The sequence below is a fragment of the Mangifera indica genome, chromosome 2 (genome assembly GCF_011075055.1).
Source record: "Mangifera indica cultivar Alphonso chromosome 2, CATAS_Mindica_2.1, whole genome shotgun sequence".
Lineage (NCBI taxonomy): Eukaryota > Viridiplantae > Streptophyta > Magnoliopsida > Sapindales > Anacardiaceae > Mangifera > Mangifera indica.
In genome coordinates, this window is record NC_058138.1 from 8,068,857 (window position 1) to 8,140,945 (window position 72,089).

Consider the following 72,089-nt stretch of genomic DNA (forward strand, 5'->3'; position numbering starts at 1 on the left):
GGTGTTAAATGAAATATTGGCAATTATAGAGGTTAAATAAAATTTTTGATAAATATGGGGTCATTATGATATTAAACATTGTAAAAAGGTTTTAAAAGAAATGTTAAGAATATATAGATGTATTTCGATACAAGAACATATGAGGGTGTTAAATAAAATGTTAGATAATTATAGAGGGTTAAATGAAATGTTCAAAAAATATGAGGGGCATTATGATATTAGACATTATAAGAAGGTTTTAAATGAAATAATAAGAATAGATAAATACATTTTAATACAAAATAACATATGAAAGTGTTAAATAAAATATTAGATAATTATAAGGGGTTAAAAATGTTTGAAAAATATAGTGGCATTATGATATTAGCGATTGTAAGAAGGTTTAAAATGAAATTTTAAGAATGGATAGAGACATTTCGATACAAAACAACATATAAAAATGTTAAATAAAATGTTAGATAATTATAGGGGGTTGATGAAATATTAAAAAAAATATGGAGACATTTTGATATTAAACAGTGTAAGAAGATTTTAATTGAAATGTTAGCAATATATAGAGGCATTTCGATAGCAGATAATATTTTTGGGTGTTAAATAAAATGATAGAAAATTATAAGGGGATAAATGAAATTTTAGACAAATATGGGGGGCATTAGATATTAAACAGTGTAAGAAGGTTTTAACTAAAATATTAGGAATAGATAGAGACATTTCAATACAAGACAATATATAAGGGTGTTAAATGTAATTTAAGATAATTATAGAGAGTTAAATAAAATATTAAAAAATATAGGCGGTATTTTGATATTAAACACTGTAAGAAGGTTTTAAATGAAATGTTAGGAATACATATAAGTATTTTGGGAAATTAGATGTGACATATATATTAATAAATGGTTATTGTGAATTTTTTTTTATAAATGTTTAATTTTTCCCCAAAATTTTTCATTGTAAGATTGATAATTAAAATAACTGGTTATGCATCTGTTCGTTTTCAAGGAGAATGGACCCAACGTGATGAAAACATAATGAAATATGTTGGAGGTTGTAAACCATTGGTTAAAATTTCCTCTATAATAACTTTTGAGAGATTTATTCAACTTTTGAGTGAATATTACAATAGTGATCCAACTAAAAACTATGTTTAACTGTGTATAAAACAAAAAAGAATTGAACATGATTGTATTGTAAAGATTAAAAATGATGAAGATGCCCAAAGCCTTATTGACATGTCTTAATACTTCAAGGAATGTATTCTTATTTTGTTACAAATTACTCAAAAATTTGAAAATTACAAATCAAAATACCATAAAATGACAAAAATAATAAAACAAACTTGAAATTAAAAAACTAAATGTTGAAAAAACTTGAAATGATAAAACCCAAAAAATTGATCTAAAATTTGAAAAGTACATGTTGAAATACTTTAAAATGATAACAATAAAAAAACATGACTAAAATTTGAAAATTATACGTCTAAAAACCTTAAAATGATAAATATCAGAAAATGAAATTGAAATTTGAAAACTAAATATTAAAATACCCTAAAATATCAAAATTGAAAAATTACTCAAAAATTACAAGTCAAAATACCCTAGAATAATAAAAATTTAAAAAAACAGACTTGAATTTCAAAAATTAAACGTTGAAATACTTTGGAATGACAAAAATCAAAAAATCAATTTAAAATTTGAAAAATACATGTCAGAATACCCTAAAATGACAATAATAAAAAAATGGGCTAAAATTTGAAAATTATACATCCAGAAATCTTAAAATGACAAATATAGAAAAATGAAACTAAAATTTAAAAACCACACATTAAAATATCTTAGAATGTTAAAAATCGAAAAATCTCTTGAAAATTCGAAAATTACAAATCGAAATATCTTAGAATGATAAAAATAAAAAAAAGATTTGAATTTTGAAAACTAAATATTGAAATACTCTGAAATGATAAAAACTGAAAAATCAAACTGAAATTTTAAAAGTATATGTCAAAATACCCTAGAATAACAATAATAAAAAAACTGAACTAAAATTTAAAAACTGCACGTCCAAAAACCTTAAAATGACAAATATCGAAAAACAGAACTAAAATTTGAAAACTACACGTTAAAAAACCCTAGAATGTCAAAACCGAAAAATCACTCGAAAATTTGAAATATTCTATAATGACAAAAATAAAAAAAATAGCTCTGAATTTTGAAAACTAAACATTGAAATATCTTGGAATGATAAAAATTGAAAAATTGATTTGAAATTCGAAAAGTATATGTGAAAACACTCTATAATGATAACAATAAAAAAATTGGAAAAAATTTGAAAACTTTACGTTTAAAAATCTTAAAATGACAAATATAAAAAAATAGAACTGAAATTTGAAAACTATATATTGAAATATCTTAAAATGACAAAAAATAAAAAAAAACAGATCTAAATTTCAAAAACTAAATGTAAAAATAGTTTAGAAATAAAAACCCTAAAAATCAATATAAAACTCATAAATTATATAAGAAAACGAGCCTAGAAGTCACAAAAATAAATAAACAGATCTCAAATTCAAAAACTACATACCGAAGAACCCTAAAATAGGAAAAACATATATGAAATTCAAAAACTACATGTCAACAAACCCTAGGAGTGAAAAATATCAATTTGCGCTCTTATATATTTTCTATTTTTACACAAGTTTTATAGTTTTTCTGTGTCCGTTTATCAATTTTCTAATTTCTCATAAGTTCTATAGTTTTAAAAAATTAAAATTTTCCCCCACCCTTGTATTCCACGGATCACCCCCGAGTTATTGTATAATAACTCTTTCCTCTTGGGGGTTTCCCCCACTCTCCCCTAGGTCCTAACTTTTTCAAAAATTAAATTTCTCCCATCTTATGTGGCGTCATTCTAGGAGAGATTTTATTCACCCAAGAAATCTTGGGATCCCTAGGGCACATTTTTTGATAAAAATAGTCATTTCAGTCTTCAGTTTTAACATAAATCAAATCTATACATCCTGTAACACAATAGCTGTAAAAAAAATTCAATTAAAACAACAAAAAACAAGACATTTTATGCATTGTTCAAAATTGAAACTCTAAACATTCAATGTTCAAAATTTTTATTAAATCATAATAATCCTAACAATAAATTGATTCAAACAAGAGTAAAGATGATATATTAACCTTCTTTATTATTTTTGCTCATGGAAAAATACAAAAAAGTCAACGAAAATCCAAAAAAGATGAACAGACGTTGAGCCTTGGGAGACTTGTGATTTTATTTGAATTTCAACAGTGATTCGGGAGAGATTTGGATAGGAATATGAATTATTTTTTGTTTATATATAAGGATATTTTGGTCATTGCAGCTAAATAGAGTATTTTTGCTTAATTTTTAATTTTTGGGGCAATTTTTGTAAGGCACCTATTGTTTTGGCCAATAAATTTGATTTCCCCTAAAATTATTACTTTTAAATTTTTACAGAGAATTTTGTTATTTTATTACTCATTAAAAATTAATGTCCTAGCCAAGTCGCCAAGCCAGTCCACTCTTCTTCCTTGATGCGAACAAACGAGCTCGTCACATTCATGTCTGCGTGAGCTTTAGACTGTCCGATCCAGGTTGTATTCTCGATCTGCGGTCTTTAGATGCAGCTACACGACTTTCTCGTTACTGGTACCTTTCTATGTTCTATGTTAATGATTTTGTTCCACTCAAAGCTTTTTATTTCTCTCTTTGTGCTTCCTGTCATCCATATTCTATCCTCTTATCTGTCTCACGTGTTCTGTTTATCTCGGAAGAAATTTATTCATGAACTATGGAACAAGTTTGCTGGAAATATAAGTTACTTTTATTTAATTTTTAAAGATAGATTCAATGCATAGTGATGCCGGAACTTACTAATGTGTATGCAGAGTTGAAGCCTAAAGATTTTAATTTTCGTTTAATTGAAAACAAATATTTTTTGATGGTTAATTTTGTGAAATATAGAACAAGGAATACTCATTTTTTTGGAATTAATTCATTTCACGGTTTCCGTAGGGTTTATAGAATGTGGATATGATTGTGAATTTAAACATACATGGTTGTTGTGGTGAAATGCAGTGGAATGAAATTGGTTAAGTGACAAGATGAGGGATGGAGTTTGGTTCATCTGTGTGTATATATGCTTATTAGAGTGATGAAAATCTTGGTAGTAATGAAGAATGAAATAAAACTAGAAACCCACTATTAAGAAAAGAAATTTTAGCTAGAGCAGAGACAATGATTTTAGATTAAGAAAAAGAGAGAGCATGTTTGTAAAAGACATAGATATAAATAAAAAGAAAAGCAAGTAATCTGGATTCTTACTAGATAAGTGTTTCTAGAAAGAAACGAAGAGGAAATTTGAAAGAGAGAAAAGAAAGTAAAAGAAAACAAAGCCAAATGTTTAAACTATTGGAAAATTGTTGATGATGAGAAAGAGAGAGTGAATTTCCATGGGTTAATAATAGAAATTATAGGACTGTTAATTGGGCCTAATGAACTGAAAAGCCCAGGCCTGAATTTTTTTTGGGCTCGGGCTTCAGGCAGGTCTGTTCGAATTGCATTTGTGGTGTTCAAGCTCGGTTCACTTAAAAATTTTGGGCTTCAGGGAGGTCGAGACTCGAAATAAAAACTTTAGTTTTGCATCTCCTCTCTCACTACAACTCCTTAAGTTCCAGTTTTCACTTATCCATCCCCTCTTCGTCTGCTGCATCTCCTCTCCTCACCTTGGTAATTTTACCCATTCTAGCAGTTTTATTACGTTCTTGCTTTGTTTTTTGATCTCTGTGTATATTACTGTTTCATGTTCGCTTAATGCAAGCGTTTTTTATATATTTTTTTATTTGTTGTATTGTTATTTGATCTTGGTTGTTGTGCATTCTTGATTTAGAGTCAGATAAGTTGTTTTGGGTTGTGAGTTTGTTTGTTTCCATGGGGATTTTCTTTTAAAGACTTAGATTCATTTGATGTGATAGATTATGGTTTTGATTGAGGTTCATTTTGCAGTTTTGTCTATGCTTTTTTTGTCTTGGGAATTTATGGAATGAGGTGGTGGTTTGATTATGTGGGTGTGGTGAAGTTTTAGATTATTATGATAATTATTTCGAGCTCATTTGGGCTTCAAGCTTGAACAACCTATTTATAAGCTAGAGCTCGAATAAGATTTTAAACAATTGAAGAGTTCAAGAATGCTTGAAGCCCTAATATAGTTCAACCCAATCCATTTCTTTTTTTGAGTTGAACTCTCAGGCTTAGAGCCTGTCCAGTTCAATTGATAGGCCTAAGAAATTATAAGTTTTGTTTTTGTTTTATATAATATGGAAGCATAACAAAACAAGTAATTGACAAGATATATATGTTCTGGGACCTTTGTAATTTTTAAAATATGAAAGTAATATTAGTTATAGTGATAATGTTAGGAATCCCAACAATTATCCAATCTTCAACCAGTGTAAACAAAGTTAATGACAATGAAATGAAGAAATTGGCTAAAATTTGTATTGATTGTTGGCTGTGTTTAAGAGAAACAAGCTGCAGAGAAAAGATAACAAAAACACTCCTAAGTTTGGCAATTTGAGCGGTCAAAATCTCTCCCTAGAATTGTTTAGCTTTTGAGAGGCAAAATTCTCTCCTTCAATCAGTTGAAGTTGCCTACAAAACTCAATATCAATATTCTTCTCCCTTTCCCTTCTCATGCCTTCTCTTTTATCTTTTTTCTCTCTAGTCCCACCATGTGGTCGTCTCCCTTAAGTGGTCCTCCCATTTTTGTGCCATCATCACCTTTGCTTTTTTGTGCCCTGATTATCCCCCAATTGCTTGTCTCCTAAGGCATCATATATGTGGTCTTAAAATTACCCACCCCTTTTAGATCCACCTTGTCCTCACGGTGGGGAAATTGGAATGGTGCTCTTCTTTTTTTGAAGAATTAAATAAAACTAATTGAAGAATTATAACCTCATCACATGCCACATGTTTCTAATTCCTTTTTTTCTTCCCTGTCTTTTTCGCACATTAACATTACTTGTCTAAATTTGCAATGATGGTTTGTTCCATTCTTTTCATCACACAAAAAACATAGTCCTTTCTCTAATTTCGATTGAATTTCAACATACACCAATCTTTGAAAATTCTTGTCCTTCTGTCTGCTTAAAAGCAGTCCACTAGAGCTAGCTGGTTTTCTATTCGGGGTTGTTAAAATGTCCAGTTGGTTGAAATCATGTGCTCTGGAAATGTCTAATAGTGAAGTAGTGATTGGATTTGGTTTCAGGTTGGACTTGAATTGTTGAATGTGTAAAGGTTTGAGTGGTGTACAGTAGGGTTTAAAAGTGTGAGGTTGTTTGGGCTTGAATGGGTAGAAGAATTTGGGCTGGAGTCATATTAGTATAGGCTAGAATGGTAGTGGGTCATTGGGCCTAGGTGGTGGGTTGGGTTGGGTTAGGTTGGGTATTAAGAATTAGTAAAAGTGAAACGGTTTGGTCTAGTTACAGAGGTTGGTTTTGGGTTGTTGGACTTAAATTTCGTACTAGTTGGCCTTGTGTCGGGTTGGCACTCTATAACCCTTTTTTTTTTGGCATCCTATATCCATCATTTCTTTTAAGTTTTTTGGTTTGAATAGCCTTATCTTCGCCTATATTTCCATCCAGAGTCCATTCATGAAGGCTTCCCTCAGTAACTCATTGGAGACATCTAGAAGTGGCATCAATAGTTGCTTGAACATGCACTTTTACTTAGCCACTGTATCCAATTATCAAAGCAACAACAATTCTTTGTGTGGCTATCCATCTTGAGAAGGCCAAAATTGCTGTTATAGGCCTCCCTTTCAATTGGCCAATAGTTAAACGAAAACTTGGCCTTCCGTTATTGTAACCAGTTCAAGGCCACTCCCTCCATGCATACTGCTGTTGATTTCAACTTCTCAGTGTCAGTCATATGGTTCATCATGAAATATCTCTTTGCCCAAAAAATCCACCTCGAGGAATCTTATCTGAAGAATGCTAGTAACTCGAATTGTTGATAGGGTGCATCTTGTCAATTCGTTTCGCCGGTCATCGCTTCAGTCCCCTGGTGCCTTCTTCAATTACAAACTCCATACCTTATTTGTTCATTTTGTCTTGCTGGTTAGGGTGGTGTCGTCTTTCTCATTGGCGACAATTGTGCTGACAATGGAGGTTGTTCCATTGGTGCTTTTCCTCAGTCACCACCAGGTAACTCCCTGAAATAATCTTTCACTGTCTCCACATTGCCCTCCAAATTCTCCATTCTTGAGTTCACGTTTTCTAGTTTAGCATCTACTCCATCCAATTTACTATTCACAAATTCAAGATCCTTCTCTAGCCCTTCTACTTTAGCCTCCATTCTCATCATGTTTTTTTGGGAAATCCTAACAATTGTCCAATCCTCAATCAATGTAAACAAAGCAAATGAAAATGACATGCAAAACCTATCCAAAATTTGTATTGATTGTTGGCTATGTTTTAGAGAAACAACAAGTTACAGAGAAAAGATAACAAAAACACTCTTAGGTCCAGCTATTTGTAAGGGTCGAAATCTCTCTCTAGAATTGTTTAGTTTTTGAGAGGCTAAACTCTCTCTTTCAATCAGTTGAAGCTACGCTGAAAACTCAGTATCAATATTCACCTCCCGCTTCCCCTTTCATGCTTTCCCTTTTATTTTTTTAATCTCTTCTCCCTTAAGTGGTCTGCCTCTTTTTCTGCCAACATCTCCTTTGCTTTTTTGTGCGCCTCAATTATACCCCAAATGCTTATCTCCTAAGGCAACAAATACGCGGTCCTAAAAGATAATTATTAGTTGGTTTTTGAAATGTTGTTAATTTTATTATGGTTTGTTCTAAAGAATTAAAAGAGAAAGAACGAGTCGTTGGTTATAATATTGTATAATGCGGTAGAGAAATATGGATAAGTGGTTTCATCATTGTTATTATGGTAACTGTCTGTTGTCCTGTTATAGGTGGCTGTTATTGCTTGTGACGTAGATTTGCTTTCTGCTTATGCTTGATTTTGGCTGCGACTTAAGTATAGCTAGGGGCTTCAGTTGTGTTAGAAGACGATGTATCTGACATGGCTGAGCACCATTATAGTCGGGGCAGGCTGCCTTGCTTTGGGATACTGCATTGGTAAACGTCCTGCTGGTATCTTTTTTTCAGCCAGAAAAGCCAAAGCTGTTGCCATTGCTTTAGAAAACAAGAAGAATAAGGCCAAGGAGCCCTTCGAAATTGAAAAGTTGGCTGATATTCTAGATGATTTTAAAATGGTATTATCTCTCTCTCTCTCTCTCTGTCTGAATTGATGTATGTGTGTTGTGTATTTTCGTGTTTACATGTGAAGTGAAAATCAATGAACTGTTCATTTGATTTTATTTTTTGCAGGTTTTGATAGTGAGAAATGATCTTAAGATGGGTAAAGGAAAAATTGCTGCCCAGTGCAGGTATCTGTTATTATAGTCTTGAAATCCATTTTGTGTTTTCTTCATGACTTTCCTTTCAGATTTACTGATAGGATTCATATATTGGCATGGCTGTTTGATGGCCAAAACCGGATTGTTAGGTGTTATGTCCATAGAGTGAGTGAGTGAGTGTATTGAATGATGATGGCAGGACATCTGGCCGGGAGATGACATATCACCTTCTGAATGCAAAAGTGAAGAGAGCCAAATAAAACTCTGATCAGGAACAGTTTATTTTGTTAAAGGCACCGTGTGCAGAATATTTTTGCAGCATAGATGCTGAAACAAGTGAATAAAGTATCTGTATTCCACTGACTATCATTCATGTGAAGAATGACTTGAACTTTTGTGTTGATTGGTATATCGAGACATAGGGGGTGTATTGCTTAGAAACTTTTGGCTGATTTAATTGCTTCACAATCAGATGAGAAGTTGTTGGACTTTAGGGGTATGTGAGCTTTGTATTTCTATGATGTTTACACCTTTAGAATAACTCTTATCTAGGTAGACTCCTCTCCTTCCTGTGAGTGAAGGTTACAGGGTTTGGTAGGTTCATGTCTGTCCCCTGATTACAATCTTTTCTCTCTTCTAGTTAGCCTTTTTTTTGAAGCCTGCTTCTTTTCTCAGAAGCTTGTTCATTAGCCATTACTACTTCCCTTTTTATCAGAGCTTTCTTTACAGGAGCATTTATCATGATTTTATTGGCATTGAAATGTTCTTACAATTCTCTAGGAGTGATTCCTAATTGTTATACCGATTAAATTGATTTTAAGGAACTAGCTTCTAAATCTATTGCGCTTTGTTTGTTGAATATAGGAACTGCAAAAAGAAATTGCTAATTTATTTGGTTTCCTTGTAAAAATGGATTTTGTTCAAGATAATACAGTTTGTGGGAGCAGCCTCAATATGGACAGCCTTAATATGCTGGCTATTTGGAAGGCTAGAAATGAATACTATATGGAGCTTGTACATGGGAGTCGGAAATGCAGCTACAGCAGCTGCAACGTATCTTGAGTGTGTCTCTGCATATCCTGTACTTGGAAAATAGCTGTTCTTCTTAGTCTGTTGAATGCCAACTCATCTTGGAAAGGAGTTTGAATTCCTGTAACATCTGGATTAATTGCAATGTTTTACACTTAAAACTAGCACTGTTGAAGCTGGGATTGCATTAGTATGTAAGAATTATAGGCGTATGCTACTTAATAGTGTTGCCATATTTTGGTTCTATAGGCAAGCATTGTATGGGTACTCTAGATCTTAGAGAAGCAATTTGATGGGCTATTCATCAAATCGTACCAAATACCAATCAACCTGACTAATCATCTCGAAATTTGTAGCTGAAGTGCCATGGAAGGTTGATGTAGGATATCATCAGGAGTTACACACTTATATTACTTGTGGATGCAGGATTTACTTCCTTGTTTGAGTTAGACTCGGCTTTCTTTTCTCAGTTAGATTCATTTTCTGGTTGAAGTTATTTTCTTTTTGTTATTAGAACTTAGGCCACTACTAGTGGGCTTGAGTTGTGATACGAACCTTAGGAGAACCACACCTCAAAAGCTAGTTATTGAGATGAGAGAACCCAAGACCATATAAACCCCACATTAGTTACCCATACTTTCCAATGTGGGATTCAAGTCTCATACCTTGCACTTGGGATCTTAACATACTACCACGCTCCGCAGCCCTAGGGCCCACGCGGGCTGGCTGTGCGCTAGCTCCCTGCTAGCCCCGGGCGAACACTGCAATGCCGGCGTCACCACCTGCGTTGCACGATTGCAACTGGGAGACATGATGATGGCTCTGATACCAAATGATACGAACCTTAGGAGAACTACACCTTAAAAGCTAGCTATTGAGATGGGAGAGCCCAAGACCATATAAACCCCACATTAGTTGCCCATACTTTCCAATGTGGGATCCAAGTCTCATACCTTGCACTTGGGATCTTAACAGGTTGTCATTAATTTCAAGTTTGCTTATGAGTAATAGTAACCATTACAGTGAATTTTCTTTCTCCAATTTCTGTCAGTTTTTCTCCCATTTCTTCTATCACTTCTCCATTTTCCCTCTTTGTGATCTTCATTAGTTATGTTAATAGAAAACTTGCCAATTAGTCTGTGAAATTGGATGTTAGAGCAGTTAAGGAGAAACATTACCCTTCTTACAGGCTAGGAGTCTCCTCTTTAGATTTGGAGGAAACTGATACCTGTTTAAGGTCCTAGTACTTCCATTCTTTGCTTATGTAGTAAAAGATATTAAGGCTTTTACTGATTACATTTGTGTGGACATATATTAAGCCAAGCGGATTCTATCTAGTGGCTGACAGTAATAGTGGTTTTTTAATTCATTAATTAATTAGACAATATTTTGGGGTGATTATTTTAGGCTCACTTTTTGTTTGTTTGTTTGATATGGACAAAGGGAAGCTGGGTGGGTACTATGGGTTATATTCAATAGTTTGGATGATACCTGGACATTGGTGACCTATTGTTAACTTTATTATTGTTTATATTGTTTTTACTATTTAACCTGCCCTTTTTTTTTTTTTCTAACTGATGATCCAAATATTGCCTTTTCTATAGCCATGCAACTTTGGGTCTTTATAAAAAGCTACTGCATAGGGCACCTAAAGCTCTAAACAGGTATAACTTCACATTGATCTGGATTTATGTTGGTGCAACCCCTGTAAACATTCTGATTTTGTTATATCACTCCTTTTTCTTATTAATTTCTGATCCAAATGCAGGTGGGAGATGTGTGCTCAACCAAAGGTGGTGTTGAAAATTGAGAACGAGGAGGATATGCTAGTTTTGCAAGTTAGTATAGCTAAAAAATCTTTCGGTGTCTCAGAGTTTAATTAATACGGGGTTTACTTGGCTCTCTTTGGAACTTTGTTGTCATACTTTTTAGTTCTTATTTTTGGTATAATATATGTCTAAACTTCTTTAATTATTGCAATAATTCCTTTCAATTTTAACAGGAGAGGGCAAAGTCACTTAATTTACCAACTCATATCACAGTTGATGCAGGGAGAACGCAGATTGCACCAAGTGAGTTGCAAGGGTTTCTTTCCTATCTTTTTTGTTTTTCTTGATGGTTGTTTTTCATGGGTGCCCTGTAATTTAAAATTTTATATGTACTGAGATTGCAATTATAGTTTCAAAGTTGTCCAAAATGAAGGGTATAGAGCTTGTCTAAGTGCCATGAAAAAATGTTACACATGCTAGAACTCCTAAGCGAACGTGTATTAATGTATTTTATTCTTAAGACTCCTACCAAAACTAGAATCTTTCATTATTTGTGATCATTCAATAGTATATTGAAAGCATTATAAGCCATTATTGTTGAACTTTAGTTTGCCAGACAGTGGTTAGTTAGGTTTTAAACGGACAGTATTCACATTAAAGAAGCCCTATGAGAATTTGACTAATTGAAATGTTGCCATTTCTAATTTTTAATTTGTAGGGAGCAGGAAGCATATCGAACATAAACTTAAAAAGTGACAATAAGTTTTGCCTATCTGATAATTTATGATGTGATTGCTGTTTCTTCAAATTATTGTTTTAAGAATTATTGAAGTATATACAGTGTCTCTACATAATGTGTTTGAGCTTTCCAGTGTTGATGTAAATTATATAGTAATGATTCCATGTTCATGCGATAAAATTACTTGGAAAGTTTCATATTCAAGTAGTTATCTTGAAGTGAAATAATTTTATTTACTTATTTTTTCAGATTCGAGGACAGTGATGGCAATTCTTGGTAAGTCCATTCTCAACAAATCCTGTTAGCTTTATTTTATTTGATGGAAACCATGAAGTCCTATCTTACAAGTCATTTCATTTGTTAAATTATAATTGTACAAAATTCCCTTTGCCTGCACCAATCAGAATAAATTACTACCTCTGGCGGTTCAATATAACATTTGATCTTTTCACCCTTCTGAATAAATTACAAGTCGTTTCATTGATTTATATCGACTCTTTTCTGCAGGACCCGTTGAAGTGGTAGATGAAGTAACGGGTGGACTGAAGCTTTTATAGTAGAATCTTAATTCAGAGTGGATGCTTGTCCATAACTTCAAATAGTGGAGGGTCAAAAGCAATCTCAGTTACAAAAATCACAGCCTGCTACCATCTGGAAAATTTTGGTCCAACCATTTATCTGATGTTAAATTTATTCTATGCAGTCTGGTAAGAAATTTATGCTAGTTTTCAATTTTCTTCTACTATTTACGACGATGATGATGAAAATTTCCTGCTTGACCCAGTCAATACTGAATTCTGTTGTGATTTTGATCACAATACTGTAATGAATTTAAACCCCTTACTGGATTCTAATTTTCAGATATGACTTGCCATTCTAAATTTCAAATAGATACAATCTTGTTCTTTTGTGTTGTTATAAATGCAACCCAGGCGCTTCTATTTTTGGGAACATCACCTGACTCTTCCTATGGGATTGGTTACCAAAAAAAAAAAAAAGTTTGGATGATGAAATTAAAAAAAAGTTTGAATTTTAAACAAATAATCTTATTGAACAAATAGTATGCCTTAAGGCCTTAAAACTTCTTTATTTATAGTTACTGTTACCAGTGGAGGAATTTAATGAGAAAAACATTTATAATATAAAACCTTGAGGGCTAGTCTGTGGTGTTGTCTTTTATGGTCAAAGTTGGTTAATTCTCATGATATTTGTAGAAAATCTAAATAAAAAAATTTGGAAGAAAAATTTGACCAAAACTTGGATAAATAAATTTGATTGCACACACATCATGAATATCCATTTAAAAATTTTCATTCAACTTGAGATTTCAATAATGTGTAAAGTAGACTTACCTAACTATATGTGGCATATATGATAAAATTTTAATTTCCAATACTATGTTTACCCTACATGCCCAATTCGTGCATGACAAAATTTTATTACCTACACACATACCCGTTACTAATGCAAGCTAAAATTTCAATTACCCTCTCTTGCAAAGCTTTTAATTCACGAATGGTAAAATTTTACATACCCCATGAGGTGTGATTTGAATACCTATAACTAATAACATGTAAAATTTTAGATAAACCAACCATTCATGTTATATATAATATGTTAGAAATTTCTTAATGTGAACTAATATTAATTATGGTTTTGGTTTAATAAAATCGGATAATTAAATAATCCAATGTTAGTTTACGGATGTACTTGAGTAATCAATAAGGATAAGTTTAATACACTTAAAAGTTATGGTTTAGTTGGACAACATAAGTATGAGCCTTGAGATTTATTGGACTTTGATAAGAGGTCGATTAACTTATTATAAATTGACTAGATTTTTACTCTAAAACCTAATGCAATGTTACTGCAGTATAACTTACCTATATAAAGCTGTTATTCATAGATATTTCTATAACTAACAATATGTAAAATTTTAGATAGACCCACCATTTGTGTTCTACATAATAAATATCAATTAACCACTATTTTTATCTATTCTTTGTATACTTGATTTGTTATTACATGTGAATCACCCATGTATACCAAAAAATTCATAAAAATAAATAAATATCATTTCCCTATTGCTCAATCATGGCCTTCTTTAATCACAATAACATTCACACAACTCAATGATATCACAATTAATTATATCCATTTCACAACCATTCATAGCATCTCCAACATCAATGCAAACATTAGTAAATCTTTACATTTTAAGCAATAAAAAGGTGAAGATGAATGCTGCACTTACCTTTTTGCCTAGTGTGCATGAAAATAATCCTTTCGAATTGTCAAGATCAATGGAGAAATGAGTGGTATGTGTGACAACTTCCTATTATGCAGGGGTGCATGTGAGTTTTGAAATCAGTCAAATGGAGCCAACAGTTTATATATAGGGTAATTTTCTCTAACCGTACTCTATTAGCTACAAAAGTATACCTTTGGGGTTGGAGAATATTTTTGTATAACATCATAGAAAAACAGTTAATAAATTAGTTATCTTATTTAATATAGGTTTAATTAGACTTTTTATTCATTTTGTAATAATTAAATTTAGTCATTAAGTATCCTTCATTTGTGCCGTAATAAATTATCGTTCAAAACTTAAAACAAACTCAAATTATTTGAATCGAATCCTCTTATCATACTGGACATCCTAAGTTTTAGTGTTTGTTTTTGCATTAGTAAAATAACCCTTAGAATTAAAATATGTTAGTATACAAAGAGAATTACACTTCCCGTCCAAGGTTTAGCTTTAAAACTCATTTTACCACGACTAGTTAACATAAACAACATGGCCACCCAAAATCTAGCAGAAATAACATTTTCCTACCCAATATTAAACTATGTTAATGAAACAATAATAATAAAAAGTGAAATACCATTTTACCTCTACTATTTCATTTTTCAAAATTATCATATAATCTTAAATTAACAAATATTAAAAATAACTTTTTAAGTATTCAAAGTATATAAGAAGTCTTATTTCCTTTTCCTTTTATCGTCACATTTCTTCCTCTTTTTCTATAGATATGAGTGCCTTTGTCATATAATCATATATCAAAAGGTAAACTGTAATTTTTGAAAATATTGAAAATTTTAAAATCTTAGTTTGCCCCTCAATAGTTTAAAAAATAACAGTTACATTCCAAAGAATTGAATAAAAAACAATAAAGCTTTTTAAACATTAAATTATCATGTTTAAAATGTTTGCGTTTAATAGAAAGCTGTTGTTTTTTTTATTTTTAACATTAATAAATAGTAAAAATTTTATTTTGTTGTTATGCCGATAGCTTTTTTTAAGAGAGTTTGAGTTTGTATAGTTTGTTATTTATGCCAACAAGGAGTGGAAAAGGGTTTTAGGCCAAACCTTGGGTGGGAAAATGTTAGTTACTCTAGTATATATTATTGGCTATCAAAGCATCTTTTATGAAGCAAGGTCGCAACCTAACCTCCACCACTCACCTCTAGACACAGCACTGGATCATGTTGGGCCAACCTCGACCAGATCTATTGCATTAAGGCCCACCAATTGGTGGACCTAGTGGGTTGGGTTTGTCGACTAGCATGACAAGATTTGTGATACGATCTTAGACGGTCTCAGTTGTGCTTTCACTGACGGGACACATGCTTTTAGGGATTAACCCACAAAATTATATATATTTTATACTTTTTAATTTTCAATTTTTTATTATTTTTTAATGGATCATACCGGGCTGGCCACTAGACCTTGCCGTCAGCACGATCCGCAATTTTATGGTTGAGCCAACAATGGGTCTTAACCCCTGCCATGTCTATTCACCCCCATTTTCTTCTCTCAAGCAAGGTCATGACTTATTTAAGGCTATTGTGGCCTTGCACCACCCCAATCCACCACCAACCAAGCAATTAAATAATCTTAACAATAAAATTATATATATCTAATTTTTTGTATCCAATTAGGTATATACATAATATGTTATTATATGCGTGGATGATTTTGTATTAAAGATAAAGTTATACCCAATCACATAATGACACGTTATCTGAATACTCAATTAGATTGTTAAAACTTGATGCACATAATATTGCTCTAATTATAACTCATTTGCAGCACATCAAATTAGTTATCTCCTTATCAACACAACTCATAAAAGAAAATTAATTCAAAATCTAGGAAAGAAAATTCATAAATGAAAGGATATCCCCGGTGGTTATTGAAAGAGATTTATTTTGTTTGTGATCTGAAATTTTTGAGTTAGTTGAGCCAAAAGGAGAGGGAGAACAGGGAATCAAGGGAACAGTGGGGTTGGAGAAGGTAGGTGAGAAGGGTAGGACATTGGGGAATAGGGATGGTTGGGTTATTAGGCAGTTGGAAGTTTAGATAAGTTCGGAGTGGCCTTGAATTTAATGTGATGTATTGATCCGGTTGTTGTGTATAGAGCTCACAATTTTTCGCATGACTTGTTAATTTAATATGACAAGTAAAAAATTGAGCTTGGGTTAAATATTTTTTACACAAATTCTAATTCGGGGTTGCGTTCAAATCAACCCATTTGTGAATAGGATCTCAATCGGGTTGACTCTCTATAATCCAAAAATGTTATAAAAAGTTAGTGAATGAATATGCATGCATATAGGTACTTAATTATGTAATATATAATATAATGTTTAATTTGTGTTTCATCTTGTTATACTTTTTGTTTGAATAATTTTATTATGCACATAGGTACTTAATTAAAATATTAAATTGGTGTGCTTCTTTTTTATGTTATATTTATATGTTTTCATAATTTTATTTTGCATGTGCTAATTAATTAAGCTATAATTTCTTTATGTAAGATCTTTATGAACAACAGATAGAAAAAGAAGGCAGTGAAATTATAATAAAAACAAATTCTTTTTGACAAAATGTATCGGTTTCGTGCCAAAATAAGGCAAACGGGGTGCAACAAAGCAATCTTAAGGTATATCTTTTCAACCTATTTCAGGTTGCAATGTCTTGTCTTGCCCTATGTATTCAACTTCCACAATCAACTTTCTGGTTGAGGCAAGGGGCTGAAGGTTGACTTGATTTCATTTAGGTTAAAAAAACAAAAAGAACTCCTTTTTAACCCCATGGATTTCAAGAACTGTAGATAATCCACAAATTACCAACAAAATTTTCAAAGACATAAGATATATACTAGAAAAAAGTTAGATAATCAAAAGTAAACATGTCAATTGGATCGAATCGAATGAAGACTCAGCTTGAAGCCTAGAATTCAAGCCTACCTAATAATGTAGCACTATGGGCCTAGCCCATGGGCCTTTTGGATCGGGTTTGTGGGCTTTAATATTAAGTACATGAGTTGACATGATACTATTTACAAATTTAAAAAAAAAAGGCAGAAGTCTTCATTGCTTATGCCTCCTACTTGTGGCGGAAGCAAAACTTCATTTTTTTTCTAATTTTTTTATTTTTTCTATATAAATCAATCCAAATCTTTTTTATTTGTAGTTTTATTTACAAATTTCTCAATCTTAATTCTTTCATTATATTCTAAATTTCATTTTCTCTCACAACTCTCTATCGAAAATTGTCTGAATTTACAAATAATAATTCATTGTGTTTATAATTTCATTTTTATTTCAATTTTATCATTACAAAATATTACAAATGGATTCAATGTCAAATGAATTCAAAAATTTGGATGTTGAGGATTAATAGATAAATGATATGGTATATATTTTTTATTTATGTTTATAATTATACAGTATATAAATTAATTTATTTGTATTATGTTATAAACTTATAATATTTTTGATAATGTAATCACGGTATTTCTTCGTCACAAGTGAAAGATTATAAATAAAATATTTGAGGTACTGTTTTTGGTTTTAATAACTAAAAAATAATTTGTGTTAAAAAGTTTTAATTAAAATTAAAAAAAAATTGTTTAAGGGCTGACTCGATTCAAAAATCCATGGTTAGCTAGACTTGAAGGTCCATTACTATATGGGCCTAAGGCCTGACATGAGCCATGACTCATGAGTCTGATGGGCCATGCAAGAGTCGGCCTGACCCGACCTATTGACGTGTCTAACCGAAAGTAATTGACATAATAAGTTGGATATTAATATGTTAACTGATTATGAAACAAATTAATTATTAACATGTTAACTGAAAGTAATACATGATAATGGAAAGAGAAAGATGATGAAATTAACGAATTAATTAACAATCACAATCATATTTCATGAAATTAACGAATTAATCAATAGAAAAAGTCATCAGGGCTACAATTAGGGTTGTTATCAGTAATGATGAACACTTGGAGAAACAATTTCAAGTGCACTAGCTGACGACAACAAAAGCAAGATGTGTAATTAGAGTCTTGGCCACAAAACATACTTTTCCATTCATATTGTCCAAATGACACAATGAATGTAGTTTTGTATCTATCCTTTTGATCAACTTGTATTTTCTTGAAACTAGATTTCAGGTCAAATTTTGAAAATATTTTCGTGTTGCACAATTTTTTTAATAAATCTCTTTTGTTTGGGATTGGATATTGTATTCATTTTAAGAGTTTGTTTAAAAGTTTATAATTTATTACTAATCTTATAACTCCTCTTTCCAATTCAACATTTTTCTAGACATAGAAAGTTGGGAAATTCCATGGAGGTTTGCTTAGTCTAATTAATTTATTTTGTGATAAATCATTAATTTATTTTCATTAAATCATTAATTTTTGTTTTATAATGTTCTTCTCATTCAACTTTCATTTGGATTGGTTCTCACTTTTGTGGGAATATCCTTTTCAACAAAAGAATTTTCATAAGATAATTTGACTATATGTTTCTTTCTTTCTTAAAAAGCATTTGGGACATCCAAACATATTTGACTTTCAATTTTAGTTTCACAACACCAACTTGAAGCTTCTCACCAATAAGATAGCAGTCAAGCTCTATATGTTTAGCACGTTCGTGAAAAATAGGATTAGCAGTTATCTGTTAGTTTATTGAGGATGTTTGTGTCTTTTTGCTTGTATCTAAGTCAGAAAAGTAGTTGGTGTTAGTTGCAACTTATGGTTAAATGGATGATGATCCATATTTTCAGGCACCTTTTTGTTGTTATAAGTATGATGCTCATTAATGAAGTTATAGCCAATATTGTATTTTGTCTTGTATAAAAACCTTTTATGCTAAATGATAATATACAGAAAAATTTTTTCATCTCCCCTGCTCTCTTCCGAAAACAAGTGTTTTGCTTCTTCAAAGTAAGCTGCTGTTTAGTTCTTGCTTACATAACCTGTCCAAAATTTAAACACATAAAATCTCTAGAGCTAACATAGTATCAGAGCTTGCTTAGATCTTAAGGGAGGCTGTGTGTGTAAAATTTTTAAACTTATCAGGAAAAGTTTTCTTCAAGTAATGGCTTCATCCTCATCTTCAATGACACCATTTGTCTACAATGATGAGAATTATCATATTTGGGTAGTCAAAATGAAAGCATTCTTGAGAGGAGTAAGGTTATGGCAATATGTTGATGAGGAGAAAACACCACCTCTATTGGGGCCTAATCCTACTTTGAATCAAATAAGGATGCATGAAGAAGAAGCGACCAAAGGTCCAAGAGCTTTGTCCATTATCCACCAAGCAGTGACTGATGTAGTTTTCACTAAAATTGTGGCTTGTGAAACTGCCAAAGATGCATGAGATAGACTCCCAGGGCAATGAGAGGTCAAGGCAAATGCTTGCTCTCAATCTAAGAAGAGAGTTTGAAGTCTTGAAAATGAAGGAAGTAGAAATGATCCAAGAGTATACTAACAGGACTATGAAAGTTGTAAATCAGATTAGGTTGATAGGAGAAAAGCTATCTGATCAGAGAATTGTTGAAAAAATATTGGTATCCATTCCTGAAAGGTATGAAGCCAAAATATCTTCACTTGAAGATTCAAAGAATTTTTCAGATTTGACTTTGTCTGAGGTAGTAAATGCTTTAAAAGCTCAAGACCAAAGAAGAGCTTTAAGGCAAGAAGAAACTACTGAGGGAGCCTTCAGTGCTAAGCTTACTGGAAAACAAGTAAGCTGCAGCTCCAGTAAGAAACAACTTGGAGAAAAGAAGGAAAAGTGGAAGCAAAGGAGTGATGGAAACAAGAGTGGTGAGAAAAAAGGAAAATATCCTTTTTGTTCTCACTACAAGAAAAAAAAGCACTTACCAAATTACTGTTGGTATAGACCTAATGTTAAGTGCAAGTCTTGTATTCAACTTGGACAAATTGATCGAATGTGCAAGAACAAGGGAGGAAACCAAGTACAACAGAATCAGCAAGCTCAAGCTGTTATGAAACCAGAAGAGCTAGGTGAAAATCTATTTGTTGCAACATGTTATGCAACTGATGTAAGCATAATATCTAGCTAATAGACAATGGATGCTCTAACCATATGACATTTGATGTTGATTTACTTAGAGACTTGGATGCAACTTACTCATCCAAAGTAAAAATTGGAAATGGAGAGCTCTTGGAAGTCAAAGGAAAGGGTGCATCATTCATAGAAACTCCAACAGGTACAAAAGTTATTAAAAATGTTCTTTATATTCCTAAGATTAATCATAATCTGTTGAGTGTGTCACAAATGCTAGAAAAAAGGGTATTCACTACATTTTGCAAATAAGTCATGTTCTATAATTGATCAACATGGGTGTGAGCTAATGATTATTAAAATGCAAGATAAAATTTTTGCAATTAAATGGATACAAGCTGGTCATCATGCCTATCAACACACTGAAAGTAATTCAACTCTATGGCACAAAAGACTTGGTCACTTCAATTACTCAACTTTGAAACAAATGCATTCTAGGCAAATAATGTTAAACTTACCTGTCATGAGTAGTTATGAAACAGTGTGTGATGTATGTCAGTTTGGAAAACAAATAAAAACTCCATTTTCCAATAGTAATTCAAGAGATAGTAATTCAAGAGCTGCAGAAAGGCTTCAATTAGTGCACTCAGATTTATGTGGTCCAATAAGTATTTCTTCTCTAAATGGAAGCACATTATTTTTACCTTTTGTTGATGATTTTTCAAGGCTGAGCTGGATTTATTTCTTGAAACAAAAATCTGAGGTCTTGGACTTGTTTAAGAAATTTAAGGCAGAGGTTGAAAGACAAACAAGATGCAAACTTAAAGTGCTCAGGTCTGATAATGACATTGAATATACCTTAAAGAAATTTATTTCCTTTTGCAATACAGAGGGAATTGTGCATCAATTGACCACCCCTTACACTCCACAATAGAATGAAGTTTGTGAGAGAAAAAATAGATTAATTATGGAAATGGCTAGATGCCTTATGTTTGAGAAAAAAACTTCCTAAAAATTTCTGGGCTGAAGCTGCTAACACTTCAGTGTATCTATTAAATTTACTTCCTAATAAGACACTAAATAATGTAACTCCTTATGAAAAGTGGTCTGGAGAAAAACCCTTAATTGAGCACTTAAAAGTGTTTGGGTGTTTATGCTATATGTATGTGCCTAATGAAAAAAGAACTAAGCTTGATGAGAAGTCAGAAGTGGGTGTATTTGTTGGTTACAATAATGTCACAAAAGGGTGTAGGATCTTTAATCCCAAGACCAAGAAGATAGTAATCAACAGGAATGTTAAATTCAATGAGTAAGCAGCCTGGAACTGGGAAGCCAAAGAAGAAAATAAAGGTGAGTCTAGCCATTAACATAAAACCAACATTTGTCCAGATGATGAAACTTATTCTAGTGATGAAGAATTTGGTCTTGCAACTAGAATGAGATCTTTTGAAGACATTTATGATAAGTGCAATGTTGCAATTGTTGAGCCAAAGTCATTTGAGAAAGCCACCAGAAATGAAGAGTGGAGATCTGCAGTGAGGACTGAAATAGATATGATCAATAAGAATTCCACATGGAGTTTTGTTGAGAAGCCAAAAGATCAGAAGGTGATTGGTGTAAAATAGATCTACAGAACTAAATTCAATCAAAATAACTGTATAAGTAAACTCAAGGCTAGGTTAGTTGCTAAAGGATATCAGCAACAACCTGACATTGATTTTTCTGATACCTTTGCACCTGTAGCAAGATATGACACAATCAGATTGCTTGTGGCTTTGACAGCTAAGTTGAGCTAGACTATATACCATCTAGATGTTAAATATGCATTCTTGAATGGTATACTGGATGAAAACATATTTGTAGAACAACCTAAAGGTTTCAAGGTTCTAGGGAAAGAGCAGAATGTGTACAAGTTACATAAAGCACTTTATGGCCTGAAACAAGCTCCAGAAGCCTGGTATTCTAAAATTCACTCATTCTTGCTAAGCCAAGGTTTTCTATGCAGCCCAAATGAATCAACACTTTACATAAAAAGACTTACGAATGAAATAAAACTTATTGTCTCCTTGTATGTAGATGATCTCTTGGTGACAGGAGGAGATATAAAAACTTTAGCTAAATTCAAGGAGATCATGCAACAAGAATTTGAAATGTTAGATTTGGGTAAAATGAAATATTTTTTAGGTATTGAAATAGATCAAAAAAGGTGTGGTATATTCATTTCTCAAAAGAAGTATGCTCAAGATCTTTTAAGAAGATTTCAAATGGAGAATTGCAAACCAGTTTCTATACCTCTAGTTGTAAATGAAAAACTGAAGAAAAATGATTCTGAGAGTGAAGCAAAAGCCACTGCATACAAAAACTTAATTGGTAGCCTATTATATTTATCCTCCAGCAGACTTGACATTATGTTTCCTACATCCTTTTTGTCCATATTCATGCAATCACCAAGCAATGCTCATATGGTTACTGCTAAATGGATTTTAAGGTACATAAAAGGAACATTAGCATATGGTTTATGGTTTTCTAAATAAGAAAGCAACAAACTTGTGGGATTCTTTGACAGTGATTAGGCAGGAAGTTTGGAAGATGCAAAAAACACCTTTGGTTATTATTTTTCATTTGGAAGTGCAGTGTTTTGTTGGAATTAAAAAAAAACAAGAGGTTGTTGCTCAATCATCTGCTGAGGCAGAATACATTGCTGCTGCAAGTGCAGCAAATCAAGCCATTTGGTTAAGAAAACTTCTCAAGGACTTGGGCCATGTTCAAGATGAAAGTGTAGTGCTTTTTGTGGACAATGAAACAACCATTGCAATTATAAAAATCCAGTTCATCATGGTAGAACAAAGCACATCAATGTGAAGTTTCATGCAATTCGAGAGGCAGAAAAATCAGGAGAAATAAGTCTAAAGCATTGCAACTCTAACGATCAAGTGGCTAATATCTTTATTAAGGCTCTTCCTAAGCTTATGTTTGAACACTTGAGATCAAGACTTGGAGTTATAGCAAACACCTCAAAGGAGAAGTGTTAGTTTATTGAGGATGTTTGTGTCTTTTTGCTTGTATCTAAGTCAGAAAAGTAGTTGGGGTTAGTTGTAGCTTATGGTTAAATGGATGATGATCCATATTTTCAGGCACTTTTTTGTTGTTATAAGTCTGGTGCTCATTAATTAAGTTATGGCCAATATTGTATTTTGTCTTGTATAAAAACCTTTTATGCTAAATGATAATATACAGAAAATTTTTTTCATCTCCCTTGCTCTCTTCTGGAAACAAATGTTCTGCTTCTTCGAAGTAAGTTGCTGTTTAGTTCTTGCTTACATAACCTGTCCAAAATTTAAACACTTAAAATCTCTAGAGCTAACACTATCTGAATAGTAGCCTAGTTATAACAAAATAAGAGAGCAGGTTAGGGATGATCAGTGCACAAATCTTGTAACAAATACTTGAGCCATTAAAGCTCATAGATAGCTAATGCCATTGATCTATAATCAACTTCTAAAGATGATCTAGAGATAATAGACTGCTTTTCAGATTTTTAGGAGTTTAAAGAATAACCTAGAAACATACAGAAACCAGAAAAGGACATATTGGTTTGAGGACAAGAAGCCCATTCAGCATTGCAAAATCCTTGCAATTATAATTTGGAATATGCAAAAAAGAAAATGCCTTGACCTGGAGATGCTTTGAGATAACGCAACACTTTGTGAGTTGCAATTAAGTGGCTCTTAGTTGGCCAATCTAAGAACTGAGAGAGTTATTGGACAACAAAGGTGATATCTGGCCTAGTATGAGTTAAATAGAGTAATCTACCAATTAACCTTCTATATGTAGACATATCATCAAGAGGGACTGAAGAACCAGCAAATTTTTTAGATGGCAACATAGGAATTTTAAAAGGCTTATAGGTAAGAAAACCTGTATCACTTAATAGCTCCAAGGTATTTTCGTTGGCATATGTTTATACCATGAGAAGACCTCACAATTTTGAAGCCAAGAAAACACTTAAGGCAAGCAAGATCCTTGATTTTAAAGGTACCATGTAGATATGATTTGATATCAACAACAAAAGCAAAATCATTGCTGGCAATGATTACATTATCAACATAAACCAATAGAGCAGTAAAAGAAGCATCGACTTTCTTGATGAAGAGAGAAGGATCAGATTGTATAGCAATAAAACCTTCATCCAAAAAAGTTGTAGAAAGTTTAGAGAACCACTGTCTACTTGCTTGCTTCAGCCCATATAGAGACTTAGTGAGTTTGCAAACCAAATTTGGTGAAGAAATAGGAAAGCCATGAAGTAATTCTATGTAGACCTCTTCATTTAAATCACCATGTAAAAATGCATTGTTGATATCTAATTGCTCAAGATGCCAATTGTTGATAGCAGAAATGGCCAACAATGTTCTAATGGTGGTCATTTTTGCAACAAGTGAAAAAGTATCAAGATAATCTAATCCAGCTTGTTGAGTATACCCTTTAGCCACTAATCTAGCCTTATACCTCTCAATGGTCCCATCTGATTTGTATTTGATGCGATAAAGCTACTTGCACCCAATTGCCTGTTTGTTTGGAGGCAACATAGCAAGAGTCCAGATATTGTTTTCTTCAAGTGCTTTAATTTCTACTGCCATGGCTTGTCTCCATTTCTCATCTTTGACAACTTGGTTATAGGTTTTAGGTTCTGTAGTTGTGAGAGAGACAACAAATATTTTGTGTGATGGTGTGAAATTGACATAAGAAAGAACTTTGTCAAGAGAATGAGGAGATGTACCTAATAAGGAATCATGAAGAAGGTTACAGTGGTATGCTTACAAGTAAGAAGGTGGATGATAAGGTCTGGTGGATCATCTTAGTGGAGGGAAAGTAGGTGGTATAAAAAAAGAAGGTTCAGTATTAGGTGTAGTAGAATGAAGACTAGTAATGTCAACAACAGAAGTAACAGGAGATAATAATTCATGATCATCATATGGTACAGGAAAGACAAAAAAATTATTAGAATCAATCACAGAATATGGAAAAACATTTTCACGAAAAATTACATTTCTAGAAAGAAAAACTTTGTGAGAATCCAAATAAAAAATTTTAAAACATTTGACACCTGTAGAGTAACCAAGAAAAATGCATTTGCATGGTCTTTTATCAAATTTATGTATACTATGCTCAACAGTAGAAACATAACATAGACATCCAAAAACCTTGAGATTAGATAAGTCTGGAGGATGGTTATAAAGTTTTTGAAAAGGAGTATTATTTTGCAACAAAGGAGTAGGATTTTTATTGATTAAGTACACATAATGAGCAACATAGTAACTCTAGAAAGCCAAAGGTAAATGACTTTGGAATTTTAACGCCTGAGCAATTAAAATGTATTGGTGCGTACCTTCAACTATGTTGTTCTACTGAGGAGTAGCAACACAAGATTTTTTGATTTAAAATGCCTTTTTCATTATAAAATGAGGGCATATGAAACTCTTGGCCATTGTCACTTCTTCTGCATTTAATTTTGATATTGAATTGGGTGAAACAAATGAGTAAAAATTTTGCAAATGTGATCTAGCTTCGGATTTATTTTTCATAAAACATAACCATGTGTACCTACTATGATCATTAACAATGCTGAGAAAATATCTATAGCCATCCATTGAAGCATAAACTGGCCCCCATATATCTATATGAATCATGTCAAAACAAGAAGAGGTACTAACAAGCAATGGAAGTTTCTTTTTAGCAAAGTAATAGATATCACAAACATGTGTTTTAGGAACAGAAATGGTTGAGTCTATTTCTCGAAAGAAATTTAATCTAGATAAAGGGGCATGTTCTAATCTGTAATGCCACAAATCAAAAGATTTAGCAGTAATACAATTATTCTAGATTGGTTGTTGAAAAATAGATTGAATCAAAAAATATAAACCTTCTTCTTGCTTAGCTAACCCAATCATCTTCGAATGCTCCGGATCCTGTATGACACAATTATCAGATTTAAAAATGAGACAACACTTTGATGAGGAGGTAAGTTTACTGGTAGAAATTAAATTATAGGTGAATTGTGGCACATATAAAACATCAAGTAGCAGAAATTTATCATTGAAAATGACTGAACCTGTGTAGATGATAGGAACATACCGGTTGTTTGGCAGTTTGACAGAGTGATTATGGACTAGTTTAGGATTTTTTAGAAAAGAAAGGGAGCAAGTGATATAATCAGTTGCCCCTATATCAACTATCCAAGCTTTTATGTGAAGAATGAGAATGAGATAACTGTAAAGATATACTAGATGCCACAGTGGAGATGTGGTTAGCTGCAGCAATTGCAGACTTTTGTTGAGGTTGTTGAATCAAAGCAAGAAGTTGATCATAAGTGTTGTTTAGTGAAATAAGGAGCAGTAGGAACTGACTGTTGTGTAGCAACATTTTGCATATTTTCTTTTAAGAAATTACTGTCAACATCACCGAAAACTTCATACCCTTCTACTTGATTAACAGTGTTGGTGGATGCACCAGACCTTGGTTTAAAACTGGGAGGAAAGCCATGTTTCTTATAGCAGTTGTCAATAGTGTGCCCATATCAACTACAGAATGTACATAGAGGACATTTAACATTTGCGTTTTGATCATTAAATGATCTTTGATTGTTTCTATGAGAAACGAAATTATCATTTTGAGGTCCAGTATAAAATCCAAGAACACCAGAACTTGCTTTGGTGTCGAAAGCCATGGACTCTGAAGGCGATGCCCCTTTAGTAACAGATGACTGCCTTTCATGTTGAATAAGTAACGAAAACACTTTGTTAATGGATGGAAGTGGCTTCATTAACATCATCTGAGATCGCACAGTAGAGAAGTTGTCATTCAATCCTTTTAAAAACCTGATGATATAGTCCAGACTGATAGTAACTCCTCACAACATCAATTGCACCATAAGTGCACGCTGGATTGCAGGAACAATTAGGCATTGGCCTTAGATTTATCAGCTCGTCCCATAGGATTTTTAGCTGAGTAAAATAGTTAGTAATTGACAAATCTCCTTGCTGGAAATTAAAGATTTCATGTTTCAAGTTAGAACTTCTGAAAGAATAACCTTAAGAGAATCTATCTTTAAGATCATTCCAAACGTCAATAGCATTGTCTAGCCAAATAATGCTCTGTGCAACAGAAGGAGAAAGAGAATGAACTAACCAAGAAAGCACCATTTTATAGCATTGTTGCCACGCAGAGAAGGTTAGATCTGTAGAAGCAGGAACTGGAATGGTTCCATCAAGGAACTACAATTTATTCTTTGAGAGAAGTGCCATTTTCATGGATCTGAACCATGAATGGTAGTTAGATCCAGTAAGTACATGAGATACTAGAACTAATGACAGATTCTTGTTTGGATGAAGAAAATATGGACTGGAAGCAGACTCTTCTGGTCTAGAAGTAACAAGAAACTGATTTGTAGCCATTGAATCAAATGAGAAAGAAATAAGCTGAAAACTGAAGCTTGTATTTAGTAAGGAGTTGTTGTTCTAGTTATATACAGAAGAAATGAAAACTAATGCTGATGTGGGAAAACTAATTAACTAGCTAATAATAATACAAAGCATGCTTAACTACTACTTAACTAACATAACAAAATACAAGACTAACGATAAATTATGATTACAAATGTTATTTGCTTGATAGATATATTTGTAAGCATTGTAATTGATAATGAAATTATTATGTAACGATTTCATAGCATGAAGAATAGAAGATGAAGAGAGAGCTGTCAAATGGGGTGGCCTCTATTGTGTTTCAAGGCATTTGGGGTTTTGCAGGTAGGGAAAAAGAGATACCGTCATCCAGCTTCAGCTCATGAGCTTCTGTCAATGATTTGTGTTTAATTCATGAAATGACAAGCAGGTATCTATCTCATCAATAATTTGGAGTGTAAACTAGGATACTTTAACCCAGAAAGTCCAAAGCTAAATAAACCCCACACACAAAATTATATTTTCTAACGTGGAATGCTTCAGAGTCTGGACAAGTACATACTTTCCCATGTGGGATTTTGATGTATCATATTCCATACAGTAATGTATCCAAAAGGAAGCTATACAATGCATTTTGCAAAAGACTTCAAAAATTTGCATCCGTCAATGTATCCAAAAGCAAGAAGCTAACTATAAGAATGAACAACTCAGTTCTTGTTTGGTGTAATACAGAAACAAACTAATGGCGCCGACGTCATGTCAAATCAGGCTATGTACTGCAGTTATTTAATAAAAAAACTACTCTGCGGCTGGTTCAAGAGCTGTAGTTTCCAGTGTCGGGCATCTCTTGACTCTATATACATTTTGGACATTGCGCCCATCCGAACAGCGAAGGAGAAAGAGAGACAGATCGTTAGGATCCAAATGCACTGTTTTAGGTTAAACAAGCTAACCTATTTTATTCACTTCTATATCGTTTATATTGAAACCTATTTCTTTAATTCAAAAAGTATCAAAAACCCCATTATTGTTATTTTAGATAGACCAAAAAGACTTATTCCCACCCAAGACTTAGTCCATTACCAAACTCTTATCTAAAAAGTTTTAAAAATTTAAATATTCATCCATCAACTATTAAAGTTAACAAAATTTATTAGTATTAAGAATATAATCATTATTTAACTAGTAAAATTAAAAAAAAATTATATCATTTTCCCACCTTAATTTTAAAAATTAAAATTCTCTAACCTAAGTTTTTAAAAGTTACATTTCTCCCCCATTAGTGTTAACTTAAAACACATTTCTGACGAGCTTCTTTCTCCACTCCAGCCACCTTCGACAACTATCTTTCTCTGACACTTTTTGTCACTCTTGAAAACCCATCATTTTTAGAATCCCCCTTATAGTTTAATTTGGGAATAAGATGAAACGTCAATTCATTTTTGTCTTTTCATTACAAATCCAAGCTCTGTTTTCCCCTGTATTTTCCATTACAGTTTTCTGACATAAATCTAAACAAAATATGTTTTGATTATGGTAAGAGGGTTGGTTTTCCTTTAAGCTAGGAACATAATCTTTCTTGTTGATGCAAGCACTTAAGTCATTTGAGCTAACGAATAATATAATAATGAGAAAACATTAATGGTGATGTCGAGAAACACAAATCGGGTCTTTATCTTTGTCTGAAATGAAATCATAAAGGGGGTTTTAGAGAAGATAGGTTGTCAAGAGTGATAGAGAGCGTCAGAGAAAGAAGGTCATCGTTGGTGGTTGAAGTGGAGAAATAATGTTGTCGAAAAATGTGTTTTAAGTTAACTCTAACAGGGGAAAAATATAACTTTTCAAAACTTAGACTGGAGAAAAATTATTAGTTTTTAAAACTAAAGTAAGAAAATGAGATAAAATTTTATTTTTTAATATTTTTGATTAAATTATGATTATATCCTTAATACTAACATATTTTGTTAACTTTAACAGTTGACAAGCAAGTATTTGTCAGGGGTGTACACAATTCAATTCGGTGTGATTTAAGAGTTTTTTTAAACCGAGGTTAAAAAATGGTTTAAAAAATTTTTAAACCAACCATTTTATAAGTTTCAAGCCAACCAAATTAAATTGTAAAAATACAGTTTGGTTTGGTTTAGATTATGAATTGAACCAATTAAAATAATTCACTTCTAAATATATATTATTTAATAAAATGAATTAAATTATAGTTTTCTAGAACATAACATAAATATGTAAAATAAATGTAAAATATATATACAACATACATATAAAGAAAATGATAAAATAAATATGAAAAAAAAGTTGTGCACCTAATTGTTTATTGAAAAATTTTGTTAAATATAGTTATATATATATATTTAAAAAAAAAAATATTTATGGCTTGTTCAGTTTGAAAATCACAAAAACTGTAACCCAAACTAAAAATTGTTTTTTAAAAATTTATCAACTTAAACCAAACTATTTTACAGGTCAAATTAAACTAAACCATAATTTTTAAGAGATTCAGTTCGGTTTAATGGTCCACACCGAATTATACATACCCTTAATATTTGAATTTTCAAAACTTAGTGAATAGAAGTTTGACAATGAACTAAACCTTAGTTGGGAATAAGTTTTTTAGCCTTATAGATCTTTTAAATATTTTAAGCGCTTCAATGCTTTTATAATTGGTGTGGACATCGATCCAGTGGAAGGATGATCTACTCCAATTGACAATTAGATAGTTTGACTGATGATTGAATTGATTAAGTATTTAAAAATAATTTTATATAATTTATTATTAAATATATAATTTAAATTATTTTAATATTAAAATCAACTTAGTTTGATAATACACATATTTGAGGTCTGGGATTTAAGTTTTAATAATAAAATTAAAATAATTAATTTTTATATTAATTAGATCAAATAGAATTTTTAATCCAATTCAATTAATCGAATTATTTGTTTTAATTTGGCTTAACTTCAAAAACTAATTTTAAATGAATCAAAACCAATTTTCCTCGACGGCTGATGACGTTCACGTTTTAAGGAACCTCATAAGAGAACCCAACAAAATTTTAGCAGTGTTGTTGGTACGGTTTACAGTTGAATTTTGACGAAAACGTTATGGTAATATCTTTGACAACAATCCAATTGGGGTAATAATTTCTAGCTAACTTTCCACGATCGTTGACTTGTGAGTCTCAAGAATTTAGTGTCATGTATCACGTGGGAAAATGTTAATCACCCAATCTTCCTGTCATTGACCAATAATTTTTGGTAGGTAGAAACGTTAATAATAATCACATGCGCAAACACTGCCTGGCCAGCAAGCTCTTTCGGTCTCTTCGCATACTTCATTTCTCTCCTACTTTCCAGGACCAGATGACTGCACGGCGGGTGGTTGAGTTGGAGCTGGTGGCGGTGGGGTTGCTGCTTATGGTTCAATGTTGTGTGCAGCTGAGGAATACTCATCCTTTGCATGAGATTGTAGACAAGGTGAATGAGAATGGCGGGCCTTATATTGGGCTTGTTATGGCTTACCCCACTGAAGAAATGGCCCTCCAAACCTCTGGCGTATTTGTTCCCAATTCACAAATCCCCTGGGTTGACTTGGCTGGTATCACTTTCATTTTCTTTATGTTTGATGTTCTACTTGTTTCTTTCTTTCCTTTACTTTATTAGTCGTTAAAGTAAAAATCCTAATAGTCCCACATGCTTAAAAAAGGCTTGGCAACCCATTTGTGGTTGTTACATTTAATTTTATGGGTTTTTGGTTCTTAGGGAGAAGATTCAACATTGGGAAGATTAAGAATATAGATGTGATCTATGTAATGACTGGGGAACAAACGGTGAGTTCTTGAACCTTCTTTTATTACGGGAAATTTAAGTGAAACAAATCAAGTGTTTATTTGTTCTAAATTTCTGATACCCTTTACTTCTTTCCTATTGCTTGAGCTTTAACTGCAGAACTTTTTAGCTAAATGCAGGTATAACTGTGCAAATTCTACTTGATGTATTTGATATTGAAGGGGTGGTTCATTATGGGACAGCTGGAAGCTCTAATGATTCATTGTCCCTTGGTGATGTTAGTGTAATGAAATATGTTGCCTTTACAAGTTCTTGGAAATGGAAGGTATGCAGCTAAACTTACTTTGGTTATCCAACTGTAGCACATTTTTCATTTGTTTGTGGCAAATTGTAGATTTTCTCCACTTGAATTGGTACAGGAATTCGAATCAAAGAAAGGGAAATTGCCAGAACTAAAATTTGGAGCCTTCAATTTTCCTGAAAGGGGAGAGAATTTGTTGGCAAAGGTTGAGTTTACGCCAAGCCAGTTGCTCTCCACTGGTAAACTTATGGAAGAGATCTTTTGGCTTCCAGTAGATTCAAGGTGGTTCAATATTTCTGCACAGCTTCAGGTTTGCCATTTCTCTTCATTTCATCAGATTGCAATGAAAATGAATCAATTTCTTTGTTGAAGTACCTGATATAAGTTTTTGATTTATTGTAGGATTTTGAGCTACAACAATGTATTAATGACACATATTGCCTACCCGAGAGACCAAAAGTTGTTTTCGGACTTCTGGGTTCCACAGCTGATATATACCTTGATAATGCAGCATATAGAGAATTTCTTTTCAGAGAGTTGAATGTCTCAACTGTTGATGAAGAGAGTGCTTCCATTGTGATGGTGAGTAAACGAATAACAATTTCATATCAAATAGTTCTTACTAACTTCAAAATCGTTGTTACAAATAATTGATGTTTAGTGGTGTTGTTTTGCAGACATGTCTATCAAATGGGGTGCCCTCTATTGTGTTTCGTGGAATTTCGGATTTGGCTGGTGGGGAAGAAAAGCTATTGTCCTCCAGCCTTAGTTCACTAGCTTCTATCAATGCTTTGAGTGTTGCAGTTGAGTTTATTGCATTACTTGATAAGGAAAACAGACTTCATGACCACCAAAAACAGGTATCTTTTTCAGCATTTTGACAGTAAACAAGGATTGTTTATCCCTATTCTGAAAAATAGTTAAAAGTATTGTTGACAATCTTTACCCTTTGAGGGTATAATTTGGATTGATATGTGCAAAAGATATCTGTAATGGTTTATGGAGAGCTATGGAATGCCCCAGTTAGGTCTTGTGTACTCTGCAGCTTATTTAGTTCCTACTTGAGCTGGCACGGGCTTGTCCTAATTTGGTATTCAACTGTCATGGATTCAAGTTCAACAAAAGAAAAAAAAGTCAGAAACATTTAGTATAAAATCAAAATTATGTAAGATTATTATGCTGCAGGAGCGAAAACACAGGCTTCACATATGTACCACCAAGAGTTCTGACAAACTTTAGGATTGAATTAAGATTTTGCTTACCTCTCTATCTAGAGCAAGTCCATCTTCAATGCAAGAAACTATATGTTCATGCTCTGACATTATTTCTTCAATCTGAAGGTCAAGAGCTTTAGTTTCTACACGCAGCACCTCTCGACTTAGATGTACAGTTATGTTGCATCCATTAGAACAATGAAGCTTCACAAGCTCTGTTATGCCGAGAAAAAAGAAAAAGAGAGACAGACTGTTAGGATCCAAATTCACTGTTTATGATTCTAAAAGAACAAGAATATGTTGAAACATACCATGGAAAAGGCATCTGGTTCGACATTGACACCGGACAGAGGCCAAGTAGCAGTCATGGTAGCATAGGCTGCAGATTGATATTTCAGAATTTGGTGTATACACAAATGGAACTTTTAGATTCTTTAAGTTCATGAGAGTGCTGTTTAGAGATTTTATATGCTCTCTAAAACAAGCATTAGCAGAAGTTTGAGAGGCAGATTCTGCAGCTGAGTGATTACGCGACATTACTTCTTTAACAAGGAGCTCTTCATAAGGAACAAACAACTGCTTGTGGAGACGTGCATACCGATCTCCAGCATCTTTCCCAAATGGAAACCAATCTTTAAGTGCAAAGTTTACTGCCTCGCCACAATTAAAACCTGCAAATGTATAATGGAAAGAGATTAGAAACATAATGGACCCATAAAGAAAGACGCAAATGTGACTCAAAAGAGAGGAATGTGAGATATCTTACCATTACTGAATCCTCCATGATATGCTCTAGGAAAGGTAACAACAAATTCCCCAGGCATCTGCAGAGCCTTGTAAACAGGTACACCATTTTGCAGCAATAAATTTGGACGAAACATTGTCGTTTTTCCTGCTAACCTATTGAAAACTCTGTCCTCACCCTCGAGGGAAAAGTTCTTACTGGCAAACAGATGGTACATTGCTACCCTTTCGAACTGAGGAGCCTCATTACCTGGAACACCATACCAAGTTTTGGGTGCTCCAGAGTGAAGATAATTGATGCTGAGAATATTATAAGTAGATACTAACATCAGAAAAAAGAGAAAATCAGAGAAGCAAAAAGCAAAAAGTTGGAATTGGCAAAGAGAGTAATGGTACCTATATAAGTATTGATCTTCCACATGCCAAGCAAAAATACTGTATATCATACCAATGTAAAGCATCGGATCTGTTATTCCCTAAATTTACAACAGATTAGTTTAAGAAACTATCAAAAAATTTTAAGACCTAAAAGACCGAGAATCAAGCATCATTCTCCATACCGGAACAGTTATATCCAGGTGGCGAAAAACATTGTCTGGCAGCTTATTAAAATGCTGAGAATAAAGAAAGAAAACCCATAAAAATTAAGGATGCAAAATGAAAAAGATTCAGCTTAAGCCAGTGCAAAAAGCATTAGGATCATTAAGACCTTCAAATTGCCATTGCTTGTTGCAAGCTTGTCGCCAGGATCCGTGGAAAAGGCGCTGCCTTCAACATTCACTGCATACTCAACTGTTTCTTGTTTATGAGCCATTTCAAGCCAAAATCTCTTTTCTATGTATGAAAGAGGACGACCACCTGCACGAGGAAACTGACGAACAAACTCCTCATTTGCCTTGTGCTGGAAGGTACCATAGGTATATTTCCTGAAAGTAACCATAAGGATGATTTGTGTCAAATTACAAATAAGCAAAAAGAAGAAGAACTCTTAATTTACCTGCCCTCCTCTTGATAGAATGCCCCCTCGGTATCAACCTGAAGAGGTTGAACTAAAGTTCCAAATTTAAAATCCTCGATCTCCTTACTCAGTACATGAGCAGCAGTCACAGAAACCTCCCAAGGTGATTTAATTTTGCAAATACCTGAAGCATAATCATAAAAATATATATATATATATATATATATATATATATATATATATATATATATATATATATATATAGAGCATGTGATCAATTATAGAACAATAAAAAGCACCGCTAAAAATTATATTAACATACCATATTTGGAAGCATCAGGAGCAATCTTTTGCAGATAAAGTAAAGGATTTTTTAACTCCTCCTCTGTTGGATGGTATTGAGGACAGTAGGGAATTTCGTTTGTCCATTTTACATGATCCAACAGGAAGACGTACGCCTTTTCTTTTTCTTTAGGGATTCTTCCATTGCTACGGCTTCTCCTTACGGCCCAAAGATTTGGTACTTCTATTGTCATTCCCAAAATATTCTGTTGCATAATTTGTATAAATGCATTATTAAAATGTACAATTAATGATTATTTAAAGATGGTGATAAAAGAATCTTTGATGACAGAAACACAATTAGAGAAAGAAAATAAATCATTCACAGAAACCAAACTATTACTTTATTGCACAAAACACAATCTTCTATATAGTGCAATGCAAACAAGATTTACACTACCAAAGAAAACAAATCGTTCAAAAATGAAAATAAAAAGATGATTTTTCTTTCTTGTTTTCTTTTCTTTTAGTTTCTCGTCAAACAAACAGAAAACGAAGAAACAAATTATATTCTCGGCATCCCATCAAAAAATATAGAAAGAAAAAATAAAGACACCGGGAAAAGAGTACAGAGAGGACTTGAACACCTGCTCAGAATTTTCTTTTTTTGGGCTACAATGGGAGATTTTCTTGGAAAATTTCAGCGACAGAAAACTTCAAGAACAGAGAGTGTTCAAATGCTAGGGACTTTGGCGGGTTTCATAACCGTCATGGCGTTAAAACGGAATGATCAGGTGTTGTTCCTGTACGGTACTAAGTTACTGTAAAGTTGCCACGTCATATGTTTGAAACGTGTATTGACCATGATCGACACCGTCAAGGGAAAATTATAGCTACGGAGCACAGGATCAAGTAGCCCTGAAGCACGGAGTTAAAAGAAAAATTCTTCCTTAATTTTCTAAATTATTTTCCATTAGTAAGAAATAGGGAAATTAAAATAAATGGCATTTTGCCCCTCTTTAAGCAAAAATGTCTATTTTTCTATTCTTAAGCAAAAATACCCTAAATTTTTTTAAAATACCAAAATTACCCTTCACCACTTTTATATAAACCCCTCACTTAGATGCATTTCTCATTTATTCAAACACTTACTCTCATTCTCATTTTAACTCAATATTTGATACTATAGGTTCATTCAGAAAAAAAAAATTCGTATTTCTGAATTCAAATCAAAAGAAATCAATTTGTGAGAAAAAAATATTTATATAAATCTTAACTCAAAACTTAATTTTACTTGTTAAAAATGGTTCGTATTTTATGTAAAAAAGGCATTTGGATATTTTATAATAATTTAAGGGTTAAAAAAATATTAAAAAAATATGGGGGCATTTTGATATTAAACAAAGTATGAAGGTTTTAAATGAAATGATAGGAATAGATAAATGCATTTCGATACAAGACAATATATAAGGGTGTTAAATGAACTGTTAGAAAAATATGAGGGGTATTTTGATATTAAACATTGTGAGAAGGTTTTAAATGAAATGTTATGAATAGATAGATACATTTCCATACACCACAACATATGAGAGTGTTGAATAAAATGTTAGATAATTATAGGGGGTTAAAAAAATGTTAGAAAAATATGGAGTCATTTTGATATTAAACATTGTATGATGGTTTTAAATGAAATATTAGGAGTAGATAAATGCATTTCAATACAAGACAATATATGAGGGTGTTAAATGAAATGTTAGATAATTATAAGGGGTTAAAAATGTTAGAAAAATATGGTAGTATTTTGATATTAAATATTGTAAGAAGGTTTTAAATGAAATGTTAGGAATTGATATATTCATTTTGATACAAGATAACATAAGAGGGTGTTGAATGAAATGTTAGATAATTGTTGGGGGATTAAATGAAATATTAAAAAAATATGGGGGTATTTTGATATTAATATTGTAAGAAAATTTTAAATGAAATGTTAGAAATAGATAGATGCATTTTGATATAAGACAACATATGAGGGTGTTAAATGTAATATCAGATACTTATAAGGGGTTAAAAAATGTTAGAAAAATAAGGTAGACATTTATATTAAACATTGTAAGAAGGTTTTAAATGAAATATTAGAAATAGATAGATGTATTTTGATACAAGACAACATGTGAGAGTGTTAAATGAACTGTGAGAAAAACATAGAAGACATTTTGATATTAAACATTATAAGACAATTTTAAATAAAGTGTTAGCAGTACATAAATGCATCTCGATACAAGATAATATATAAGAGTGTTAAATAATATATTAGATAATTATATGTGGTTAAATGAACTGTTAAAAAAATATGGGGGTATTTTGATATAATAATTGTAAGATGGTTTTAAATGAAATTTTAGGAATAGATAAATGCATTTTAGGGAATTAGAAGTGGCATATATATCGATAAATGGTTATTATGGATTTTTTTTCCTATAAATGTTTAATTTTTTTCCAAAATTTTTCATTGTAGAATTGATAATTAAAATAGCTGGTTATATTTCTGATCGTTTTTAAGGAGAATGGATCCAATGTGATGAGAGCACAGAGAAGTATATTGGAGTTTGTAAACAATTGATAAAAATTCCCTTTGGAACAATATTTTAGGGATTTATCCAACTTTTCAGTGAATATTACAACATTGATCTAATAAAAAATTACATTTAACTATGTATAAAACTAAGAAGAATTGAGCTTGACTGCCCTCTTAAGATTGAAAATGATGAAGATGTCCAACACCTTATTGACATGTCTCAATACTTTAAAGAATGTATTTCTGTTTTTATTACATGTACTCTGATCGAAAGACAAGAAGAAAAAGAAGAAGAAATTGGTGAAGTGAAAAAAAATCTAATTGGGAAGACTTGATTGATTTCAATAATGATGCATTCTATATTGCTGATGAATGGTCTCGTGGGGGACAAAAAGAAGGTTCCCGATTAAGGTGATTTTGACAAAAACGAGATGACTAATATTCCTCTTAATGAGGCAAAGTCTGAGGATATGTCATCGGTTACTTGTGATATAAATAGTTTATAACTTGAAGATCCTATTATAGATGGCAAAAATTATTCAGGACTATTTTTTGGCAATGTCCCCATTGATCTATTTAAGTGGTTTCCCGATTTTTCTCTACACCCTTCAACATCATCAAGTGGTGCATAATTGATCTAAGAGGGGAATGCTGCAAAACTTAGTGATATTTTTCATGACAAAAAACACTTAAAAGATGTTGTGGATCAATTTTCCCTGGAGAAAGGATTTCAATACAAAGTGCTTAAGTTTGACATGGGGCAATGAAAGACTAAGTGTTATGATGAAAAATGCCAAAGGTATTTAACAAGAAGCAGATTCAAATCTAGTCAAGTCTTTCGAATTGGTAAAATGAATCCAATCCACTCATGTTCAATTAATTATATAATGTCACATCACAAACAAGTTAGGGCCTAGACTGTAGGTCAATTAATGAGGTTAAAGTTTGTATTGATTAATTGAATTTATTAGCCTAAAGATATCATTATTGACATCACAGACAGGTATAAAATTGACATTTCATATTCACAAGCTTGACGGGCAAGAAATTAGGCTTTAAATTCATTAAGGGGCTCGCCAAAAGACTTATTTATCCTCTTACTTGATTATTGATATAATTTCGGGCATGCTAGTCTGGGAACTGTTACAATTATAGAAACAGACAATGAACATCGATTTAAGTATTTTTTCATAGCATTAGGATGTTTCGTCCATACATTTAAACAATAAATTCAACTTGTTATTTGCATTGACATTAGTTTTATCAAAAGTCAATATCTCAGACATTTATTCTTTACGATGGGTCTTGATGGTAATATCAGATATGCTCAATTACTTTTGGTGTCGGTAAAAAAGAAGATCATGACACATGGTGTTGGTTTCTAATGGAGGTTAAAAAATATATCAATAAAATCCAAGAGTTAGCAATAATCTCAGATCGACGTCATGTTATATACTCGATAATAGCTGAAGTCTTTTCAAATGTACATTATGGATGTTGTTTCCATTACCTTCTTTGCAACATATGATTAAAGTATAAACGCAACTCATAGGTAACGTGTTTATACATATATAAAATTTTTATACCGTTTAACATTTTCTGAATTTTGATAATGAATTGTACATATTATTTATAAACTCGTAGGTTGCGTGTTTATGGTGGAAAGTTGCAAAATCATATACAAAAGCACATTTTGAGGCTATGATGAGATCTCTTAATGTGGTGCATCCTTAAACTAGGGTTTACCTACGTGAGATGAGCTTTTACCGATGAAGCATGACACACTCCTCGAGGCATCGGTATAACATAATGACACCTAACATTGTAGAGTCATTCAATGCCCTTGTCAGACAGCACTGGGTCTACCTATCACGAAGCTCGTTGAGTTTATTCGAGGCATATTACAACGATGGTTTTAGAAGAGGAGAAGTCATGCAAGTATGTACGGAGTTAATAATAATTATCTATTTGAGCATGCCTTTTTTCCCTTATTCTTGTTATTAACAAATGTGTTTTTGCTTTTTCTAAATTGCAGATGAATGCCTCAACAATATTACCACATAGACGGAAGAGAAGCTTGGTTGCCATATGTTAAAGGCTGCGTGCTTGGAGGTTCGCCTAATTACAAATGTTTAGTATCAAGTTCCAGGTATTGGTGGATACATGGGCATTACAGACTTTAATAAAATGTCTTGTACGTGCAAAAAGTTTTAGTTTTCACGTATTCCATACAAGCATGCGATTACTGTTATAAGACACATAAGACTTACAAGTGTGAATGCATGGGTTCATCCTTTCTTCACCATTGAGTGCTACGGTGTAATGTATGTGGAACCTATTAGTCTACTCAAAAACCAATCAAAATGGTTGTATGCCCCCAAAGAAAGAGTTATCTTGCCCCTCGTTCTTGATAGTCGTCGACTGAGTCATCCTTTAAACAATAATTGACATCCTTCACAGAGAGATTATTACACCCAAGGTATGTAGTTGGTATAAGCAACTAGGGCATATCCGAACACAATGTAAAAGCTCAACACTTGTTCCAAGCTTTATCCCACAGGGTTTATCCAGAAGAGATGAAGGAATGAGATCTTGGCAATCTTCTATTTAGTTTTATTAATTATATGATTTATGTATTTGTTAAAATGATATGTAATCGATGTACTTTGATTAATGTTTCATTTAAGTACTTGTGTTCATATGCGATGTAATATATTTAGTGTGAATAATGTTTTAATTATATAGTTGTTATAATGAGAATTATTTATGTAATTGTTAGAATGAACATTTGTTGTTTAATTAATATATGATTTACTTGTGTTTAAGGAGTGTTGGTGGAGTTCTAAGGTTAGTGGATTTATCCTTTATGCCTTGGTTATGCTTGTGTTCCAATTTGGTGTCATTTTAGTGTGTATGTGTATTGATTAGGGTATCTTGGCAGAGAGTTATAGCAAAATTACATAATTGCCACTGTCATTTTCTTCTATTTTTGATTGTCTTGCCTTGATCAATATTTGTACAACATTTGATGATATGATAATTTAAAATATTATAAATACTGTGTATGAAACTTGAATGTATTAGAATTGCATTTGGGGCCTAATTAATAGAAATTGTAAGATAGTACAATTTGGAATGAATAGTATTTTCTAACTCACCATTTTTCTATAAAAGATTAGATAATGAATAAGTGACACTTTATGTAAAAAATTGTAAGCTGAGTTCAAGTTTTGTGTTGATTGTTTTGATGAGTTTATGAATTCACAATTCAATTCAAGTAAAATATTTTAAAAAACTTTAAAAGTTTCAAAATTTGCTTAAACACTCTTTATTTATTTTTTTAAATTTTGAATACGAGATAATTAATAAAATAGAAAAAAATTGAAATCAAACGCATAACCATATATAATGATAAACAATGTATATCAACCTCATAACCATATACAATAAATATATACATAACAACTCAGAAATCAGTAAAATAAACAATGATAAATACAAAAATATATTTGTGATCTTCTCAATGCAGTGAAAATACAACTGCGAAGCTAAATGCTGACGTATAAAGATGCTCTCAAGAAAACATCTAGGCTCTGTGACAACATCATGCACTCTATAAAGCGTAACATAAAAATACTATAATCACTAGAACCCTTACCCTGTGGGGGGATACCCTCTGCTCGATGTAATATCAGGTGATCTACTTATGGTGTATGCCTAGAAGTGGTCCAAAAACTTGTCGTCTCTAATAATGCTAGTATGAATATCTTGTAGGGTTACATCCGTCGTGCGAGCTCCTCATAACTCCTTATGTACAATACCTTAGAGTCATATACTATGATCGACTAATCACAGAAATCTATAACTGTGGCTACCTAATGGGCACAGTTGAAGTTTATAGGGATGAAAACCTATAAACATTGAGAAGTTATAATAGATACACATGTTGCATATAAGTTAATTCAAAATAAATTATAATGGAAATACTATTATACTATACCCTATCGACCTCTCCTCATGGTTTGTAAAATAAACCGAAGGTATAATATATCTTAACCATCTTTGTGAATAGCTCGGGCCACTTTTACTCCTTTAGTGGTGCTACACTCTAACTATCGAATGTCATCCTGATATGCCCTATGAAGAAGGTGTGGGCCTCATCTTACTTTATGGAACGATGACCTGTTACTTGTACTAGTGCCAATGTAATAGTGCCAAAAAAGAATCTACATGCTAAAATAGATATATACAACTTGAATTGTATTAGTTTTAGACGAATATATAAAACACTTAAACAAATTCAATGAATATAGCAACTTACATCATCGATGAGCCACTCGCGTAGCTCAACAACAATCCTCCAAAAAGCACCTTTAGACTAAGCTCCAATGAAATAAACCTCATGGTTGTCCGATGCTATAACTTCGGTTACCACATGAGAAAAGATTCCTCATGCTCTGCAGCAGAGGATGGCATGGTCTGAATTTTTCGTTTTACTCTCAGTTTAATTAGGTTTATATACGGGGTGCAAATGAGCAAACATTTCCAGATAACCTTACCATAAGCAGTCCACACTAACTGAAAAATAACATAAAATTGTTAATTCAATATTTAATCTTAATTATCAATTATGATCAAATGTGTTAATGTTACTTTATTGATGTACAACGAAAGAGGTTTGGTAGGAGAATCCTCTATTATTGTCAAGTCAACCATCCGTACCCTTTTGATAGACTGCAAAACTTATTTTATATTACCAATGATCAATATATATTGAAAATATACAAATTATAATGGATATATCTCATCCTACTCCTTATGTGAAATAACCTTCAATAGCTCATTCCCCTGTGAACTAATTTTAATTACCCTGTTACTACAGCTGGGGATATCAACAATTAATCACAACTACTCATCTTGAAAAGTAGAAAAAATATATTTTAAATATATATAATAATATTAATAACAAATTGATTAATGATATTTCATAGAAAAATATGCTACCTTTACGGTCGAGGAAAGTGTACGGGGAGAAGTCTCAATCAATACCCCTTCATGTCCAGTACCCTATACGAATATTAATAATAAATTGATAAATGACATTTCATATAAAATATAATAACAACAATAATTTTCAAACCTTAAATGGCGGAAGTGATGCAACCGAAGAGTCAACTGAAACACCTTTATAACCAGTACCCTGTATGAATATATAAAACAAATTAATCAATAACAATTCAAAAAAATATAATAATAACAACGATAAATGACAAACCTCGAATGAGGGAGGTGATGTAACTAAAGAGCTAATCAAGACCCTCTTATGGCAGTATCCTATGCGAATAATAATAACAATTTGATTAATGACATTTCATATAAAATATAATAACAATATTTCATATTAAATATCGTAAAAATAATTAATTATATACCTCATTTAGGAGACATGATAGAATCGAAAGGTCAATGGGTGAGACCCTCCCAACACCATCTTGATTACCCTACATAAAGTTAATATGCATGTTAGAGAAACAGGTAAATACAATTTTTATAAGGAATAAATGAGATATAACTTTGTAACTTGATCGACTAAAGCTAGGCATGCACGCATGATGATGTCTTTCAAACGAGTCAAACGATCTTCTAATCGAGACATATAAGAAGACACCTTGTCTTATAAACAGGAAATTTCACACAATATCATATTGTCCCAATAGGCCAAAGTAGCATTTACTAAGGATAGAATGGGTGATGTAGTCGATGGACACTCCTATGTGGGGTGATTAGTAGCATAGTCTTGAACCCCAGGAAGGTGTGTGGTCTCGATGGCTAAGGTTTCAATAACATGGTACATGTAGTATGCTTTGTAATAGGGAGCTAAATGGGCTCCTTAGGTGTTTCAGGACTATCGACCTGTATATCAACAGTGGCATCATTAGAGATTCTTTATCCCTATTGAGGAGGGCACAAAAGAGGATAAGGAGGAATGCGTATCAAATATACTTGTGTATAGAACAATGTCTGCATACCATGGTCTAGTCTTCTCAATCGATGACAGTTGGAGTGGTAAAGTAACATCATCCTATTTATTCATATATATAATTTAACCTATTTGCAATAATCAAGGTATCAATTACCTAATCAATTAACAATTACATACCTTATCACTGGTGAAAACAGTTCCCATGTGACTTTAACCAAAAACATCTCACATATGCCACTTGAATATCCATGGAGACGCATAGACATAAACCAAATCCACCCAATTATATAAGGTGTCGATCGTCTTATATATCCAATACTACAATATAAACATTAATGGTTAAATATAATTAATTTTTGTTTTTACTAATCAATATAGATAATTAACAAATATACGCTTACCTGAAATGCAACGGGAAATTTGTAGATGTCATATTTATGGATGCCAGACATTTGGCTAGAGAAGGCTTTGTCACTCACCTGATACATCAATTCGAACATCTTCTATCACACTGGAACACCCTAGGGGTAGGAATTAACCTCTAAGTGATCAATCAATTAGAGGTACTTTACAGATACCTTCTTTTGTCGATTATCCCCCAGTAACACCATATGCAAACAATAGAACAAGACCATTTTGACAGTGTCAATATCATCATCCCTCTAGGGCTAGCCAAGAAAACACACTCTACATCATGATACTACACCTTTTGACATCTCTGAGAATATGTATCTCTAATCCTATGTCTAGATCTACATGAAATATATAATGAAAATACAGTGATTTGACTAAATAGTAACCCCGTCATTAGTGCAAACTCGAATGGACTGAATTTCATATCAATCCCATTTATCTTAAACCAAAACTCATCTCTCTCTAAGTCTCGATAGAATAATCTGGTAATCGAACTTGATATCAGGTAATCGAAGGAGATGCTTAAAACATATCCTCTTGAACAATTGCAACTGCTTTGGTGTCAATGTAGACCTAATCTTCTATATATTAATGCATTGGGAATGACATATAACCTTTGCTCGAAAGTGTCGTGACTCATCCAAGATTCTTAATTTGTTATCATTACATTTTCTGTTATGAGAAATATCCTATAAAAAGGATTAAAGTTTATAAGAATTTCATAAAAAAAAAAAAATATAAACACAAAGATGAAAATGACAAATATAGAAAAAAACAGACCTAAAATTTGAAAATTACATATTGGAATATCCTAGAAACACAAAAATTGAAAAATTGAATGGAAATTCAAAAACTTATGTGTGAAATTACCCTAGATTTGAAACAAACAAAATAATATACGTCCAAAAACTTTTAAATGACAAATATCATAAAACATAACTAAAATTTGAAAACTACACGTTAAAATACCTTACAATGTTAAAAACTAAAAAACAAAAATTACAAGTCGAGTTACCCAAGAGTGACAAAAATAAAAAAACAGACCTGAATTTCAAAATCTAAATGTTGGAATACCTGAAAAATAAAAAAAAAAGACTTGAATTTCAAAAATTAGACATTGAAATACCTAAGAATGACAAAAACTGAAAAATCGATCTGAAATTTGAAAAGTATATGTCAAAATATCTTAGAATAACAACAATTCAAAAATTGGACTAAAATTTGAAAACTATATGTTCAAAAACCTTAAAATGAAAAATATTAGAAAAAAATGAAATTCTAAAACTATACGATAAAATACCCTAGAATGTCTCAAAAATTAGAAGTTGAATTACCCTAGAATGACAAAATTAAAAAAAAAAAGACCTAAATTTCGAAAACTAAACGTTGAAATACCTTGGAGCGATAAAAACCAAAAAATCAATTTGAATTTTGAAAAGCACATGTTCAAATATCTTAGAATGACAATAAATAGAAAATTAGATTAAAATTTGAAAACTACATGTCCAAAACCTTGAAATAACAAATATAAAAAAAGAAGATTGAAATCCAAAAACTACATGATAAAATACTCTAGAATGTCAAAAATCAAAACATCGCTTGGAAATTTGAAAATTACAAGTCCAAATACTTTAAAATGAAAAAATAAAAAATGAATCTGAATTTTGAAAACTAAATGTTGAAATACTCTAAGATAACAAAAATTGAAAAATCAATCTAAATTTTGAAAAGTACATGTCAAACTACCTTAGAATAACAATAATCGAAAAACTAGACAAAAATTTGAAAACTACAAGTGCAAAAACTTTAAAATGACAAATATTAGAAAATAGCGTTGAAATTTGAAAACTATACGTTAAAATAGTTTAGAATGTCAAAAACCAAAAATTTGGTCAAAAATTCAAAAATTACGAGCCAAAATACCTTAGAATGACAAAAATAAAAAAGCAAACTTGAATTTTGAAAACTCCATATTGAATAATCCAAGTATGAGGGCTATCCAATAACCAATATGAAATTTAAAAACTATATTTTGAAAAATCTTAAAATAACAAAAATACAAAAACAGAGTTGAAATTTGAAAACTACATCTCAAAAATGCCCTAAAATGAAAATATAAAAACGGACCGAAAATTCGAAAATTGGACGTCCAAATACCTTAGAATGAAAAATACCAAAAAGTTAACTTGATATTAATCACAAAAATAAAAAAAAGGACTTGAAATTTGAAAACTACACATCCAAAAACCCTAAAATGTAAAAAAACAAAAATAAAATTCAAAAATTAAGTGTGAGAAACCCTAGATTTAGAAAAAATATTATGTTCACCCTTAACATTTTCTTGCTCTCCCACAGGTCCTAATGTTTAGAACAATATCAGTTTGCCCTCTAACATTTTCTCATTCTCTCACAGGTCCTAAATGCTTAAAAAAAAATCAAATTTTCCCTTTATTAATTTGACTTTACCCACAGTCCAACAAGTTGAAAAAATCACAATTTCACCCCATGGGTCTAACTATTTAAAAAATCAACATTTCCCCCTTCCTACATGGTTCCCATGTGTCGTGTCATGGGAAAAGTTTCAAAACTTGCAATATTCTCCCTCCCCTTGGTTCCTCTGGATATCCTCCAACGTACCTATTGTTTAAAAACTCGCATTTGCCCCCTCCCCTATGTTATTGATTCAACCTGAGGGATATTTCTCAAACCTAGGAATCCCCGAGTTTGTAAAAATCCGTTGGGTTGAATTCCAATTTGAAAATTGGTTGATTTTTCGACCAAAATAACAATTTCTGGCTACCATTTCAATAAAAAACGTTTGTACACTAAGTTAAACACAATAACCCTAAACTAATTCATCCAAAACAACCAAAATTCAAGCAACAAAGTCAATTGTTCAAATCACAAAACCCTAGGCTGAAAATGCCCTAAATGTTACTCTAATCTATCAAATATAAACATAAATATGGTTCAAATAAGATAAGGAATGATTTACTTACATTCTAAGTCATTTTTGTCACCGAAAATCATCAAAAATTCAGTCAAAATGTCAAAATTGCTTTGTTGTGGGAGAGCCGTGGAAAAAGAATTCTTTTGCACAATGCCATGGAAAAAATTTGGTTGAGAATTTGATTTTTTTTGGGTTTATATATGGGGTCATTTTGATAATTTCAGAGAAAGTGGGTATTTTTGTTAAGTCTAATAAAATGGGACATTTTTCTTAAACCCTTGATATTTAGGTCATTTACTTTAATTTCCCTAAGAAATAAGTAAATGAATTTATCTTGTTTATTATTAATTTTATTGGGGATAAAAAGTTGTTGGTATTACATAATTTTTTTTTATTGAGAAAGCTAAATATTCCATTTTTTTTGGTTAAAAGAATTAAATTATATTTTATCGAACAAAAACGATTTTACCACTTTTTAAGTAAAAGAATTAATTTGTACTCATAATATTACCCTTAATTAAGTATATTGTGATTAAGAAGTATTGTATTTAAGTTACAACAACAAATGGTCATGGCAAAACTGAACCTAATTTTAAATACCAATACTTGTTTGAACACTTGTCTAATTATTGTTATAATTAGTTGAAGTAGAACAAAATTTTAATTTCAAACCAATAAATTTTAAGATTAAAAAAGCTTATTTATAGAAAAAGAATATTGTTACAAAAGCTAATCCCAACAAATTAAGGCAAGTAAACAGCTTTGCATTCAACATTAACTTGTATAAATTATTTCCCTTTACAGCAAGTAATTAACATACAAAATTCAAGATGATGGGTTACCAAACAAGTCCTCGTAGGGCATTTCTTTTGTGCTTGCTTTATTCAATCGTTTTGTGGATGGCGTGTGGGATGTTAGAGGCCAAAGTTTCGGATGAGCATGAAGACTTCGAGGCGTGTAAACTACATTGTGAGTTTACACATCGAGCTGGGTATGACTGTTCTAGTATGTGCTTACTTTTGTTATTGAAATATTGAAAGCATGCATTTCTAATCTTTATTAGCATCTGAAATTTATAGTTTATCTTATACAACTATGTCACATCTATTTTTATATTTACTGTTCAAATAACAAAAAGCATAATGAAGGTTTATTCGATTATAAGTCTTTCTATTTGAAAATTTTCGAGATTAGATTGGAGAGTCTATAAAATAGAAATTTCTATTAATTTAAATGTGATCACTCCTCAAATCACCCTCCTTGAGTTGTTATCAGTTTCACAAGAACAATCCTCCCTGATCAGACGTTATCAATTCACAAGAACGATCCTCCCTAAATTATTGCCAAATCTCTAGAAAAAAATATTAGTTGTTGCTCTCATTAATAAACAATCAACCCAAAAAATGTACCTAATTTATGAATTGTGTTCAGTTTTTTCCCTGGCACTGGCACTTGAATTCAAATTTGTTTAAACTAAACTTATTTTGGATTCAAATAAGTTCAATTAGAATATAATCTTCATGTTATAATTTGTTAAATTAATTATAAAATAGGTAAGACATTTGACTGTTAAAAAAGGTCAAATTAATAAAATTAAAATACTAATAATAATAGTCCAAAAGACTTGTTTCCATCCAAGGTATAGTGAAATTCTAAAGTCTTACCTTCTAATTTTAAAAAATTTAAACATCCATTCAAGAAAAAATTTCTTTAAAAAGTTTTAGTTAACATTAGGGGTAAAATTATTATTTAACAAAAAATTTAAATTACAAAACTTTTATCATATTTTATCCTCTCAATTTGAAAATTTCTCAAATTTCCCCTTAAAATTTCCTTCAAAGTTTAAAAATTGGCTATTTTCACCTAGGTTTTTTCTCCTCCAATGACTCACTCTTTTCACTCGTTGGCCGCCCTTCCCTCTTTTTTCTTTCTCAGCTGATCGTCTCTCTTTGCTCTGATTTTGTCTTTGTTAGAGACAAAGACTGTCATCTCCATCTTAGACAAAGACAAAAACAAAGATTTTGACATTCTGTCTTTGAAATGTCATAATAGGCAAGCACAAACACAAGGTATCATACCTACTCAAAAAAAAAAAAAAAAAAAAAAAGAAAGAAAGAAAGAAAGAAAAAGCCGGCAAGGTATCATAACATTTCCATATAAGGCAGTTTCATAAATTTTAAACAAGCACACCCTTGAAACATCAAAATGTGACCATTATACCCCCCAAAGATCATAAACTACCACATACAACCTGTAATTTTGTGGTAAGGGTGTAATTGAAGATAAACTACCACATAATTTTGTGGTAAGTGTCACTGAGTTGAATCGAATCAAGCTAAGTAAGCCTTCAACTCGATAATATATTTAGAGAGTTCGAGTTCAAGCTTAAGACAATAACGACTGACTTAAGTTTAACCTAACAAATTAATTTTAACTCTTTAATTTAAAAAAAAAATTAAATTTAAATTTTATAACTTATACATTTATCAATTATATCTATATTGAAAAGTAAGAAATACGATTTTAAATATATAATTATAATATTTGAAACTTTTAAGAGTTTATCTATTTTATTCGAACTATACTGTAAGTTTATGAACTCATGAAATCAATTAAATCAAACTTGAATTTATCTCAAAAATCGGACAACTCAAATTTGAGCTCAATTCAAGAGGAACCATATTGTAAAACACTTGCAAGCAATTCGTCTTGGTTATAACCTTAGTCTTTGGTGTTAAATATAAAGGAAGACTAGGTTTGACCAATAAAATGACATTTAGCTCCTAAAATATGATTTTACAGCTTAAGAATCAACTTTAAAAGTACATGTAAAGTATCGTACGTGTCAATGAATTAGACCACTATATCTTTTGGAAAGAAAATAAAATTACTGAATCGAACTTTGAATTAACCGTTGGAACACAAATAAAATTCTAAGGGAACTACTATGTGAATTCACAAATAGTCCTCGAAATGTCATGATATATTGGTCCGTGTCCATTAGTATATGTGGTGCTTTCTAATGTAAGCGTTCTACATTTTGCGACGCATATTTACCTGTGTAAACAAATTATTTTACAATTATCTCATATTTGCTCTTTATTTCTGCTAATTTAAAACCAAATACTAAGATCAATGTTATGTGTATCTTGATGCGTATCTTGACGATTTGATGCAAGACCCAACACTCAAAAAGATATTTTCCTAGGATTGAATTGGTTTTGTCACGTAATTAAACCTTGACCCGAATCGATATAGAATCGAATGAACTTTGGTATCATTAATGGTGAATGCCACGAGATGAATACTGATAAGTTCAAAGATTGTAAACTCAACAGTAAGCAATCTATTGCCAAAAGATCTATTCATCATGAAAAATTTAGTTTTTATAGTACAATGTCAACTTAACCCTAAACTACCCATGACCCAATGGGCGTCCAAACTTTCCAAGCCCATTACCTAATTAACTATCCAAAACACTAGTTAAATTAAAAGAAAATATATCAATTGGACTCAATAAAGTCTAGCTCAGTCATAAACAAGATCAAAATCATAAAAACCGAAAATCCTAAATTTGATAAAACAAAGACTGCATAATACACACTGAAATGGTTTGGGCCTCCAAATTGGGCACAATGGGAAGAGTAGGTTGTTGTTATAGAGCTCAAAATGAGCTTTACGTTGATATATTATAAGTCCCGTAACTCCTTTCACTTCAAAAGTTATAGCCATTTAAAGTCTATCTATGTATAGGCTTGGGCTTGAATCAAGTTAACTTCTCTGTTGGCTCCTTCAAGCATCCAATCATCCTTGAGTGAACTAGTTTTAGTCTTTAAGCCCTCCGCAAGCCCAACTAAGGCTTGTTGCATCTTCTTAGCTTTGCTCCTCGTAATTGGCCCAACCAAAATGTGTAGTGACTCTTTTTGATGGCTCGATACTCCTACGATGCCTCCATCACACATACTTTTGAATATATAATTAAATATATAGATAATATATTATCATATAATAAATTATTATCTTATTTTTAATTAAAAATCACTCAATTATATGATGACACATCATCTGTATATTTAATTATATATTTAAAATTATGTACATATAATTTTATTGAAAAACTAACGATAAAGGGTGCATGTGATAGCTTTTGTACTTTTGAGACTGAAGTATTTTTTTGTGCTTCAATGTGTATTTATCATTATTGGCGCTAACAATTTTCAATACAACATATTAACTCAATATGACAAAAAACATTGGGTTAAAATTAATTTTTTAACAAGAAATTTAACTTGAGTCAACCTCAAACAAATCAAAACTAAATCAAATCGTGTTTGAGTTGACACAAAAATTATTTGAATTGATCCAAATGTTTAAAAAAATGTTACTATAGTATAATTTGATATAGACAAATTAAAAAAATGTTGAAGGACAAATATTGATTACAACAATTGAAATCTTAACATATTGCATATGGTTGTATCTCTATATAGTAGTAATTACTCTGATTGTTCTTGATTTTTTTAAAAAAAATTTATTTTTATTTTTTGGTAGTGAAAATGAGATTTAATTACTAAGATTATTAACGTGTTTGAAAGATCTTGTTATGTAATTTTTTAGACTATTTATAAAAAAACAAAGTGTTATATTATATGTTTTGTAAATAGTAGGTTAGGATAATCAAATAAAGAATTAAAATGCTAAAAACACTTGCAAAAGATGAATATAGTAAACAATTTTTTGCCAATCTTGGTTATGTCCGGTCAACCTAAATTAGGGTTAGGTTAAATTAAGGTTAAAATATTTTGATACAATTTTAATTTAAATGAAGTTAAGAATAAGATTCTTTAACTCAAAACTCGAATTAATACAATACAAACATAACTCTATAATACAAACTATCAGTTTAGCCATTATATAGAGATATAAACATATGTCTTCTAGATTGTATCTTTGTCAATTTATTCATTTCTAAAAATTAGTGAAAATCAATAGGCTAAAATATCATTTTCTTTGTTTTCGGATTCATAATTAGACTTTAAATAGTATATCTAACATATTTTTAGATATTTAAAAATAAAATAAAAAGTAAGCATTTTGATTCATCTACCAAAGAGGTATATAAAATTTTTGCATAAGGTAAGATATGATAGCAGTATTAAAGATCTGATATTGAATCTTGATATCTACTACAATAATATAGAATAAATATAAATAAAGAGTTGGACACAAGATAATTTTTTAACGTATTATAACCTACAAATAAAGTATGTGTATGGGATGTACAAGAAAGTTTTAACACCTAACTTACGATGAAATTGTGTAGATGAGTATGTGTATGGAATGTACAATAAAGTATTCAAAGAACGATGAGAGTCTTGAAGAGAATTGCTGGAATTAATGAAAGACTTATTACCTAATTTATGATGAAAATTGTCAAAGATGAAAATTATCAAATCATAATTATAGTGTATGTTCTTATGCTTAATGCTACTCCTCCCTTTTCTCCAAGAAAATATTCATTTTTTAAAAGACGATTGATGATTGCTATAATCTTATTAGTTATATTCAAAATTCAAATTTATTATGAAAGATTATTGTTATAAGAGATATTGAAACTTTTACTTTTAAATGAGCCCGTTTATATAAATCTATCACACTTTTTGGATATTAAACATTTATATCACAAAGATAGTATAACACCTAAATTACCCTTACCTTTAACTTTGGGTAAAAATAGGGTTGATAAGATCACCAACTTGTTCTTTCACAGATACAAAATTTAAAATTTGAGTTTTTAACTAAAAACTTTTTATTATGACTCAGCAAACCCTAAATCTAACTATCAACAATCAACAATCTAGGATTTGAGTTCGTTATTAATATTTTTGCACGGACAAAAAAAGATACTCACATGATATGACAGCAATGTAGAAGTTTTTGTGCAATTAAACAGTACCGAGGCTAAAGTTCACACGTGAACAGTACCACCAACAGCAGCAGTTCAATTCGAGGTAAAAAAGTTTAACCATTTATATGTGTGATAATTTTGTATATGAGGTTGATTTTTTGGGAAAAATTTCAATATCCCTTGTAATAATTTTGTTAGTTATATTCAAAATTCAAATTCATTATAATAATTTATTTAATCTAACTTATTGTTACATTAAAAAAGATGAGATGAAAAAAAAAGTCAATTAGTGAATTATGTTCTTTTAAGTGAGAGATTTTTTTTTTTTTTAAAAAGACTATAGTGACACCCCAAAGTGACCTATTCTAATTTTTAAAAATCCAAACACCCACCTATGAATAAAATTTTGTTAAAATTCTCAGTTAAAGTTAAAAATAAAACTATCATTTAACAAAATAATTTTAAAAACTAAAGTTTTATCACATTTTCTCCCCCTCAATTTGCAAATCTAATAGTTTACTCCTACTTAAAGTTTAAAAAGTAGAAATTTCACTCCCAGGGTTTTGAAACCATTGCCTGCATTTGTCCTCCCACCCACTTTATCTCTCCATGTTGACTTGTTCCCACCCACTGATTAAAGCCATTAACTTTGACGAAGATGAAATCGTCTTCGCAAGAGTGTCTTTGTCTCGAAAGAAAATGATTTTATCTTTGTCAGAGATGAAGACGATCTTAGATGAAGACATTGTCTTCATTTGAGACCTTAGACGAAGACACTTTGACAAAGATGACATCTCTGTTTGAGGCTGTCTTTGTCTCGAACAAAGACGATTTTTTCTTTGTTGAGACAAAAACACTCTGACGAAGACAATTTCATCTTCGTTGAAGGAAATACCTGTCATTGGTGGGTGGGAACAAATCAACAGGAGAAGATAAGCCAACAATGAGATCCAATACGATGGAGGTGGCGAACTTTGGCCGACGTTCCTACTGAGAAAATTTTAGAAAGTTTTTGGATTATCATACGAAAGGTTTACTAAAAAAAAAATGTGCTTGAATTATTACCAGATGGCTCTACCAGGAAAGCACTTATCCAAAATTAAGTGCTATCTTCTTTCATTTTCTTTCACATGTTGGTAGGTTTGCGCATTAACAAAATTATGGCCAAATCACAAATCTATGGCAATTTCCTGTCCATGAAGTTTTAGGAAGCCAAATTTTCTCCCATAATCCAATTCTATTAATAAATTATGTCTGATTTTTTTAGAAAGGACTATTTTACTCTTTTATTGAAAATACGAATCTACTATTAACACTTCATATAAATATAAAATTATTAATATATCCTATTAATTTAAAAATTTATCATTAAAACCCTTTAAAACATATAAATTTTAATTATTTTTAAAATATTATATTTTGTTCAGTTCATTGTGAGTGACATTGTCATTTGTTAAGCTATTAAATGATATATTTTTAAAATTCGTAATTCATCCCAACCACTTGTAATTTTAAAAGCAAAAATAGATTAGAAAAATTTATTTAAAAAAAAAAAAAAAAAGTTTCTATCCTCCCCTTTTCCATCACCGTTATCACTACAAATAATTGAAAGAACAGAAGCCAGAGGATAAAGTTCCAAACCGCCAACCTTTCACAGCTTTACAACTATCGCAAAAAAGCCCAAAAAATGGCGCAGTTCGTCGGAACAGACGACATAAAGTCAGTGCGAATCGGCCTGACTGAGCTCGGAAGTAGCTTAAAGTCTTCTCTGAGGCGTAAGACATCTTCAAGTCAAAGAGGTACCGGGAAGGATGACGATGAGGAGCTCGTTTCTGAAGTTGAAATTGCTCGGAAATGGGCTGCCATTGATGGATTGATAGACTTTTGACTGGCTCAAGGGTGTTTGTTCGATATGGAGGGAGAAGGGAAGGTTGTGGATGGTGGAGGGAAGAGGGTGATTAATGTTACTATTTTTGGTCCGGCTGAGAGGCGTGCATTTATTGAGAAGCTTATTAAGCATATTGGGCATGATAATTTGAAGTTGTTGAGGAAGATCAGAGAAAGAATTGAGCTGTAAGTGTTTGTGTATGTTATCAGTTTGGAGCCCTGTGATCTGGGTTGTTGCCACGTTTGTGTCTTTGTTAACGTGCTTGTTGAAATATTGGTTTTTTTATGGTGGTCTTATGAGGTTTTAGCTCTTGAAAGGAATGTATTTAATTGAAGTACTTCTGTTAGAACTATTTTGGGTTCCCAGCAAGTTTGTAACTTTACTTAATATGCTTACTGAAAGCTCAAATTATTATTGTGGTCTTACTAAAAATTAACTAAATGTGAACAAATGTAGTTCACTTTTGGAAGAAATCTACTTGGTTGACGTATTTATAAGTTAATTGAAATACTTATGCTTTAATTAGTTTGACTTGCTGGAAAGTTTTTAACTTTAATTATATTCTTACTGGAAGCTCAGTTTTTGATATGTCGAATAAGTGGCTTGCCTTTTCATATATAAACTCAGCATCTAATTGAGTAAATGTAATTAACTTAAAATGAGGCTAATTAATTAAAGTACTTATAAAGCTAGTGCTAGTCTGCTTTGTTCATATTGGTTTTACTTTATATTTCAATGTTAAGATCGATAATGTCATATAGTTTCTTTTTCTAAGTTTGAATGGACTTAGAGTGCAGTAGTTGTCTGTCATGCATTTAACAATTACTGGTTTATCTTGTTTCAAATTTGTAGAGTTGGTTTGGAGTTGCCAACTATAGAGGTGAGATATAAGAATCTGAGTGTGGCAGCTGATTGTGAGATTGTTCATGCAAAGCACATCCCAACTCTATTGAAATCTATTAAACATTTGCTTTAGGTAAGTATCTTCATTTAATTTGGAGCTGTAAATTGAATCCGTAACAATGCTTATCTGGCTGTAATTGATGTGTAAATTTAAAACAGAGAGCTTTAATTAGACCTTGTCTTAGATTTTCATTGTTGACAGTTCTTTAAGATACAACTTACTTGCAGTTTTGAATGATTTTGTTGAAACTGAACCTTGTTTTGCAGGTCATCCCGAAGCTTATAGGTTCAAAGTCAAAATCAAGCTAGGATAACCATCGTTAATGATATAAGTGGCATCGTTAAGCCTAGAAGGTAATATGAAAAACTTATTATTTGTAAAATTAACTCCATTAATGAATTGACATAATCCCCTCTGGGTCAACCATACTGATTAGCCATTATATAGCTGAATTGTCATTGTGGACTTCCAATGGATTGTTATAAATTGATGTTACTTACTTACAAAGGATAAATTAACCTTTCTAATTCTAACATGTGCTTCCTGACTTTTGAAGACCTTTTGTGATTGAACTTGTTTGTAGGAATCTAATTTATTATCTAAAGAATAATTCATATATTTAAGCATAGGCAGCCTTCAAAAAGTTTCATAAGGAATTTTCTTTTATCAGAGCCAGTATGTATGGATCACACTGTCATGCAGTATGGAGGTTTATATATTTACATTTTTTCTAATATTTTAATTGCCCTCTTTATGTGATGTGAGCTGGGCACTTAACTATGTGTTTTATATCCTCTTGGTGGAATCTGAGCATAATTTAACTGAAATCTCTTATATTTAAGTTCCTTAGCAACTTGTGAAATCAACTATGCGGAGGCTTCTAGTCAGTCAGTCTGTACATGAAAATTTAACAATTTGTTGTTGCACATGACTTTTTTAGTTAAATTGATAGATAACTAGGAAAGGATCCACTTTGAGATGCTCTATCAGTGAACAGACTGAATTTTGTTTGGCTTCAGAAGGTGTTGAGGAAAACCTCTTTGCCGGTAGAATTTTTTTAAAGGAAAATTTGAAAGGCCGCCATGGATATGAAACCAAATGTGTACTTAAATATGCTTGAATTATTGTAGGATGACTCTTCTGCTTGGGCCCCCAGCTTGCGGGAAGACCACCCTTTTAAAGGCTCTCTCTGGAACTCTTGACAAATATCTAAAGGTCTCAGAATTTCATTTGGAATGTTACCATCTTGACTGTCATTCATCTGAATAAATCTATAACTAAATGTCTAACTTGCTCAAACTTGATAGAATCATGAAAGGAAAGCTTGAAGCATCACAACTGCACATCTTTGATAGGTTTCCTAATTTTAGTATTCGATTATATCTCACTCTTGTACTGCACAGTTATATACTGCTGCACAAAACCAAAGGTAACTCTGCCTCATATCAGAGAGAGAATCTAGCCCAATGTTTTATATTACCTTGTTACATTTTCAAAAACGATCAAGTCTATTTGCGGCCATATGTTCAATTACTTTTAGGCTTTTGGCTTGATACAAGATGAAAGCAAATAAATAATATCTTCAGCTAATTTTCTTCTCTATTGCGTGCTATCTAAGTTCAATGTCCTTATGTACTCAGTTTTAGTTCTGTTTTCTTCAAAGGCGACAGAAGGTTCAATGATTACCAGTTGGACGAGTTTGTTCCCCAGAAAACGGCAGCTTATATAAGCCAAGAAGATCTACATATAGCAGAAATGACTGTGAGGGAAACACTTGATTTTTCTGCTCGATGTCTTGGTGTTGGAAACCGAGGAAGTAGGCTTCCTTAAATTTAATTCAATGATGTATTAGTCATAGCTACCTTATCAATTCCTACAAGTAGTTGATAGGTACAGTACTATTTTTTTTTTACTTGCCTGTGCAGATATGATGATGGAGGTCAATAAAAGAGAGGAGGGAGGAATTGTACTGGTTCCAGATATAGATACTTACATGAAGGTATGTTCAACATATTTTTCTAGTTTAAATCTGATGTTTTGTTCTGTATGTCGGTACTTGTATGAAATGTTCATGACAAAGGTTGTTATAACAGGCAATTTTTTTCGGTTGATTTGTATATTTCAAATGCTTTAAGTTAAAATGTTTACTGTCTTGGTGACTTCCCAGGTCCTTGGACTTGATATCTGTGCTGGCACAATGGTGAGAGATGAGATGAGAAGAGGCATCTCTGGAGGTCAAAAAAGGAGACTGACTAAAGGTAACTTTTTCAAAAATGTATCTGCTCCACTTGGTAGTAATGTTTGTGGAATAGATTATTCTAAGGATTAGATGCATTCTATTATAAATCTTATAGGATTAATTTTTCATTAAAATATGCAGGAGAGATGGTTGTTGGTCCTACCAAAGCCTTATTTATGGATGAAATATCAAATGGTTTAGACAGTTCACCTGCATATCAGATTGTTTGTTGTCTACAGCAGCTGGTGCATATCACGGACGCTACCATATTGATTTCGCTCCTTCAGCCAGCTGCAGAAGCATTTGAACTCTTTGATGACATCATTTTGATGGCAGAAGGAAGGGTTGTGTATCAGGGACCACGCAATCAAGTTGTAGAATTTTTTGAAAACTGTGGATTTGGGTGTCCTCAAAGAAATGGTGTAGCTGACTTTCTTCAGGAGGTTAGTGAATTAGAGCTTATAACAATTTATTTTTCATGCTTAAATATTATTACTTCAACTTTTATTTTTTATTCTTTTTTCGGCAGGTGATATCTTGAAAAGATCAAATGCAATACTGGTACCACACTGAAGCTCCTTACAATTATGTTTAAGTAGATATGTTCTGTCAAAAATTCAAGGATCTCCTCTTGGCAATAAGCTTGATGAGGATCTCTCGGTGTCATATGATAGATCCAAAAGCTACAAGGATTCTCTTTCCTTCAATGTGTATCCTCTTCCTAAGTGGCAACTCCTTAGAGCTTGCATGTCAAGGCAATATCTTCTCTTGAAGAGAAATTCTGTTATCTATGTGTTCAAAACAACCCAGGTTATTATTATAATTATTAATTTTCAGTTATGTTATATTTTTGTAATTACATGTGCAAAGGCATGGATAATCTGAAACATGTAAAGGAATTTCTTGTCACAGATTGTTATCATTGCAACCATCATGGTGACTGTCCTTTTGCAGACTCAGATGGAAATTGATGTTCTTCATGCAAAATTTACTACATGGGTGCCCTGTTCTTTGGACTCATGATACTTCTCGTTGATGGTATTCCAGAGTTGTCTCTTTAAACCGAAAGAGTTGTGCTTTTACCCTGCTTGGGCATATGCAATTCCAGCCACTATTTTGAAAATTCCTCGTTCAGTAATTGAATCTGTGACATGGACATGCCTTACTATTGCATTGGATACAGTCCTGAGGCCAAGAGGTGAGTTTCAATTACAATGGGTGTGTTTACTAGTGCATTGTATCCTTTTTATATCTTATTTATTGATTCATTATGTTATATCATCTATCGATCATCAATCGGTGCCCTAATATCTAAAGCTTAACATCAAGCAATTTCCAAAATGACAGCATACGGAATTTCCAGGATTAGCTTTGTTAATTTTCTGTAGCAAAGTAAAATAAAAGGATTATGTACTTAGATATGAATTCCTCAACAATATGCTTAAATTCACTTTGCAGATCATTTAAAAGTGGCTGCTGCAGAACGTTTCTCATTTTCTGGTGGCTGAGGTTCTGATATTTAATTGATTGGTATGATTTAGGTTCTTCCATCAGCTCATTCTACTTTTTGCTGTGTAATATGAACCTTAGAAGAATCACATATCAAAAACTAGCTATTGAGATGAGAGAACCCAAGACCATATAAATCCCACACTAGTTGTCCATACTTCCAATATGAGATTCAAGTCTCATACCCTACACTTGGGATCCTAACATACCACCACGCTTCGCAACCCTGACATCCACATGGGTTGGCTGTGCGCTAGCTCTTTGCTAGCCTCAGGTGAACACTGCAATACCGGTGTCACCACCCACACCGCACGATTATAACTGAGAAACATGGTAATGACTCTGATATCAAATGATACGAACCTTAGGAGACTCATGCCTTAAAAGTTAGCTATTGAGATAGGAGAATCCAAAACCATATAAACTGTACACTAGTTGCCCATACTTTCAATGTGGGATTTAAGTCTCATACCTTGCACTTGAGATTCGAACATAATGCACCTTACCTTTATATCCATGTTTCAGTTTTTGGCATTAGTCTGCTGGACTCTAGGTGCTTCCATGACAGCCGATTGCTTTGCAGTATTAGTAGTCCTAATTTTTGGTGGTTTCGTGATCACACATCATAAGGTTATTTGGACTTCCTCCAATTTGTTTTTAAAATCATCATCCAAAAGGATAAACTTATGTTGTGTTATTCGTTGCAACCTCCATGCTTTGACGGTTGAAGTGGGGGTTTTGGGTTTCCCCTCTTTCATATGGAGAGATTAGCCTTTCTGTAAATGAATTTTTTGTTCCTTGGTGTCAAAAGGTGAGCTCTCATGGGAACACTTTTTGGTTCCTCTAATCAGGAAACCTATGTAAAAATCTTGTAAGCTAAAGCTGCTATTCGTTCTAAGTTTGATTTCTTCATTGTCATTTTAATCTGGCAGAGATACCTAGCCAAGCTGATTCAATATATTTGGTGCATTTTATGTTTCAGTGATATTCATGGGCATCAGTAACTGCTCAACTGCTGATTGTCCTCAATTGACCCATTTGATTCTTTGTTCCCTAAAACTATACAATTACTCATTTTCTATGTAATTCTAATCTACAAAAAGTCGCTCCATTAGTATAACTAAACGTGACATATGCATGTAAAAAGAAACATTTAATTTGGAAACCCAAAGAAATTAGACGAAAGGAGATATTTAGGTATATAAAACAAAGTATAAATTTCAAACTATTTCATAACTTTTCATAAATCAATCTTGAGCAGAAATATATCCTATATAACTCATCTTACGTAGTATCATCTGTATTTTAGTGACCTAATCCGGATTTTAGATCATGTCACTTGTACTAATGATGATGTGACCATAATTTCAGAATTATATGTCACTTGTACTTTCAATGACCCAACTATAATTAAAAAATGCGCATATTGCATAACAAAGCCAATAATCTAGCTGGATCAAACTCATAATTTTATAGTATTGTACAAATATTTAAAAACTATGAACAATGAGTAAAAACTTATATTGTTCCAAAACATAAATGAAAAGAAGTTTTTATTTTTTATTTCATTTGGAATGTTTTGTAAACATTTCTCTTTTGTAAACATTTCTCTTTTGGTTACCACCAACAATAGTTTATAAGCCAAAGTTTAAAGTAAGTAAATTTTTGGTTTATAAGAAGGTTAAATTTATGAAAAGATCTTATAGCTTATGAAATCATAATTTTCAAAGTTGGTTACCATTTTCAAACATATAGGATCATATTTAAACATTTATACGCAGACAAAACGAGTTACTTTTACTTACCTCAGTTAAAAATAAAAGTTAACACAAACTCTTAAATGTACAAGTTAGTATGCAAGAAACTACTCGTATCATAGCCACAACTAATAAATTCAATTTGTATAAAGGAACTCTTTGAAATATTTTTAAATCTCATTGAAAAACTTTAATCCAAAGGTAATTTCATAAATTCTATAGGTAACTAAAGAAAAAACCCTAGATCTAACGCTTGTTTACATTATAGTTGTACAATCTCTGTTCTATAAATTTTATAAAGTTTTATACAAATTAACATATTATGAAGTTTGGCGGAGTCAAACTAGATATATTAATGGTTTACTAAAATATATTCAACTTAAAACAGATTTAAAAAACTTCTTTAAAATCAATTTCGTCCACATATCATAAATACTGCTAACTATTTCCAGATTTGAGAGTTCAAGATTTTAGAAATTTTGATCAAATCTATATAACTTATAAAATTACGAAGTTTGACAGGACTAACTGCACCTAGTAATGGTCCAGTAAAACAATATTCAGCTTCAAATGGATTTAAAGTAGTCTTTAAAATCAATTTTTTTCCCATATCATAAACTCTGCCAACTAAACTATGAATCTCAAAATAGAATCAAACTATGACTGTTTGATATGGTTAATTCAGCCTTGAAGGGGTTGGTTCAATTTGGATGTGGTTCCTTTTTTTTTTAAAAAAAAAAAAAACAACTATAAGTTCAAAAATACATCATCCTTAAGATTCAAAATATATCTTATTTTTGTAGAATTAAGATAATTCCTTTTAAAAATTAAAATCTCATCTCTTATCCTTATATCGAATGAAAATTTATCATATTTAAAAAATTTAAAAACAATAATAATAAATACTGCATATTACATGCTACATAGTAGATACATAGATTTTTAGATGTGTAATTAGTTGTTAATAAACAATGTCATACAATTAAATGCATTGACTGAATAATACAAATTTTAACAAGGCCAAAAGACTAGTTGCCATCCGAAGTTTGTTGAAATGACAAATCCCCAATTTTTTAAGTTTAAAAAAAGCATAATTTTGAAATTCAAAAAAATTTTAGATTTTCAATAAGCCCCTTAGTAGTTTCAAAAATAACAATTACATCCTTAAATAACTGACCAAAACTTAAAATTTTAGAGTTAGTTAGAGTTTTGGTTTTTTTTCCGAGTCTAAGCAATAAAATTTTATATTGATAAAGATATATTGTTATTACCATTTTATTTTTTTTGTTTATTGGGATTTGTCTGTATTTATTAGATAGATAAACCTAAGTATAGTGACCAAACCCACAATCATTGTATCAGATTAGTCAAGGTTTCACTAATACGATTGAGGCTCGAGCCCAAACCTTTACCTTGGAAGTTCTGGCATAGGGACTAGGTGCTTGATGTATGGCACGTTGTGGATGATATGGCTATCAACTTGCCCAAAGCACCTAGTAATTTTGGTGAAATTGTTGGGAAGCTTGTTTTGGTGGGGGGATTGAATTTTAAAGTTGTAAGGGAGATCCTTAACAAGATGGAAGATTACAGGTTCCAGAAAACTCTTTTCGATGCAGCCATGAGGACAATTAGTTTGAGTCCATCTGGGCAAAATATTTTGGAATCTCAAGCATCTGATATTGAGTCCTGCCGGAGTTTGTTCTAGCAGTCTAATATTTCTATGAACAAGTACTTCAGTTTCAGATTCCACAAAGACCTCTTGTGCTTGCTTTCAGGGCTTCATAACCTCAAGGCGAACAACTTGTATTATTCGATAAGCTGGAGATGCCAAAAACAAAATAGGTAATTTTATTGAGTCTTGTATATTTTTCTGAGGTCAGAGCTATACGTTTTATTGGGGGAAGAATCAAACTATAGAAAACCATGGATTTTGTTCCTGAGTATGGCCTAATATTGTGGCAAAATCGCTCGAGGAAGAGTGGCTCTTTCGAGGGATCAAGTTATTTTGTATTTGATTAGTTTTTCGAACAATTTTTTACTTTCTTGATTGAGTGTCTAGTTTGTTGTTCCAACAATTTGCCTTTCCCTCAACTGGACGAAATACCAATTATTCTTTCTGCTCCTTTGGCTTGGGTTATCTTTCTTCCAACTAACATCACTTGTGTCTATAATTGGAATCACTTGATTTTGTTTTACTGTTCTTGAATAGTTTGGAAAACGATTTAGTTCTATTTGACATTTTGATCAGTATTGTATGATGGTTCTCAGAAGTTGAAAATATTTCCATCTTTATCCTACGATTCTCAGTAGTCTGTAACATCATGGTTTGGAATGTTATGTGATGATTCTCAGTTGTTTATAATTTCATGTTTTGGTATTGTATTTGGTAGCTTTCAAAGAGTCAATAACATTGTGTATTGTTGCATTTGGAATCACATAACTGACTGCATTCATATGAATTTACAAATAGCAAATCCTTTATATGTGGTTTCTCTCAAATAAAACTATTTCTAGACTAACACCCGACGGGAAAAAGGGAGGGAAAGAGTCCAAGAACATGAAAATGGGTGGCAAAGGAAGAACAAAAAGGAAAACTTTTGAGGTGGGAAAGTGACCTGAAATGGAATATATATATATATATATATATATTGAATGAAAGATTGAGCCATTTTGTGACATGTAGAGAATTGTTCTTTCCTTCTGTTTGCTGCTGCAAAGACTTTTATCATTTCTGCATTGGGTCTTAACTTTTTATCCTTTTGTGCTTGCTTGACGAATTGACTTGTTGATGGGGAAAATTTTGTTTGCATATGGAATAGAGAAGCATTGTGTCAGCCATGATGCCATTCCCCATGAGCATCAGCCATTGGCAGAATTTTGTATATTTTAAGACCTGTGGGCTTCTCTTACATTAGGATGGGTGTGGTCGATATAATATTTTATTACTGAAAATGTAAATGTGGTTGATATAATATTTTATTATTAAAAATAAAATATTATAACAAAAATAGTTTATTTTATGAAATTATTGGATATAGATTTATTATTATGTTTGAAAAAAAGATAAATTATTTGATATAAAGTTATTATTATAATTGATAAAATTGATGAAATAAACTACTTAAACAAGAATTCTTCCTAGATATACCATCGGCCAAAGCACTCTGCTGAGCTGACACTGAGACGAAAAGGAATTAACACATTCAACTGAAGCAAGACTGATTGGAAAACAGCCGAAAATCAGACTGAGTTGACAAGAGGCAGGAACCCGGTCTTGATTAGCAATTTCTGGCAGTCTCAGTTAGGAAAAGTTCTTCCATAATACATTCGCGAAAGAATTGAATCCATCAGATACAGCTTTTTCACACCATTGTGCTGCAGAAACTAAAGCCTTGAGACTGACAGACCTCAGCTGAGGAAGAGAAGAACAAACCCCTTTTTGTGATTTCTTTCTATGAAAGAATCATACCAACAATTGATTTCTACATGATACATTTTTGATTAAAAGAGTTTTATCAGTTCAAAAAGATTTTCTTTTTGCATTAAAAAATTGTTCAAGTTGGATCCTTTCAATTAGTTCACTAAGTGTCAAACGTTTAATTATTCGACTGTATCAACGGATTCAGTTAAGTCAAATGTTACTGCTGAAACATTGAAGAATTGAAATCTTAGATTAAAAACTATATATAAATGGTATAAACTACTTAAACAAGAAATTCTTGAACATCAAACCACTATTATTAGCTATATCAAAAAATTTCCATTAATAAAAGAGAAAGATGTAAATCTATTGGAAAATAAAATATACGTATGTTGGATGAAATGGTTCTTGTCGTCTACTTTAATAAGAAATCATTGATTAAACTGAATAACTAAATATCAATAAGGAATCTATTAGAAAATAAAAAAAGAGAAATAATGATTAAAAAGTTTTAATGACAAAACAAATATCACTGTCTCTTGCCATTATAGTTTCCTTTTGTTTTTTAAAATTTACGGGATTTGTCGTATAATAAGTAAAGGTTTATGTAAAATTAGACGATTTTTTGTTGTGGGTGTAAATGTGTGAACCTAAGACTCTGTAAATATTCCACATGTTAATCACATTGGCATGCCCCACTTAGAAAATAATACTTGGACTTTGAATAATTGCCAGTCAACAAAAATATCTGAAACTGAGAATGTGTAATATAATTTGAGCTAAAATAAATATTGCCCCTATGCTGAATTTTTAAAAGAAAGTTATTTATTAACACAAATTCATTATACACTCAAGAATGAAAAAAATTGTCCCAATTCAATACACAATCAAAGACAAAATTTTGTCTCAAATTCATTATACACTCAAGAGAGAAAAAAATTGTCCCAATACAATACACAATCAATGACGAAAAATTTTGTGCTTAATTCATTATACATTTAAGGACAAAAAAAATTGTCCGTATTTCATTATACAATCAAAGACGAAAAATTTTGTCACTAAATATGTGTTTTTAGGGACTAAATAGAGTTATTTGGGATGAAAGTTAATTCATTTATGGACAAAAATATTCGTCCCAAAATATGTATCATTTTATAACAAAATATTATTTAATCCTTAATGATAGATTATTAGGGATGACTTCCTTTTTCTTGGGTTTTACCTTTTGCTAGCACACATTTTTTGATGATTTAATCTTTTGTTACAATTGATTTTTTGAGACGAATTTATGGCTTTATGAGACGAAAATTTCATCATGTTTCATGAAATTTGTTATAGCGTATGACTCTCATGTGGTTGGTTCAACCCTAAAGGGGGTTTTCAACTTGGATAGGGTTTCTCGTTTCTAAAAAAAAAAAACTATAAGTTTAAAAATAAATCATCTTTAATATTTAAATATTCAAAATATATCTCATTTTCGTAGATATGAGATAATTCCTTTTAAAAGTTAAAAATCTCTTCTCTTATCTCACATCTTTTATTCTTATCTCGAATGAAAATTTATCATATTTAAAAAATTTAAAGACAATAATAATAAATACTATATATAACATTCCATATAGTAGATACATAGATTTTTAGATTTGTAATTAGTTGTTAATAAACAATGTTATACAATTAAAATTGAATAATATAAATGTTAATAAGGCCAAAAGACTAGTTCCATCCAAAGTTTGTTGAAATGACAAATTCCTACTGTTTAAGTTTAAAAAAACCCCAAATATTCACTTTTCCTTCATATTCTTTTTATTTTTTCTATTTTCCCTTTTTGAAAGTTTGAGGGGTAAAATATAATTTTTAACAATATTTGGTGTGTTAAAGAAAAATTTCAAGAAGATTTTGGAAATTCAAAAAATTTTGAGGGTGTTCTTGAAAATTTTAAATTTTCAATATGTTTCTCGTTAGTTTTAAAAATAACAATTACACCCTCAAAGAATTAACCAAAACATAATATTTCGAAGTTAGTTAAAATTTTAATACTTTTTAGGGGTTTAAGTGATAATTTTTTATGTTGATAATGATATATCGATTTTTCCATTTATGTTAAGTGTTAGGCCGAAAGACTTATTCCCACCCAAAGTATAGTGAAATCTTAAACTCTCACTCTCCAACTTTTAAAAACTTAAACACCTACTTATAAGTAAAGTTATGCTAAAAATTTCAGTTAGGGTTAGGGATAAAACCGTTATTTACTAAAAAATTTAAAGTTTTATCACTTTTCCTCCCTAGGTTTAAAAAACTTACAATTTCCCCCAACCTAAAGTTTGAAAACTGACAAATACCCCCCTAGGGTTTGTTTCTTTTCTCTCCAACATCGATTTGCCATCTTCGATTGTTAGCCGTTCTCCCTCCCTCCTTATCTCTCCTTCCGATCGCTCTCTCTTTCCTCTCCAGTCGAGACAAAGATGAAATCATCTTCGTTCCATAGATGAAGACTCATCGTCTTCATCTCAATCGAAAGAGTGACCAGAGGGAGAGGACAACCGATGGTCGAAAATGATGAATAAATGTTGGAGAGAAGAAGAACAAACCTTAGGGGCGTATTTGTTAGTTTTCAAACTTTGGGTCGGGGGGAAATTGAAACATTTCTAAACTTGAGGTGGAAAAATGATAAAACTTTAATTTTTAAAATTTTTAATGAATAACAGTTTTACCCCTAACCCTAACTGAGTTTTTTAATAAAAATTTAATTATGAGTGGGTATTTGGGTTTTTGAAAGTTAGAGAGTGGAAGTTTGAGATTTCCCTATAGCTTGGGTGGGAATAAGTTTTTTGGCCTAAGTGTTAATGACAATTTTATGATTTCAATAGAAATGCAAAATAATCATTTCTAGGAAACCAAACCAATTCAACGATGCAAGTGAATGTTAAGTGAAAATTTGACTTTTTGAAACTTCAGAGGTGGGAATTTATCTTTTTCAAACTGAAATAATGAAAATTATCATTTCATCACACCTTGGTTATGCTACAAAAAAAAGACATTAATCAGCGAGAGAAAAATAATTTATCTGATCACAATAAGTATTATTTTTATGATTTTAGTGACTAATTATTTATACTCTCAATAAAACTAAATAAATTTATGATTTCAAAAAGTGAAATGGTTATTAAAAAATTTTAATAACAGAAAAAATCCTATCGTTTTTTCTTGTTATATTTCCTTTTGTTTTTTAAAATTTAAGAGATTTGTTGAATAATAGGTAAAGGTTTCTGTAAAATTAGATGATTTTTTGTTGTGGGTGTAAATTTTGGTGCTATATACTGATCATTACTACATCAGACTTGTGAATGCTTTTAAAAATTTTTTATTGCTCAAGCACTTTGTCACTTCTATTAGATAACATTTTGTTCTTGTGATTTCAAAAAAATTCTACAGTTTGGTGATCATCGCATATCTGTGTGCATAGGGAGATTGGTAGTAATTCATTTTTGGACATTAAAATTAAACTGGTAATGCGATTTGATGTGATGTTCCACTTAACTCTTTAAGATGAATTTTAATTTTTTGAGACGGAAATTTTTTGCTACCTTTTATTAAATTTGTTGTAGTGATAGACTTCTTTGAATGAATGTTTCTTTGGTAGAAATTATGCGAACTGGAAAATACAGTAAAACATTTCACAAAAGCAGTTTCCTAAATAATAAGGGTGTCGTTGGTATTTTCCCTTTAACATCTAACTCTATTTGCATTTGCATAAGAATGTGTAAATATTCCACATTGGCATGCTCCACTTGGAAAATAATACTTGGACTTTGAATAATTGCCAGTCAACGAAAATATCTGAAACTAAGAATGTGTAATATAATTTGAGCTAAAATAAATATTGCCTCCACGGTGAATTTTTAAAGAAAGTAATTTAATTCATGACATCATAGCAGCATAACGATGACAATATTGACTCTTCACTTTTTTCTATTTAAAACCCTGTATGTTCTTGTGGTTTCATCATTCAAGAAAAATGGGTTGTCTAATGTGGGCTTATCAAATTCTATGCATTCAGTTGTTATTTTTGTGTTCTCAAAGTTCTGCAACACTCTACTCTTATGACCAGAGTTATGCATTGCTCCAATTTAAACAACACTTTTCCTTCATCAATACTTCTTCCTTTGGTTGTGATTATTTTCAACCCTCTTATCCAAAAATGATGTCTTGGAAAGAGGATAAGGATTGCTGCTTATGGGATGGTGTCACATGTGATTCTTTAACAGGCCATGTGATTGATCTCGACCTTAGTTGTGCCTGGCTTCATGGAAGTTTTCCTTCAAACACTAGTCTTTTCCTTCTTAATCATTTGCAAAGGCTAAACTTAGCTTTTAATGATTTCAATCTTTCTTATATTTCTTCTGATTTGAATCATTTGTCTAGTTTGACACATCTTAATCTGTCATGCTCAAACTTTTTTGGTGAAATTCCTTCTGAAATCACCCACTTGTCTAAATTGATTGTGCTTGATCTTTCTAGAAATTACTTTGATGGCCTTTCAATTGAAACAAATACTTTAAAGGGGTTAGTTCAAAATTTGACCAAATTAGCAGAACTTCATCTTAATGATGTAAACATGTCTACCGTTGTACCAAGTTCCTTCATGAATTTATCTTCTTTTTTATCTTTTTTAAGTCTCTCTTTTTGTGAATTGCGAGGAAACTTTCCAAATAGCATCTTTCACCTACCAAGTTTAAAAACCGTCGATTTATCATATAATCATGATTTGGCAGTTGTTTTCCCAAAGGCTAACTGGAGTAGCCCCCTCCAATTTTTGGATGTGTCTTTCACAGCTTTTTCTGGAGAATTACCAAGTTCTCTTGGAAATCTCAAGTATTTGACACATTTTGCTGCCGAAAATTGCGGTCTTAATGGGTCAGTACCTATTTCACTTGGAAACCTTCCAAATTTAGTTCATATTTCTTTACGTTATAACTCTTTCAATGGGTCTCTGCCATCTTGGTTATTCACTCAACCTTCGTTACGGTATGTAGACTTGAGTATTAACCAACTAACAGGCACTATAAATAAATTTCATAGTAAGTCATTGGAAACTCTCTATTTAGATAATAATCGATTGCACGGATCAATTCCAAGTTCATTATTTGAACTTGTTAATTTAACTAGTCTCTCTCTTTCTTTGGACAATTCAAGTGCCATTGATCTTTACTTGTTTTCAAAGCTTAAGAAACTTAAAGTGATTGACTTTTCTCATGTCAGTTTATCTTTGAGCACCCCATTCAAAGGAAACTCTTCCCTTCCGCAACTCATCTGGTTGAGATTATCTGCTTGTAACTTGAGCGAATTCCCTAAGATTTTAAGGAAATCAGATCAATTGAGTTGGCTTGACCTTTCCGGAAATAGAATCCATGGCCGAATTCCTAAGTGGATGTGGAACATTGGAAAGGAAAGTTTGGAATCATTAAATCTTTCCCACAACTTTCTTACAACCATAGATCACCTTCCATGGAAAAAACTTCAATATCTAAACCTTCATTCCAACTTCATTCAAGCATCATTTCCAATTGCATTGCCTGAGTTAGGAATTCTTTTATTGTCAAACAACAATTTGACAGGAGAGATCCCCCACTTGTGCAATATCAATAGATTACTCTATGTCGATCTTTCAAATAACAACTTGAATGGTACAATTCTTGAATGCATGATAAACTCCAGTAGTCTTTGCATCTTGGATGTACAAAAAAATAGATTGCACGGCAACATTCCCAATGCATTTGCACAGGGCAATTATTTTCAGTTACTTAACTTCAATGGTAATAAACTTGAAGGGCCACTCCCACAAAGTTTGGTTAATTGTACAAGGCTTCAAGTTTTAGATCTTGGAAACAACAACATAAATGGTAGCTTCCCCTATTGGTTGGGAGATCTTCCCAATTTGCAGGTTCTTGTTCTTCGTTTCAACACCTTTTCTAGTTTTGATTGGGGTTCTTTTGAATTTAATCGTAGTTTCCCAATGTTGAGAATCTTAGATCTCTCACACAACAATTTTAATGGTTATTTGCCAACAAGGCTTTTTGAGAATCTAAAAGCTATGATGAATCTTGATGAAGAAAAAAGGATATTGAATTATAAAGACGATTCATATTATCAAATAGAGATGGTAGTTAAAGTTTCCGAATTTCAAGTGGTGAAAATTTTTAGTACTTCTACTACCATTGATTTTTCAAACAATTGCTTTCATGGAGAAATTTCAAGCTCAATTGGAAAACTTCGTTCACTTCAACGACTCAATCTTTCTCATAATAGCCTAACTGGTCAGATTCCATTCTCATTGGGAGACTTGACTGCACTTGAAATCTTAGATCTATCTTCAAACAACCTTGTTGGAGAGATTCCAACTTCTTCATAAGGTCAATTTGGTTAAATTATACATCTTCTTTTCCATTATTGATAATTAATGTTATATGATTATATATTAATGTCATTCCCACTTTAATAATGCAGGTACTTCCATGCGCGTGATCATGTAAGGTGTGAAGATCAATGTCATAAAGGATTGCCAAAGTTCAGGATTCATTGTTTGCAGTTAAATATATATAGCATCCAATAAAGTTGTCCATCAGACACTCTGAACAAATTTCAAATTTTCCTTGCACTAATTTCAATATGTGGTTATGTTTTTACTTCTGGATTTTATTGAAGTATATGAACCTTGTGATGTGAAGAGATGTATTCTGTCTATGATGTGATTTAAAAGAACCGATTCGTTTCCAAAACAATTAATCATTAATCATTAAAAGATTTCAACTTTAATAAATGCAAAGGATATCCTGTTAAATCGTTTGATACGAATTACTTGAATGACATTTTTGCTAGTTTTTAATAGAGTAATACTGGCATTTAAATTTACTTTCACAATGATATTATGATGCATTATTGTGTCTTTGACAAACAAACAAAAGAAAGACGCAAAAAAGTGTGCAGGAGGAATAGATATGTTATAAATCCATTAAATCAAAGGTGACTGTTGTTATAAAAATTCATGATGAATCGTGCATAACAAATCACAACCGTTAATTATACAAAATTATTTGAACACTTTAACTAATATTTATTTCAAAGTTTATAGAAGAACATATTTCAACCATCATTTAGAAGTTTCGAATCTTTACACAGAAACTTGTAATGGTAAGAGTTCCAATTTGAGTTTGACTCATTTTAGCTAAATATAGATTCAAACTTGAGTTAACTCAACTCAAATTCACTTTTTATACAAAGACCCTTTGAAAAATCCTAATTTCACCACTGGATAAAGAAGGAGATTGAGCCCTAATAGGAAATTTTCATCATAATTATGCGTTTGGTTTTGAAAATATTTTATTATTAAATTTAAAATATTACCTTAAAGATAAATTACTTAGAAGATTATTGAATATAAATTATTACTTTCCTTGATAAAGTTTGATAAATA

At 31.7% G+C, this 72,089-nt stretch overlaps 5 protein-coding genes, 1 long non-coding RNA gene and 1 pseudogene across 9 annotated transcripts; 5 read left to right on the forward strand and 2 right to left on the reverse strand.

Moving 5' to 3' along the window:
- Positions 1-3,513: 3,513 nt before the first annotated feature.
- On the forward strand, positions 3,514-12,866 carry LOC123208925 (peptidyl-tRNA hydrolase 2, mitochondrial). Of its 2 annotated transcripts, none has more exons than XM_044626574.1 (8): positions 3,514-3,675; positions 7,993-8,295; positions 8,411-8,469; positions 11,073-11,132; positions 11,237-11,306; positions 11,471-11,540; positions 12,226-12,252; positions 12,484-12,866. In XM_044626574.1, exons 2-8 carry the CDS (start codon positions 8,092-8,094, stop codon positions 12,531-12,533), a joined length of 540 nt encoding a protein of 179 aa, XP_044482509.1. In that variant the 5' UTR covers positions 3,514-3,675; positions 7,993-8,091; the 3' UTR covers positions 12,534-12,866. The 2 variants fall into 2 exon arrangements, with proteins under 2 accessions (XP_044482509.1, XP_044482510.1); XM_044626575.1 differs by lacking the exon at positions 3,514-3,675 and adding an exon at positions 4,651-4,755.
- Positions 12,867-19,374: 6,508 nt separating this feature from the next.
- LOC123208516 lies at positions 19,375-20,365 on the forward strand. Its single transcript, XM_044626050.1, has 2 exons — positions 19,375-19,602; positions 19,652-20,365. Exons 1-2 carry the CDS (start codon positions 19,375-19,377, stop codon positions 20,363-20,365), a joined length of 942 nt encoding a protein of 313 aa, XP_044481985.1.
- A 10,683-nt stretch (positions 20,366-31,048) lies between these two features.
- LOC123208924 (bark storage protein A-like) lies at positions 31,049-34,332 on the forward strand. 3 transcript variants are annotated; one of them, XM_044626571.1, is made up of 7 exons: positions 31,049-31,377; positions 31,542-31,609; positions 31,738-31,893; positions 31,988-32,179; positions 32,272-32,451; positions 32,547-32,729; positions 33,210-34,332. In XM_044626571.1, exons 1-7 carry the CDS (start codon positions 31,065-31,067, stop codon positions 33,249-33,251), a joined length of 1,134 nt encoding a protein of 377 aa, XP_044482506.1. In that variant the 5' UTR covers positions 31,049-31,064; the 3' UTR covers positions 33,252-34,332. The 3 variants fall into 3 exon arrangements, with proteins under 3 accessions (XP_044482506.1, XP_044482507.1, XP_044482508.1); XM_044626572.1 differs by lacking the exon at positions 33,210-34,332 and adding an exon at positions 32,825-32,906; XM_044626573.1 differs by lacking the exon at positions 33,210-34,332 and having other exon boundaries at positions 32,531-32,808.
- On the reverse strand, positions 32,827-35,797 carry LOC123208923 (lysine-specific demethylase JMJ706-like). Its single transcript, XM_044626570.1, has 10 exons — positions 35,715-35,797; positions 35,108-35,333; positions 34,825-34,969; positions 34,537-34,753; positions 34,388-34,441; positions 34,224-34,303; positions 33,850-34,127; positions 33,395-33,754; positions 33,132-33,298; positions 32,827-32,967 (listed from the first exon to the last, which is right to left on the reverse strand). The coding sequence occupies exons 2-10, from the start codon at positions 35,319-35,321 to the stop codon at positions 32,920-32,922; spliced, it is 1,563 nt and encodes a 520-aa protein (XP_044482505.1). The 5' UTR covers positions 35,322-35,333; positions 35,715-35,797; the 3' UTR covers positions 32,827-32,919.
- Positions 35,798-41,084: 5,287 nt separating this feature from the next.
- LOC123209754 lies at positions 41,085-44,571 on the reverse strand. The gene is made up of 5 exons (XR_006501123.1): positions 43,803-44,571; positions 43,075-43,143; positions 42,918-42,976; positions 42,783-42,842; positions 41,085-42,709 (listed from the first exon to the last, which is right to left on the reverse strand). It is a non-coding gene; the product is annotated as an uncharacterized LOC123209754 (long non-coding RNA).
- Positions 44,572-54,439: 9,868 nt separating this feature from the next.
- Positions 54,440-59,238, forward strand: LOC123209093 (annotated as a pseudogene).
- Positions 59,239-68,816: 9,578 nt separating this feature from the next.
- On the forward strand, positions 68,817-71,027 carry LOC123208517 (receptor-like protein 6). The gene has a single exon (XM_044626051.1). The coding sequence runs from the start codon at positions 68,817-68,819 to the stop codon at positions 71,025-71,027; it is 2,211 nt and encodes a 736-aa protein (XP_044481986.1).
- The last annotated feature ends 1,062 nt before the right edge of the window (positions 71,028-72,089 follow it).

Excerpts from the sequence above, each read along its gene's own strand:
- LOC123208924 (XM_044626571.1), top strand. The coding sequence starts at position 31,065 with ATGCGCAAACACTGCCTGGCCAGCAAGCTCTTTCGGTCTCTTCGCATA. Across the intron at positions 31,894-31,987 it reads CAAGTTCTTGGAAATGGAAG|GAATTCGAATCAAAGAAAGG; the intron begins GTATGCAGCTAA and ends GAATTGGTACAG. Across the intron at positions 32,730-33,209 it reads TTCATGACCACCAAAAACAG|GTCAAGAGCTTTAGTTTCTA; the intron begins GTATCTTTTTCA and ends TTCAATCTGAAG.
- LOC123208923 (XM_044626570.1), bottom strand. The coding sequence starts at position 35,321 with ATGACAATAGAAGTACCAAATCTTTGGGCCGTAAGGAGAAGCCGTAGC. Across the intron at positions 34,128-34,223 it reads GAAGATCAATACTTATATAG|CATCAATTATCTTCACTCTG; the intron begins GTACCATTACTC and ends TAATATTCTCAG. Across the intron at positions 32,968-33,131 it reads GACTTGCTCTAGATAGAGAG|TTGAATACCAAATTAGGACA; the intron begins GTAAGCAAAATC and ends AATCCATGACAG.
- LOC123208516 (XM_044626050.1), top strand. The coding sequence starts at position 19,375 with ATGGCTTCATCCTCATCTTCAATGACACCATTTGTCTACAATGATGAG. Across the intron at positions 19,603-19,651 it reads TGTCCATTATCCACCAAGCA|ATGCATGAGATAGACTCCCA; the intron begins GTGACTGATGTA and ends AAACTGCCAAAG.
- LOC123208517 (XM_044626051.1), top strand. The coding sequence starts at position 68,817 with ATGATGTCTTGGAAAGAGGATAAGGATTGCTGCTTATGGGATGGTGTC.
- LOC123208925 (XM_044626574.1), top strand. The coding sequence starts at position 8,092 with ATGTATCTGACATGGCTGAGCACCATTATAGTCGGGGCAGGCTGCCTT. Across the intron at positions 8,470-11,072 it reads AAAATTGCTGCCCAGTGCAG|CCATGCAACTTTGGGTCTTT; the intron begins GTATCTGTTATT and ends CCTTTTCTATAG. Across the intron at positions 12,253-12,483 it reads GACAGTGATGGCAATTCTTG|GACCCGTTGAAGTGGTAGAT; the intron begins GTAAGTCCATTC and ends TCTTTTCTGCAG.